Raw genomic sequence first — 72,089 nt, forward strand, 5'->3', positions numbered from 1 at the left:
AATTATACAAGTGATTGTGTGTATTACTGCAAGTGTACAGCTTATGTACACTTGCAGTGTGTGCTTGTTATATCGTCACATTACACACTACATATTAACTGTGTGAACAAAATTCCGTCGTCCGTTTAACCGATTTTGATTTTTTTTCCCACCGAATTTTGCGTGTAATGAGATAACCATTTAAAGTTTAATTGAGATCTAACAAGTACTTTTCGAGTTACCTATGTGCATTATGAGATAGTATATCTTATAATGCGCATTTACTTGACTATTTTTACGTCGACCTACGTTGTATAGCTATTTCATAGTTTTTTACTGGGTATACCGATAACAAACATAAAAATACAATCGAATTAAGAATCTCCTCCTTCATTGGAAGTCAATTAAATCAGAAAAATATTGTTTTATTACTTCAGTGATCATGCTAATAAGCTCGTAAGCTAAAGTTGCAAAGTAAAGCGTCATATATATAATTCTACATAACAAGAAACAATGGCGATGCGACTGTACGTAAGTCCCTAGTTTCCTTAACAAGCACTTGGACGGCTGCCAAAATAACAAACGGGTTTTAAAGTGGAATACACAACATCGATTTTATCTGTCTTCCCAAATCTTTGCGTCACTTACTAACTTATGTTTATTGCTTATAACAAACTTCTTCACGCAGCTTTCCACGCGCAGAACGAGCAAAACAATGCTGTGTCAGAACAACATTAAACGAAAAAAAAAAATAAGTAATAATAATGTTTTCTTTTCTCTGGTTGTAAATAAATTTTTCATTACACATGATTTAAAACATCATTACATAGTATAAAACAAAATCGCTTCCCGCTGTCTGCTTAGATCTTTAAAACTACGAAACGGATTTTGATGCAATTTTCTTTAGTAAGTAGAGCGATTCCAGAGGAAATAATAAAAATGATACAACTATTTCTTTAAATTTTATTTATAAGGGTTCTTATTCTTTATAATCACTATTGGAAAAATGATTATGAAATGAAATGACGCTTCCGCCTATTAACAGGGTAATTAAAGCAAATGAGGTTTTAACATTTAATTCGAAGCTAAGAACACTTCAAGTTTAAATGAGTACTTTTCACAATAATTACATAAGTGAACACTCTTTTAGTTTGAGCACAAAAATTACATAAAAACAAATGTATATAATTGTAATCTTCTAATATAACTATGTATTTTTGAACGTTGAGTCATTCAGTCGTCACGAAAGCTCAAATATCGCTGGATGCAAAAAGATGAGTATTGGCAGGAATGTAGTTTATAGTTAATTGACGTCCGCTAAGAATAGATTTTTCGATAAGGCCGGATAAAAGAGGTCTAAGGACTCTCACGAGTTTGTATGAATGTTCTTAATTTTTTTTGCTAAAAGATAGAAATTTGATACAAATATAGTGAACGTTAGTAGGGCAGGACATCTGTCCTTTAAGAACGGATGTTCTACTAGGGTCGCATTAAAGTGGTCTAAGAACTGTCACGAGTCTTTACAAAAGTCTTTCATTTTATTAATACGAACAATAATTATAATAAATTTAACTAACGTATGGCACAGTAGGAAATATCCTGCTCAAAATCAGCCCGATTGGGGATGTGCCTCGAACTTACAGAAGATCACAGCTAAATAATACTGCTTTCAAGCAGTGCTGTGTTCCTGTGGTGAGTAAGGTAATTAGAGCTCCTGGCGAGGGGGGGGATTAGAGGTAGGATCGGCAATGAGCATGGGATGCTCCAGATGCGCTAACTATCAGGTGAGTCATACGCTTGTTTACCGACCAAGTTGTATAAAAAAGACAAACTAACATGTCGATAGTACTTCCTATATGTAGTAAATATAACAATCATTTTAGGTCTGTTTGCCTACTCGAAAAACTCTGACAACTTTGATAAGTATCAAATAGAGACAAATACTCTACCAACATAAATATAGTTGGAGTACTCCTAGCTGAGCAGAATACAAATTCCAAAAGATCAAATACTCTTGTCATTCTATTACTCTTCACTGCAGCCAGTTTTATTTTGTTGTCTGATCTGGTATACTTACTAAAATTACAGTATTTTTGTACCTCTTTCATTGGTATTATTGTTTGAACTGAAAGATTATTTCAAATAGTATGTATATTTATTAGTTTTTAGTAATGTCAAAATATGCAAAAATAAAAATAGGTATGTAATTTCTATCGTAACGAAATGATCAATTTTTATCCTAATGCTTTCTATATTCGTTTTGCATCTTACCCAAATACATTTTTAGAAGAATCGGACGTAATGGTAGCAATTATTACTAAAATTTTAACAGAATAAAAAGCGTTAAAATAAGTTTGAATTACCAAAACTGTTCAGAATAAAACCTACAATATGCTTTCAGGATACGAAGTAAAAGTTTATATTAAAAATTATTACATTACCTGTCCCTGCGTATGGATTAGGTCAAGGGCACTTAAACTGATAAATGTAAAACGTTAGCATTTTTTGGTCAAAAATTGTTCGTCGACATAATTAAATTGCAAGATTTGGTAATTGTTGTTCAAAAATATGTGTGTTCTGTGTAAGAGATTTTTGACTATAATAATATCGAAATAAAATCGACAACTATTTGTAAAGATCTTGTGGGTTTTGCATATACATATAAGTCAGCCATATCATAGACTGACGCGTTGTCGCAACGGTCACAGCACTGGTTTGTGGCTATTATGCTGGCGGTTGCTCCAGCAAAAAAAAAAAACCATCGGTCCCGACTGTTATCATTGATAGCGATCGTTACTCATAGTAGGGAATATATCCGCCAACCTGCATTAGAGCAGCGTACTCTGATCCTTCTCCTACATGGAGAAAGAAGCCTATGCCCAGCAGTGAGATATTACACGCTGAAGCGAAATGTCATAGACTATCAGATGAATGCTTTGCAGATAAGAGTTATGGTTCAAATTGTGGCTATGAAGTGTTTGATAAATGTACTAGAATCACTTTTCATCAAGTAAACTTAAGAAGCATATTATATAGGAGGAATTCTTTGTTTTAAGCTTAGAAGAAGTAGTTATTTATAATGTGTGCAAAAAATTCTTCAATAGTTGTACGAGAACATATGTTTATATTTTTGGATATAAGACGGTAAACTTAAGATTTGTTGCAACTACCCAGAAAATGAATCAGGCAGTCAGTCAGTCAGCTCAGCCTATTGCGATCCACTGCTGGACATAGGCCTCCCCAAGTTCGCGCCAGACATCCCGGTTTTCCGCAATAAAATTGAGGTCATGTTTTGATATGGTTAGCCTTGTTCTCAATACAACGATAGACCCTTTTGTGATTTCTCCAATTAATCAAAGTCAGAGAATAGTTTTCTAAGAAATAAAAATACAATACTCATAATACTTATTGTAATTGCTCTCAGAAACAATAACATAATCACATCTAGATTGCTATTAAACTTGAAACTGATAGCGCACAGATACAAACAAGTCTAACAAATCGCTAGTTTAACACAATTGAGTCATTACGTTGATGGTCTCTAAATTAAATGCCTTTGCTACATTAAATTTGTAAATATTTTATTAAATTTTTAAAGAAACTTACCATTGAATTACAAATATCCACAACAAGATATATTATAAATAAAAACATTACCTTTAATTTACACTAAAACGTATACTATATATACTATATAATATATCACAAAATAATATATTATATAAACTTAAAAATATTTTAAATTTTGCAAAATGTATAATGGTCTTTCAATCTGTATGTAATCATATCAATTGATTTTCATGGTTATACTGCTGTTTGGTTGCGTGTTCGCTTATTACAAAGTTTCTGCTAAAGTAACCGTTACAAAGGTCTTTGGGGAACATAGCACTAGCACTATTGGTTAAATTAGTAAGTGCTTGGCAAAGGAAAACGTAAACTACGAAGGAACCCAAGCTTTGACTTTAAAGTTATGTACGTACTAGCAAAACTACTAGTAAATTCAATTGAAAGGACTTATAAATTGTACCGAAGACTTTTTGACGCTTTCGTACAAATATTAGTTCTTTTGAAACCTACTCCAACTTCAAACCAAATCTTCAAATACTTAGATACAAAGCGGTGAAGCTCGACTGCTAGTGGTCGTAGGAAAGTGCTCTATCTACTTCAATTTAAACTATCTCCACCTTTCATCTAAAATTAGACGCAGCTTTCAGATTGACCACTGTTTACTTTAGTCGCTGTTTATATCATATTCGTTATTTTTCTTATACGTTTGATAGCCTAAATTCTTCCTCAATAAGCAATAATCTGTTGCCATAGATGTAAAAATTATTTGTGCTGCTAATTATTGTTTTTAAGATGAATAGCCGAATAGATTAAAGAAAAGCAGTTTCAATATCTGCGATAAAAAGCCTGGAATAAATTTCGTATTTGTTATAAATAACAGGATTTATTTTTTGTTTAAGGTAAATTATTTACAACGAAAATACACAGTTTACAACGATTGATTATATTTCTTACAAAGCAGTGAGTAGATAACTTTTCTTATTTATTACTATACGTCCCCCGCGGTTTCACCCATATCGAGTTCGATACTTGTCAGATTGATTGACGTTTTTCGTTATTGCTTCGCTCCTGCGAGTCGTAACGCGCTTTTTTATAGCCTTATATTTCTTCATAAATCTTTATTTTTCAAATTCTATCACCAGTACCATAACATACAAATAACCCAGATAAAAAAACACCTTTATTAAATTAATGTAGTATAATAAAACCTTTATTAAAATAAAAAAAAAGTAGAAAAATAACTTAATCTTATTGCTGCTTAACATTAAAAAAAATATTTAATATATATTACTTACTAGCTGACCCGGCATACGTTGTTTTACCATATATGTTATTAACTCTCTAATCCCCCACCCTACAACTTAGGTGTATGAAAAAAAGATATTGGCCGATTCTCAGACCTACCCGATATGCACACAAAAGTTCATAAAAATCGGTCCAGCCGTTTCGGAGGAGTAAGGCGAGAATTTTATATATAAGATTATTAATTTATAAAATAAGTAAATGTTTTTATATGTTAGTGCAATTGCCATTAGTACAGTTTTTTTTTAGTACCTATGTAAATAAAAGTTGTAATTTCTCTGTAATTTTGGTAGTTAAAAACCATTGACAAAAACAGCTTTTGTTACGTATCAAAGTAATTATACTGTAAAGTAATATCAGTTACATTCAAAGTCATTTGAAATAATGAACCCAAATAGCAATTGACTTTGTTTTCGGTCTCCCTTTTTCCTTTAGTTTTAAGTGCTCCGAATTTATACAGCGAACGAATGGAACGCTTTGCTAAGACTACAAGACGACTTTTATTATTTTTCGTCCGTTCGAACATTACGTTTGTATTCGTAGCAAAAATATTTAAAAGTTACAAAACAATCAAGAGTGGCATACGTAATAAGGATGTTAAATAGTCAATGTAAGTACATGTTTTTCATAGAGGACAGTAACTGTAAGTAAGCTTTTCTATCTATTTATCTACATAATCCTTTCTTTTTTACATAATGTATTTCAAATTGTAATTATTTTGTTAATCTGACGGATAGAATATTTTTGTTGGACTAGGTTGTATTATTCGATATAAGATATCATAAGTAAAAGCATTTGAATTTAATCTTAATTGGGAAAAAATAAATTTAAAATGTTGCCTACACAAGTACAATAAATATGCTTATATGAGTTCTGCAGTAAAGAATCTTGAACCAGTTTATATATTCCTTTTCTTTAATCTATACATACTTATTTCATCATTTTACGTACATTGTATTAGCTTAAGAAACGAGAAAATAAATTTGAACTTTCTCTTTATGTACATTAGTAATAAGCCAATTAGTACTGATATTCCGAACATTTTCCTTGTTATTTTTTAGAAGTTAATGTACAATACGTTACTTCAAGTTTATTTTATTTAATAACTATCTGACTCGGCAAACGTTGTCTTGCCGCTAAACGCTATTAAATATATTATAACGCTAAAAATAGGGGTTGGTGGTAGAAGGGTGAAAATTTAGGATCATATGTATTTTTTAACGCCAAATTATAATAAAATAAAAATAGGAGCCGTTTCGGAGGAGTTTAACTTCAAATACCGCAACACGAGAATTTTATATATTAGATTATTAATGAAGTTTTGAAACCGAATGTTACTAGTAGTTTTGAACTTACTTGCAAAATGTCAAAATATAGAAATGGGTATCTGGGTGTCAAACGGACGTAGTGAAGTGTGAAAACAGGGCTCGCCAACCGCTAACCAATAGTATTCCAGTCACGTACTGTCAAACGTTGTGTTTAAATCACACATAGTTTACTAATAGATGCTTGAAACACGCAAGGATTTCATTTCTACGCCCGTTCCTGGTTCTTCGTCGTATGAATTGTTACATATTCATATTTTATATGATTTATTGATATGTAATAATATCCTAAGTTTCTTTTGTCACATAAATTTGGCTTAATATTTAAATATTTGATATACACACAATGAGCGAAAATCATTACTTTTATTAAGTAATTAAATGTAACAACACATACGTAATACGAAAAAATAATCAAGTAAATACGCATTATTAGAGATCACTCAAAAAGTACTTATCAAATCTAAATTTTGATAAAATCACATGACAAGTTTCTGACTGTACCCGCACCCCTAACTGCCAGCGCTACAGCAAAAAATCAGTGCCGAGACCGTTGCACCAACGGCGTCCTTACGGTTGCGAATCGTAAGCGTACATGTCAAGCACTGGATTTCGAATAAAAAAAGAATAATAAAATTCACATTTAACGGCTTACTGGGATTTTTATTCTACAAGATATTGGCAAGATCTATAATAATCACTGAATGAGTAGCTTTAGAAAAAGTTGTACTCAAGCGAGACTCATTTGTAAATAAAATTTCTGGAAATAAAACAACCTGTACATATAGATTTTACACAGAAGATATACAAAAGTAGATTGAGGATCTCCTCAATAATTAACTCGACTATATCGGGTAAATAATACCTTTCGTAACTTCAACATTTTGTTAAAAAAGGAACCTCTGTTTGTATTTTAGAAGTACATTTATATAGATACCGGTTATTTCGAAATTATTTTATAGAAACATGCATACATTGCCACACAATTAAGAAATTTTAAACAAATAATCGAAATGTAGTACTGCGGTCATCAACCCGCCTGCCCAGCGTGGTGACTATGGGCAAAACACATGAGTTCACGTTATTTTTGGCGTAAACTTGTGGAGGCCTATGTCCAGCAGTGGACTGTATAGGCTGTAATGATGATGATGATGATGATGAATCGAAATGTAGACTATAATTGACAAAAGATACATATATAAAGCAATTCTAACAGATATAGTCTGTATGGTTGAAGTTTAATGATAAATAAGATCTTCATTTTAACCACTTTACTTCAACTAATTTACTTTTAAGAAGGTTATTACATTTATGCAAAATAATTGAGAAATCGTATCGCTAAAGGCGAAAACCGGAAAAGGTAAAAACCGGAATCGAAAACCTTCCTTTAGGATCTAAAGGAAGGTTTTCGATCCTATTCAAAGGCCAGTTTGCTCCAACATACATCTGTTTTTTTTTATGTCACTAGGTCGGCAAACAAGCGTACGGCTCACCTGATGGTAAGCGATTACCGTAGCTTATAGACACCTGCAACACCAGAAGCATCGCAAGCGCGTTGCCGACCCCAATCCCCCCAGGAGCTCTGGTCACCTTACTCACCAACAGGAACACAATACTGCTTGAAAACAGTATTATTTTGCTGTGATCTTCTGTAAGGTCGAGGTACTACCCCAGTCGGGCTGCTCCATATTTTGAGCAGGAAATTCCTGCTGTGCCCTACCTCAGTTTAGCAAGGAATCCTATGCTCCCTTGTGATTTATATATCCTTAAGTGCGGTTTGCACTTAACATCAAGTGTCTCGCCTATTCGTTTGCTATCTATTGTAAAAAAAATTATATTTACTCACTCTCATCACATTCAACTCAACCACTTGTGCCATCTATCAAAATCTATCAAAATTTCTATATTCTTTAACTGTTTATTAAAAATGCAAAATATTTTTAAAATTAAATTCCAAAGTCGACACAGTATTTTTTAAAATACGTCAATTTAATACAATGTCTGTCAAAGTATTGAATGGATTCGTGGAACATTGATTTCCGTGTTGAACTTCTAAGAGACGCAAGAATAAATTGCATTTACTTCGTCAGATCGACCACTATCCAATATTCTTAAATCGTATTCGATGTTGCCATTTATCATCTTTTTCCCCTTGAATTGAAACATATGAATCTTGATATAAAATTGTTCACTCAATACAAAAGTACAGAGAAAACAAAGTACTACTTAAATTTTAAAAGAACGTTTTATTTTCGTATGAAAATTATTTGTATTTTTATTCATTTAAATATAATAGCAAATGATTAATGTAATAACCAGATAATATGCGTATCATTTATTAAGATCGTTGTAATGTAGAGTAATATTTTGAAGTTCGTTGGTCCGTTTAAATGAGTACTAGTAACTCACTAATTATTGAATATCCGAACTAATACTTTGGAAGTACCTGGCACGAGGAACTTAATAATATATTCCATTGTTAGTAACGTATCGACCGAAGGTATGTTTAATATTGTTAAAACTTAAAACGATATATTTACCATATTTACACAGTAATAATGGATCTATTACCCCATTATTCCTTGAAGGTTGGTTCCCGAGATATTTGAAACTCATCATAATCAACGGCAAATACGGTAAATATCCTTTTTCAAATCACAATTAGTATTAATTTATTAGTTGTTTTTAAACTTCCGCGGTCACTACGAATACTATTGATTCTACAGAACTTACCGCGATTATTATTTTAAATTTCCTGATATTTCGGCGTTGTTGTAGGCGCCATGGTCGTAACGCCATAATCGTAATAGTGACTTTGAAACTTTAAAAAATTAAATTACTTATACATGAAAACATAGTTCTTACATGAAAGAAATAACATTTTTAAGACACACTCGAGATGCTCTGCCAAATTTTCAAGCGCTGAACTTGCTTGAACTCTCTACTTTGTTGTGAAGGAAATCATTATGAGGAAGCTTGGATGGTCCTCAAGATTCGCCAATTCGACTCGACAATTCGCGGACTCGACTTTCAATCCTTCTGCTGAATAATAGATACTTTTGCCCAACCGTGGGACTTTTACAAGCTATACAGATCAATAGTAAGTACATCAGATGCAGAGGTCATATTTATATTTGTCCTTTCATTGTAGTGCGCTATTATTAAATTGATTTTAACAATTCCACTTGACTTATTTGAGAAAAAATATTAATATTGCTATTATTTGTCAATAACAAAGTTGTAAACATCCATTCTTATTAAGAACTAAGAATATTATGTTTAGTTATGCTCAAACGAGATTCAATTTTAATATAGTAGGTAAAATAGTCCACACAGCTAGAACGCTTTCACAATAACGCTTTAAGCAAAACCTGAATTGTTAATAAAATTGAATATAAAATGATTTTAATTATTAACAACAACATGAACTTCAGTGTTCGATTTAAAATTGCGCACATTGAAAGAAATATAATTACGTTTAACCGCATTTTGCTTGAGTATAGAGAAAATAAAAAAAAGCACTATGGCTCGAAGCAAAGTATTAATTATTAATTTATATAAGAATGGTAAAAGTTAAACTAGTATACAAAAACTTCATTAAAATAACTTACTACCGGCTTAACACAGAAAATATTACATGTAAGCGTACAAAGACCGTCTAAAAACTTTAATTGGATTGACATAGTTCAGAATTACAAATAAAATTCTGTATATTTTTAACCGACTTCAAAAAAAGAAGGAGGTTACTCAATTCGACCGTATATATATATATTTTTTTTTTATGTATGTTCGGAGATAACTTCTTCGTTTATGAACCGATTTTGATAATTGTTTTTTTGTTGGAAAGGAGATATTCATAGTTTGGTACCATGATAAGGAAACCAGGATCTGATGATGGGATCCCAGAGAAATCGAGGGAAACTTTCAAAAATCGTAAGGGTGACTAGTAAATTTAATCATGTTTTCATTAGGTACTATAAAGCACTACTATTTAATAAAGGTATGGAGTCGATCTGATGATGGAGAAGAGAGATAGTCGAGGGAACTCTTCAACAATTTATAGCAATTACCTGCTTTTTGAACTTAATTCGTTTCTATTGATGAGAACTTTGCATCTGTATGAGTTATAAGTGCCATTACAGTCTGATGATGGAGACGTAAGTTAGTCGAGGGAACTCTTTAACGATTTATAGCAATTACCTGCTGTTTGAACTTAATTCGTTTCTATTGATGAGAACTTTGCACCTGTATGAGTTATAAATGCCATTTCAGTCTGATTATGGAGACGAAAGATAGTCGAGGGTACTCTTCAACGACTTATAGCAATTACCTGCTGTTTGAACTTAATTCGTTTCGATTGATGAGAACTTTGCATATATATGAGTCATAAGTGCCATTTCAGTCTGATGATGGAGACAAAAGATAGTCGAAGGAACTCTTTAACAATTTATAGCAATTACCTGCTTTTTGAACTTAATTCGTTTCTATTGATGAGAACTTTGCACTTGCATGAGTTATAAGTGCCATTACAGTCTGATGATGGAGACAAAAGTTAGTCGAGGGAACTCTTTAACGATTTATAGCAATTACCTGCTGTTTGAACTTAATTCGTTTCTATTGATGAGAACTTTGCATATATATGAGTTATAAGTGCCATTTCAGTCTGATGATGGATACGAAAGATAGTCAAAGGAACTTTTCAACGATTTATAGCAATTACCTGCTGTGTGATCATCTGTGTCGCAGGAGCAGGTTTGATGATGGAGCCCATAAACACTCGAGGGAATTTCTCAACAATTTACAGCAGTTACCTTTTGCTGTTTGACGACCGCTTTGATATAATGGTGCATGTGCCGTGTCGGCGGCGTCTAAACACCGACGGTCGCGGGTTCTCTTCCAGCTCGGAGTGGATATTTATGTTTATATAAATATTTATTTTTGGTCTAGTTGTTAATCCTTGTGGTTCTCCCAACCTAGCCTCGGAGAACACGCTAGGCTGTCAGTCCCGGTTGTTATTACGTACACCTGTACGTCTACCATGAGTTTTTGTTACAAGCGCACATGACATAACTACAGTAGTAAACGTAGAAACGCAACAGGAATAGTTATCTATACCATACCTATTATGAGTATTTCTAAATTTCACTATAGAGTCTATCGAGCACTCGATAAGACTTATAGTTTTAAATGCGTTATATTGGTATTAGTTACTAATATCTTTATCTCTTTCTTCCTATAGAGAAAAGAAAGAGTAAACATGATGACTTTCGAATGAAGTGAAGTCTAAACGAAGTTTAAAATAATCCGACAAAAATGCAAAGCAGCATATTACAGTGTATTCATGCGAGCTCAAGAACTTCTAAATTTTTTCAATTTATTCCGTCAGTTTAAATGTCTAACTTAAGTTGTTGTCAAACACTTGTGAAACAATCATATTGTTTAATTGTTATACAATAACTCTAAAACAACAAAATATAAAAAATTAGAACTAATGCTTCCCAGTTCGAACTAATGGTGGATTATATGAAAAAGTAAGTGTTTATTTAAGTGTTATGGTTATTTATCTCTTTCTTTATTAACGTAAATCGTGATCATAATTTTATAAATAAATTGTATAATTTGTATTATATTATTTCGTAAATTGAATATAGAAAATAATATTGTTATATCGTAAATTGTGTTTTAGGAACGGGGCTATGTTCTACCAAATATAATGCAATTAAATAGTATATAAACCTAATAATTATAAACTTCTCGCACGATTTTTTCAAGTGAGTGACGCAACTATAATAGTAACGTTAAACAGGGTGACATCTGTCAAATATGTTACTCATGGTAGCGAATTGTATGAAAATATCGGCGCTCTAGAATGACATTTACGAGTGTAGTTAACTTAACTGTCCTGAGAAAACTTATGGTACCAAATATAGTAATGATAGTATCCGTTAGAGGCGCCGCTCAACTTGCCATACAAATTTTCTACTACACTCGCTAACGTGTATCGTCTCTGGAAACTCATGGTAGACGTACTGATAGCGAACTTTACTCATAGTATGTCGACGCGTTAGCGCAGCGGTCACAGCACCGGCTGTTTCGCTGGCGTTAGTGGGTTCAATCCCCGCGCACGACAGACATTTGTATTGGTCATATAGATGTTTGTCATGATCTGGGTGTTTGTGCTTGTGTATTATGTATGTTTCCGAACCCCCGACATAAGAGAAAAAGCATACTTGTTACCCATACCCATCACTAAAAGTTGTAAAATAAAATAATTTTTAACAAAAAAAAAAAAACCGACTTCAAAAAAGAAACTGAAAAGTGAAAAATAAATTTACTTAGTACAAAGTAATTCGTATTTTGATTTAGTTAATCAGAAATGATTAAATAAATATTTTATAATTTTGAAGTTGGTGCCAAGTAAATACTACAACAACCTGGCTACAATAACAAATACAAACAACACACACACAACAAACAAGTACAAAAAATATTATTAGATATGTCAAAACAATAACAGAATAATAACAGTATTCAACCTAATAGTCAATGAAACAAATTATGAAAGAAAACTGAATACAACTTATGAGTAGATACTAGAGTAGTTATGGTTTTACTTGGCACCGACTTCAAAATTATAAAATATTTATTTAATCATTTCTGATTAACTAAATCAAAATACGAATTACTTTGTACTAAGTAAATTTATATAGATAATAATTAGCTGAGCCCGCGACTTTGTCCGCGTGGAAATACAACTAAAAAGTTATTGTTCAGTTTGCAGAGGTATAAAATAAATAAATTTCTAAAATAAAAGTAGCATAAGTTACTCCTTACTATATCAGCTATCTGACAGTGAAAGTACCGTCAAAATCGGTCCAGCCGTTTCAGAGATTAGCCGGAACAAACAGACGGACAGACAGACAGCCAAAAATTATAAAAAATGTTATTTTGGTTTATGTACCGTGTTATATGCATTTAGTAAAAAGCGATTATTTTAATATTACAAACAGACACTCCAATTTTATTTATTTATATAGATATACTTTTCCTAAAGAATATATTTCCTATTGTGAGCTTCAATTTGACGAAGAAAGTTTCAATAACAAGCCTATTAATAATTAATTTATTTGTTATAAAGGAACGCGTAAAAATTAAATGAGTCCTATTTATATTTTTCGCACACTCGGTGTATTAAAACAGATATCTATCCTGCTTTTTGCTCCTATGGGTTCGATTGCCGCCCCGAGTCTGTAATATATAATATGTATATTTATAAAAAAACGAGTGTGCTTTAGACCACACGATTGAAGTAACTCTTTCTCTTTCTATCTTCACTTATACCTCCCTCTCAACTTCTGTTTGCCTCAACCGATCACACTTTTTGAAACGCTCTCGTCACGCATTCACCAGCCTACTTCCTAAGTCAAGTATGCGTAAAGTAGTTTTACTTCAAATATATGTATACCTTATATCAGTCGGCTGCTGTCTATTTATATTTGTATTATTGATTTATTGAAGTGTGATCGGGCGAGCGTAACGGAAGTTGAGAGGAAGATATAAGTTATATGGACCTAAAGAAGTTTTACTTCAGTCGTGTGGTCTAAAGCATACTCGTTTTTTATATTTTATGGATCGGATAAAAAATTAAAGAAACCTCATCACTTCAGCCTATCGCAGTCTGAACTTATGTGTGTTGTCTATAGTCACCGCGCTGGGCAGGCGGGTTGATGACCGCAGGGCTGGCTTTGTCGCACCGCAGACGCTGCTGCCGTCTTCGACCCGTGTATTTAAAAGCCAGCAGTTAGATGATTATCCCGCCATCGGTCAGCTTTATAAGTTCCAAGGTGGTAGTGAAACTGGGTTATTCCTTAGTCGCCTCTTACGATACCCACGGGAAGAGAGAGGGTAGCTATATTCTTTACTGCCGTAGCCACACAGCTGCTGAAGAAACCTACAATTCAAATATCAGGCAGGATTGAAAATTTCAAGCGTTCACACGCTCCAAAATACAATAATCGTAATAAAGCACGTAATTCATTATTAACGTAAATAATTTCAAATGGCAACAGTATCAATCAAATCAAAATTTAATTTTTTCCTTTAAAATATAGCACATGCCGTTATATATAATATGCTGGCATATATATAATATATATATATATATATTGAAATTTAAACCTTTTGTGTTTTATTTATTTTTGTTCGCAAAATTTGTCATATTTAGTAGAAAAAAGATTTTTTATTTCGCATGACGAGAGATGAGATTCAGACGAGAGATTATAGATGCTATAATTTATTCAATATCGCTACAAAAGATTTTGAAAATGTAAATTGGTTGATACTAGAATTAAAATAAATGTTTACTATTATTAGTTTATATTCTATTTGCTTTTAAATTATATTTAATCAAGATCAATTTGTTCTATTATTACATTTGTAAAAAAATTAGGTATTCTACTGAAAAATCCGTACGACACTTACATACATACACGCACATCAATTAACGTCAACTTAAAATTGTTCTAATGTAGTTATATAAAACATTGAAATTCCAATCGTTTATTTAAAATACTGAATGAAATAAAATTACTGAATTTCCGTATTAATTTATTTCCTATTATAAGTCTATTTTAATGAGGGTAAGTTATTCAATTTAAGCTTCAATTAAAATAAATCTTTAGATTATAATTTTAATAAGTGTCAATAAAGTATTTTATTAAATATTAATTGGATAAAATTATTTATCTTGTGTTAAGAATTACAAATTAAATAAGATTTTAAATTAACATGTTTATTTTTATTACTAAAATTATTCAAAGATGGGATATTTAACATGGTAAATATCCCGATTTAGCATAATTTTAGTAATACAAAATAAATAAGTTTATCCAATATTTTATCCGAACAACCGAAGTACATAAGTAGGAATTATACAATTATATGAGAAAGATATTAACGTTTTTAACAGAGTGTCATAAATGTGTGTGAAATAAAACTATTGGAAAAGATTATGAAGCCGATGATATACTTTTGTGACACGCGTTTATAGTAAAGTCCGGGGTCAGTTTGAATATTTTTTTATCTATTGTTGTAGCAGCGCCTGCGTATTTTTTTTTTTCGATCTGTTTGTTGGGAAAAGTAAAAAATGTTAATGTTCCTATAGTATAATTTTTTTTCTTCTTTACTACTTCTCAAAACTGCTTAAAAATGTCATTTCGTAAATATGACCTAAGATTTTTGAAGCTGAATTTCTGAAAATTGTAACAGATGTACATCTTTCTACAATTACGAGTATAATGCACGTCGTTTCGTTAAAAATTGGGTCGTAGGTGGTGTAAGGGCTGCCATCACCTTAATTGTCGAAATGACACCAAGAATATTTAAGCCCAATATTTCTAAAACGTTAAGTGTTTTCGACAGCACCAAAATACTTTTTTAACAATTGAAATTTTCTCTGACATAAAAAGTATGCCATTAAAACTTAACAAATCCTTTAAAAACTAGAAGAAACCCGGAGAATACAAGACAGAAGTCAGCCCTAGGTTTGACCAAGGTAGCGAGGCTAATTTCCTAGACGCTACAGCACCCGTGAGTTGAGACCTCCTGCCTTCCGCCGCGTTCACGCACCGCATACCTAAATGAGGGCACTCCGACTTAATGACGACCGCTGCCATTTTGGAAACGGCTGACATTATCATTATCGCACCAATAATGGGTGACCTTATGAAATACAAATTACTATAGGAGACTAAATATTTAACAATGATAATATTAATGTGATAAATGTTTCAATTGAGCAAAGAATTTGTACCTTTTGTAACGTAGCGTATTTATGTGAAATATGATAAAAACGACATTTTTAAACTGTTATTATTTTAAATAAAAAAAACTCTCATGATTCTTTTGGATTATCTTTTATATTTAATGACTAAGCCACCTGTATTATAAGAAGTAAACTAATAAAAAATTCAAAATTATATTCTAAACATAATTTTAGATCTATTGCAATAAAATATTTATTTTTGATACTGTTATATATTGTATATTGCGAATATTTTTAGAAAATGTTTTTAAAAATAATTTACAAATTCACTCTCATCCGATTGTTATATTTATGAAAATCATACTTGTCTCGTTTCGCGTAGCAAATAATATTTGTAAGAATATAGTAACTCGGAAAAACAAGTGTTGATCGAAAAATACCTTTACTGTGGCATTTTATAAACTTTCCGTAACTATTTCAACAGAAAATATTTCTCGAGAGAATTATATTGAAGTTCCATAATTTTGTGTAATCATCGAATCACGTATGTAGGTTGAACATTTTATTTCAAATGATATTGAAGTTTTTAGTTTTATTACTTGGTATTGTGGAAAGTCAAATAAAAGCTTAATTTGATTATACTATATTAATAAGATAAATTACATCAAACTAAAAAAAAATAATTATTTATTTATTTCAAATATAAATTTTTTCGATAATTAAGTATGATATTATCTCTTATTTATATGAAAATTTGTATATAAAATATTGTGTATTAGTAATTTGCATATAGTACGTTTGTGTTGAATATACTAAATATATAATATTTATTAATATTACATAGTTTGGCCATATGTTACAATTAAAAATAAACATAACATTACATTTGAATTTTGAGTTTGTCATTTTTATATGATTGTTCATTGTGTTTTCTTATTTTCGCGCCAATATATTGTAAAATATTTTGTAATATTAAAATGGTTTGGGATGGTAAAAAGAATCGAATCACTAAGTAGTAATTACATTACATAAAGTAGGTATGAAGCCAAATACAATTTTGAAAACTCGCCATACGCTTAGCATTAGTTAAATGTTTGTGTACCGGGCTATTGATAGGTTCTCCTTCTCTGTTTGTGACAGAAAAAGATCTGGCCGTCCAAGTAGTATTTGTAGAAAAAAGGCGATCAAAGCAGTAAGAAGAAGAATTCGAAGAAATCCTGTCCGAAAGAAAAAGATTTTATATAGGATGGTAAAATCAAAAAAACTATTTAAGCTTAAAATTTTGTTTACGGATGAGAATTTTTTTACAATTGAACAATATTTTCAGTAAAAAAATGACCGTATTTATGCTCAAAGGTCTAAAGAAGTTCCCCAATTAGCCAACACAGTACAATGTGGGCATAATCCGACGTCAGTGATGGTTTGGTGGGATGTTAGCTATGAAGGAGTGACTGAACCATATTTTTGTGAAAAAGGTATTAAAACATCGGCACAAGTGTATCAAGGTACCATACTTGAGAAGGTAGTTAAGCTCCTTATCAACATCATGTTCAATAACCAAGAATGGTCCTTTCAGCAAGACTCGGTGCCGGGTCATAAAGCTCGATTCACCCAATCTTGGTTAGAAACCAACGTTCCGGACTTCATTAGAGCTAAAGACTGGCCTTCATCTAGTCTCGATTTTAATCCACTGGGTTATGATTTATGATCAGTTTTAGAGAGTATGGCATGCTCTAAATGCCATGATAATTTGGAGTCACTAAAACAATCTATGCGATTGGCAATGAAGAATATTCTCATGGAAAGAGTGCGCGCTTCTATTGAAAACAAGGCTCAAAATTTAAAAGACTGTACTGCAGCCAATGGAGACCACTTCGAATAAGCTTTATGTATTTTTAATTGTTTTATATTATTGTATTGAACTAATAATACATTGTAATAGTAATAAATGTTACGTGCAATAAAAAAATATTTTTTTCTTTGTAACAATATTTAGGGCAAGACTATGTATATATATTACAATATATATTGTATTTATATACCGGTCATATAAAAATAATAACTACATAAGGCAGTTTACTAAGCGCGACGGTTTAATTTTACTTAAAAGGGAGCTCGTAGCGTACCTTTTGAGAAAAAAATACTGGCTAGTCATGCTTTTTTTGGTATCGCATTGGAACCCATTTACGGGTGATATCCAGGATGCCCGGGTAGGCATTCCTAGACCTTATGTCGGCTTCAGCACTTGGGGATGGCGGGTCCTGGATCTGCAGGCAACAGGATCCCTCCAGCGACAGGCTGGCCTCGGCGAAAAGACCAGACTTCTCCTCCAAGGGGACTGTCCGGCTCACTTCTGAACAACCCCGACGACGCCATGTCAACCCCAAGGATCCCAATACTTTTAGTAATATTTAACGATGTGTTCTGAAAATAAGGCGCTACAGGAAAGGGGGTCTTCTTTAAAGCGGTGAACGCGCAAAATTGTGTCTTCGAGGGGTTAAATTCGACGAGTAAGCGTCAACCCTATTCGGAGACTTGCTCCAAGGAAGACTCGATTTCAGACACAAGTTGTAATCTCCTCTCTTCCACTTCCGCCGGAGGGATATTAGCTCGGCCAGTGTAGAATGTATCACATGTATTGTCATCTGCATGGCAACGGGTATTGCTGGTTTGCAACATATCGTCACAGCAGCACATGCAGATTGGGTGAGAGCACTGAGCTTTGAGGAACTCCAGCGTTAATAGGCATGGTTTCTGAGTATACTCCGTCAACAGCGACCATGATGCTACGCCCATTAAGAAAACTGGTTATCCAATTGCATAATCCCTCGGGGAGACCGTATGACAGTAGCTTCGCTAAAAGAGCTTTATGCGAGACCCGATCAAAGGCCTTCGCGATATCTAGGCTGACTGCCATAGCTTCCCCCTTGCTCTCAATGGCGGTTGCCCAGCGCTGTGTTTGGTACACTTGAAGGTCACCAGCGCTGCAACCACGACGAAATCCGTATTCTTCTTCTTAAAGTGCCATCTTCTCACGAAGTTCGGCGATCATTCTGGCAACTTGTATCCTTGATACCGCAGCCTTGAATAACGAACGGGTGCTTTTCCTAAACCATTGGCGTAGATTTTTAGCCAAGATGTTCTTCTACGACCCACACTGCGCTTGCCCTGGATCTTGCCCTGGGTAATAAGTCGAAGCAGCTGGTACTTAGAGTTTCTCATGATGTGGCCGAAGTATTCAAGCTGTCTCTTCTTAACCGCGTACACAACTTCCGCTTTCTTCTTCACACGACATAGCACAGTTACGTTCTTTATTTTATCTCTCCAGGATATCCTTAACATTCTCCTGTATACCCACATTTCGAAAGCTTCAACCTTCTTACAGGTCGATTCGGTGAGGGTCCATGCTTCAACACCATACAAGAGAATGGAGAAAACGTAACAGCGTGCTAATCGTACTCGTAGCTCGATGTTCAGCTTCTTATTGGATAGAAGTGGTTTAAGCCGAAAGAAAGCATTATGGGCTTGTTCTATGCGGCATCTTATTTCCAGACCGTGGCTCCCCGTATCGTCGACCCAGCATCCTAAATATTTGTATTTGCTGACTTTTTCTAGTGGTTCTCCATTACAAAACAGAGTGGGGATAGCAGGTGGTATTTTACAAACTGTCATATACTTTGTCTTCTTCACGTTGATACTGAGGCCGTAAGCTGAACTGACAGATTCAACACTATCTACAAGGGTCTGAAGTTCTTCCATTGTAGATGCAAGTAACACGGTGTCATCGGCATAACGGATATTGTTAATAATCTGACCATTCACCGTGACATCTACATCCACCTGATCCAATGCTTCTCTAAAAATCATCTCCGAGTATATGTTGAAAAGCATTGGAGAGAGAATGCATCCCTGTGGTACTCCTCGCAAGGTGTTCCGATTCATCCGTCAGTCTTCCGTCGATACGTACATTCGCTGTTTGGTTCCAATATAGGTGTTTAATAAACCTTACGTCTTTAGAGTCGAGTCCGATGGACTGTAGCATATCGATCATTCTTGCATGATGTACTCTATCAAATGCTTTTTCATAATCGATAAAGCATACAAACACATCTTGATTCATGTCCCAGCATCTCTGTATTAAGACTTGATACCCGAAAAGTGCATCCCTTGTTCCCAGGCCTTTAACAAACCCAAACTGAGTATTCGAAATAAGGTCTTCGCATTTGCTGTAAATTTGGTTATGAATTATTTTTAGGAATAATTTTAAGGAGTGACTCATTAAGGAAATGGTTCTAAACTCGCTGCATTTCTTTGCAGAAGCAACTTTGGGCAAGGCAACGAAAGTAGATTTGAGCCAATCCGATGGTATGACGCCCAAATCATATATTGTATTAAAAAGCTTTACTTTTATTCCTTAATTATCATACTCGAGCACTTTGAACAGTTCTACGGGTAATTCATCCTCACCTACAGATTTTCCTGATTTGGAAGTTTTAATGGCATAAGCAACTTCACTTTTATTGATTGGTGGTCCAGTTAGTTTAGTAAATCCGTATTGTCAGTCGCTTATTAGCTGGCAATCTTCCAGGTAACCAAAGAGCTGATTGTTAATAATCCGCTCCATCACCTTAGACAGCAAGGAGGTAATTGCAATTGGCTGGTAGTTAGATGGATTTGTGCGGTCACCCTTTGTGGGGATAGCGTGCACAATTGCTACTTTCCACGAAGACGGTACTATACCAGTGGTGTAAGAAAGTGAGAATAAACGCGATAGAACTGAAGTCAATTCAGGAGCACACGTCACGTTTCGTATATCTAAGACACAGCGTAGGGCTATTGGTAAAAAGTTTTACTTAAGTCGTGTGGTCTAAAGCACACTCGTTTTATAGTTTATTTTAAAACTTAAAATGATAAAAACGGTAGTTTGCTGCATTTAAACTTCACAGTTCATAAATTTTTTGATCACTATATTACCTCATGAAACTTTTAATTTTTGAAAGGCTGGGCCCGGGTTTAAGTTTCATAAGTTTTACGTTACTTCCAAGTTCCCACTTTACGTTTAACACTAACTAACACAGTACTTGAACAGTGTAAAAACTAAATTTTGTATATCATGACGTAAAGTTTTTAGTCAAATGCTAAACTCAAACTTTTCCATTTTACCATATTACTTATTAGTATTTGACTTCTTTTTGATCGTGTATGTTAAAAATACGTTTTAAACGTATTAATATACATAGTTTTTATGTAAATTATTCATGGATTAACTTAACGTTTCTACATAGATACGTATATAACTGAGGTACACAACAGGAAGTATCGACCTCAATATCTGGAGCAACCTTACAGAAGATCATTACTAAATAACAATGCTTTCAAGCAGTGTTGAGTTCCTGTGATAAGTGTCAGGTGACCAGAGCTCCCGGAGGAGCTCGGAGGTAGGGTCGACAACGCGCTTGCGATGCTTCTGGTGTTGCAAGCATCTTAAGGCTACGATAATCGTTTACCATCAGGTGAGTCGTACGCTTATTTGCATCCCTAGTTACTCAAGCTATTTAGCTCCAACGCACAACTGGAGTTTACTCCTTCAGATTAACTGTCTAAATAGGCAAAAAAGGCTTACAAGTCTAAGAAAAAGATTAATAATATAATATATTTAATATAATATTTATTTATTTCAAATATTTGGTACATAACAAAAACAATTTGTAACGATAATGATTTGTATTAATATAAATGTAGTTACATTAGTATAAAACTGTGTCGCAGTCATTAACGCCCTCCTCACAAAGCGTCGCATCACAAAGATGACCAAATGTTACAAAATATAAACATAAACACAATGTAACCAGGAATAATAAAGATTAAACAACAATAAAATAACTATAATAAAACAAAGATAATAAAAAGGGATGCATGATGTGGAATTTAGAGACGTGTGTTGTGCGTAAGTACGAAATGTTTGTGTGTGTGTGTGTGTGTGTTTGTGTGTGTGTGTGTATGTGGTGTGTGTATGTGTGTGCGTATGTGTTTGTTAGAATATGTAGATACGTTTCACTTTGTTCACTTATAAAAACACTAAAAATATCTAGCTAGGTTACAGTGACCAAAAGTTTTCCCGTCTGATTATAATTTAATTTCAATAACCAGTTTGTCAATTTAGATTTACATACACGATAAGTTAGGGGGTAAATATTTAATTGTTTATTAATTTTATTGTACAGTATGGGACTCAAATAATAATACTGACGAAATGAGGAGACTCTGTGACAAAATTGTACAGGGCATACTCTATCACATCTCCGTTTTCCCGACAAAAACCGTTCATTAAATGGGGTGAATTTGTGTTTAAGGAGAACAGATCAAAGGACAAATAACTATCGAACTGTTAATACGCCACAAGTCTCGTACAGTTCTGTTGTTGGGAAACGGATAGGTCTCGATATCATATTTTTTAGGATACATCTCTGCACTCTTTCTAGTTGAGAAAACAATACCATATCAAATGGTAAACAAACGAATCAATTAACGCCATCCATCGGAACACTATTGGGTTCCGATAGGTGTATGACGTTACACACAGCACATGTATTTCAAAGCCAGTAGCAGGATGGCTATCCCGCCATCGGTCGGCTTTTAAAGTTCCAAGGTGGTAATGGAACTGTGTTATCATCGCCTCTTACAACACCCAGAAGAGAGGGGGAAGCTATATTCTTTACTGCTGTAATTACATAGCTATTGACGATGATTATGTTGGTATAGGACAAGTATTTTGCGTAGGAATTGTTGTTCTTTGGAAAAGAACAAATTGTAGGAGTTGTTAATTTTTTTCATATGAAATATCTTATAAGTCGATAGTTTTATCTTTTACGAGAATAAAATTATGAAGTTAAAAACCTTTTATAGTTAAAAGTATAAAATTGATATGGAAAAAAGTATTAAATATATACGATAAGAACCCTGTCAAATCGTTTCAAACAAAATATATTTTATCAAAGCAAAGAAGATACTTTGATAAAACTTTAAAAATCCTCTTTCGTAAGTATTATGTTATCTCTATACAACTTTAAAACCAACTCTGGACCCAAAGCTCTAATTTAAAAATTTGTAGCCTATAACTTTGTTTAGGAATTTTTACAAAAAATTCTTTGTCGAAATAAGAGATTAATTGCGAGGATTTTGTGTAACGGTAAATTTACGTTTACAACTTATTTATGACATAAAACAGACCCTCATATCCAACGACTTCATTATATTAACCTATTTCATTGGATGAATTTGCATTAGCAACATTTTTAACATTTAAGCCAGAAGTACCTTATTACTGGGTCTAGAAGATATAATAACCTTTTTCATTAAAATTTCATGTAATTTTGATTCCCTATGTGTGCAGTTTCAACCATCTTTTATACAGAGAAACTACATGTCAACCCGCACCAAAATGAGCGTGGTTAAGCTCCAATCTCCCTATTGTACAGTGAAATAGAATTTTGCCCAGCCACGGTTGGGACATTACAGGCTGATTAACATCAGTCAGGTCACGATTTATTTGTTACAAAACCTGTTTTACAATTAATTTATAAATTCAATTTTTCAATAATAAAAATGTTGTATATCTAAAAAAATTACAGATACACTGGACCGCAAAGGAAAAGGGTCGGTTAGAAAATTTTCAATATCTTCAAAAGTACCTTTTTTTAGGTGGGAAAAATCTATCATGTATACCCTCCGGCGCGGGGGCGCCAGAAGGTTATGTCAGACTGCTACTGACTAAAAAACCACCACGTGTGAGCAGTCGTCCACCTGGGTGGGGCGAGATGGGGTCGCGCTAGCATTCGCCACTTCGCTCCGGCATCTTTAAAAATACCTGACCTAGCTTTATGAAATAAAAACTAAATTAAAGAGTATTTTAAGGTGCTTAAATGAAACAAAAAAAAAACATTTCAAGCTTTTTATTTTCGATAAATATATAACAAATAAAAATTACAGTATTTTTGTAATGCAGATTGTTCATAGGTGAGCCGTTTTCACACATTTGGTTTGGTTGAAAACCGGTGTCAGGTACCATTTTTACTATGGCAATCTGACTAATGCCGAACCGAACCAATTTGGCGCATTCCTGAGGCACGCGATAGTTTGAAGTGTGTAAGAGTAGTATGTGTATGTTGTTTTGTATAGTCATTTTAAACTATTGTTCTTGTCTCTGGTTTGTGATCAAATAAACGTTTTTTTCTTTCTTTCTTTTCTTTTACATTTGAGCACATTATGTTCTGCGAGCTCGAAACATTTGCGATTAAGCATACTTTCTACTAGGTGTTTGAAGCAATGCTGTGGAATATTTTGCCATTTCTCTACTAGAGCTTCTTTCATTTCACATAGGTTGATTGGCGACAGATTCCGCTGACGTACACGTCGTCCCAGTTCATCCCAGGCATGCTTAATGGGGTTTGGGGTCGGCGCTGCGTGCTGGCCACTTTTTGTGTGTGTGTATCTGAGCTGTAAGCAAGCTGGTATTGTCTTGCATAAAAACGGTCTTCTTACCCATCTCCATTAAGAATGAACGAACGTAGTTCAATTCGGAATTTCAATGAAATATAATTCTTCAGTTAAAGTTCCATTTTCATATTTTTGCAATTAGGTATTGATTGAAAATTATTATACAGTAGCCGACCCGTGCCCACTTCGTTGGACGTTAATTATTATTATATTAACCAAAAAACATACTTTAAAGAACACATTTTATAGCACTTAAATAAATAATATGTTGCTCCCGTGTATTTATTATTTTAAATTACAGAACCAAATAACATATTTTAAAGAACAAATTTTATATAGCACTTAAATAAATAATATGTTGCTCCAATTACAATAAAATACAGCCTATGTTACTCCTGAATAGTGTAGCTTTCTGTTAGTGAATGAATTTTCATGATCGAATCAGTATTTGCGAAGATTACCTCCTACATACAAATAAAGTTGTAAACTTTACCTCTTTATAATATTAGTTATACGTAGGTAAGATCATTTCTAATAAAAAAAGATGGTTTTTGGAAGTTCTGACCATATAATAATTAAATTTATTATTCGTGAACGCGCTTAAAAGAATAATTATTAATTGCGTATATATCCTGAGAAAAATTATTATTTTCAATGTTTCTTTCTTAACACTTTTTTAAATATAATATTTTTTATAGTAATTTTCTTAATTTCCTGGTTTTAGTTTACTGTTTTCATTATATAAATAAATACTCATAACTTCAGATTTACTTCAAAGTCTATAGCAAATACGATGTGGGGTTAGACGGCGTTCAATGACACTTTTAAAAAAGCATTTCATCCTGACTGCGGTGGAGGGCTTGCTCTCAAGCGTCAGTAAATCTTACATTGAAATGCAGAAAAAATGTTAGGATCGTCTCGAGTCTCATACAACGTCGGATGAGAGACAAGACATGATGGTAGTCTGATGCCATGTTGTTAAGTTAGACACGTGTGAACGTGACTAAGTCAACGATCTATTATAATGAAAGTCTATTATTTGAAAATTGATAGAACTTTGATGTCCCAGTATAAGCCTCGTGCTTATTTGCATATTTAAATATTAAAATACGTCTGTGATATTAGACAAACCAATTACTTACGACATCAAATTTTAACCTATTTCTTTATATCATATCTTAGCATCATCTTATCTATCTTATCATAACTTATGATATCGTTCTTTTATTGATTTGCTTTATTAGCTTGCTTATATCGCCTATTGCATTTGATGCAAGTTGATTATTTTAAGTTTTGTATATTTTTTATACTTTTTATTGTTGTGTAAAAAGCGTATAAAAATAAATTTAAAGCTTCAAAATATTTTTATTTTATCTTCATCCTGAATTGTTTGCTTAAGCTCATATTTTGTTGTTGTTTAATTGTTACGAGTGTGTTAAATTTCATGTTCAAATCTCATTTTCTTTGAAACCAATTTTGACTAGTCATTGACATCGTTGGTACTGACACTCTGCTTTATAATTGTGGATTTAACTCCCGCCCCGAGTAGGTGTAATATTGATATATTTTGTTCATAAATTTTCGAAAAAATATTAAATATATCAGTTACTCACAGACATTAATTTGTCTTATATTTGGTAAAAATTAACCTATGTTTATACGTATTTATTTAAATCTCGCGTAAAAAAATGACTGAAGTAAAAATCAAAGTCTAGTTCGAGATGTAATTATTTTGTCCTTTCTTTGAATAAAATTTATCACATTTTACACACACTGGATAATAAGGCTATGCCCAACAGTGGGGTATTACAGGCTGAAGCGTAGCCTAAGTACGTTTGTACTTGTGACAACAAGATGATGAATAGACGACAATCTATACAAATTTTTAGTAAGATTAATATATACTATGAATAAAACTAAACGTAAATGTATATAACTCTTACTATAAATTCTTAAAGGTAAAAAATTATACATAATATATGTCTTTAATCAGTATGAAAAGTTGTAATATTCATTAATCCAAACTTATTTCTTATTGATTTGTGACTGAAACGCTATGAACCTAAAGATTGTTTCAGCGTTTCCATCACAATAATTATGTTATTAAAACTTTTCAGAGCCTGCCAATACCGCGTAATCTATTAGTATTAAACGACATGCGTAGAACGATTTATTGAATGTTGATATTGTTGAACCAAAGATCGGAGTAATGCGTGTAAACAAAGAATATAAAATAAGAGTTTATTTTCAAAAGCGCTATAAATATTAAAATTAGATTTACATATTAAAAGTTGAATTCAAAATGTATTTTGGATTTATAGAATATAATACATATTTACAAATCAAAACTTAAGAACTAATTACAATTTAAAGGTAATTACGGTATCGATGATATTAAATAGATTGAATTTGTAAATGTTTGAGTATAGAACGTACATGTGCATTTCTAACATGTGTTGTGTAACAGTAAAGTGAAACTGTAAAATGTGTAGTACAATGATTCCTCTGATCATCTTTTGAAATGTTTCAAAACATAACAATGTTTCCATTCATACATACCATACATTATATCCCTCAGCTATAAAGAAAAAAATAATGACATCGGTGTGCTATTGGTAAACATCCCTTGATTTTAATAGTCGCTTTTACATAATGAAATGACGACTGAGATACGAAATAACAAACAATTATAAAGACTTTTTTCTTCAAACCTTCGAATAAATTTTACGAAAAAATTAAAACGGGAAATTGCTTCATTTCATCGCACTTCATCCTGAGCGTACTTCCGCGCGGGAGCTACGTTGTAAATAAATGCGCGGATCGTGCGACCGATATGTCCACATTAGTGTCACTTTGGTAGTGTGTTACATGTTATAATGTTCAAGTTTAAACACAGCGTAATAAGGTGTTCGATAGACATTGGATGATTTAGTGAGAAAGAGATATTTTTATTTGGTCGTGATTTTTTTACATATATATACATATTACAAATAGAGCTACAATTCTTTTTTTGTCATGATTGTCACAAATTGATGTCACGCTTGTTAGTTTAAATCCCGCGATATTCACTTACATTTTCGCGATTTACGGAGTCAATTGTGACCATGGCGTCTGTGACGTCGCCGAAATATTTAAAATGACAGTCTCAGTAATTGCCATAAAAGTACAAGTAGCAATAACTCTGTTGGATGAACTAGGTAAGCCATACCATCCTTTTTTTGTATTCTTTTAAGTTAAATTATATGCATTACTATGGCTAGCTGTATGTTTCAAAGTTTCTGTATATTTCAAAATAATACTGTTTGAGAGCACAATTTTTTGGCTTTGATCTTTTGTATTACAAAATTTGTAACATAGAGGTACTTTCCCATTTGGGTTGCTCTAAAGTATGAGCACAATATTTTCTGCTTAGCCCTACTTCAGTTATATAAAAGACAATGTTTTCTAATAAATAAAAAAATAATGAAATCGCCTTAATTAATTATGACTAAGTAGATATTTTGATTACCGTCCCCTCTCCCAAAAGAACCGCGCCGAATACCAGGGTAAGAAGTATCAGTAACCTAGCTTTAGCTCAATAAAACAGACAGACGGAGACAAAATAAAATAAAAAAATATTTTTCGGATTTAATAGCAATTGCCATCAAAATTTTGTAAAATATCTTAAATATGTACTTATTTGCCAAAATTTAATTATAACTATAGATAATGAGACTTAAATATATTGTTCACGAAATGCGATGGAAATCATCCTATTCACACCAAGACTTATTAAATAAAATGTTATTTAATAAATAATCGATTAATTTAGTTTTAGTATCTTACTAAAATGAGGACTGGTGTACTATATAATTGTATTTGCTCGCAAACGAAAAAAAAAACCGACTTCAATTATATCGACAAGTAATACAACGTAGATCGACGGAAAAATAGTCAAGTAACTACGCGTTATCAAAGATTACTCAAAAAGCAGTTATCAGATCTCGATGAAATTTATATGTGACCAAATGATAAACATCAGCTTTCGATTAAATTAAAAATTATCAAAATCGGTACACCCAGTAATAAGTAATTGCAGATTTTCAAGAGTTTCCCTCGATTTCTCTGGGATCCCACCATCAGATCCTGGTTTCCTTATCATGGTACTAAACTAGGGATATTTCGTTTCCAACAAAAAAAGAATTATCAAAATCGGTACATCCAGTAGAAAGTTATGCGGTATAATACAACGTAGGTCGACGAAAAAAGCGTCAAGTAAAAACGCATTATTAGATATAACTCGAAAAGTAGTTGTTAGATCTCAAATAAATTTAAATGGGACCAATTGGCACACACCACCTTTCGATTAAAACAAAATTTGTCGAAATCGGTCTACCCGGTCAAAAGTTCTGATGTAACATAAATAAAAAAAAAAAAAAAAAAATACAGTTGAATTGAGAACCTCCTCCTTTTTTGGAAGTCGGTTAAAAAGGGAACGAATGGCAATAAATTAAATTAATATTTTATTGTCGACCAATAATGTAACTAGAACTAAAAAAAAATCTTTTACAGTATACCTAATACGCTTCGATTAATAAACCGAAATAGCTGATACTTATTTGCAAAAAAGCAAAAAAAAAAATTGCAATGTGTATTTTTGAACTACCGCTAAAAGTCGCTTGTTGTGTAAATATTATTTATATAATATATTTTGAGTTCAATATAAGAAATGATTAGAATGAATGATCACACAAAATTATTTTGATCTTGACGAAATCGTTCATATTAACGTTACACACCAATGTTTATGATATTGAACTTACACCGAGTAATGGACTCGTCCACTATGTTTTTAGCACGAACATTTAGTTTTAGTAGCGAATATAAAAAGTATTCCGTGAAAGCTTTCCAATGAAAAATATTTATATAATGTAGAAGTAGTCGCAATAGTTAAAATTAAAGTTAAATTATATATACATATTTTTTAATACGCATTGCCCCAATTTTTATTTTCGTTCAATTAATAATAAAATGAATCTGAACAGGCACTTGTATTAATACTGGCTTTTTTTAAATAAAAATAAAGTATAATTTGTTTTCAAGTAGAAAAACGGGTGTACAAAAATAAAAAGGTAGTCGCGTGCGGTCGTAGTTACGCGTTAAATTGAACGACGCAGCCGCGGCAATAAAACCTAATTGAGTGTGTGTCCATTAGGGTGAATCGTCAAGCGACGATTGATAAAACTTTATACTGTGTATACTTGCACAACAAATAGTTATTTTAGGATACCATTGCGACAATTTTATTAACAGTTCGTTTTTATTTATGTAGTAAAATTTAAAAGTGTCATCAAGGATTTTAAAACTACACGTATATTCAACGAAACTACTTTTTAAATTATGTTAATAACAGCTGGGTTATGTATAATTTATTCTAAGCTTCTTTATCTGTAGTCTGTGCGTAGATATAATATAGTTACCATTATTTCGTATTCTAAATTCGAATTCACCACATCTATCCATACTTTGTCTAAGAGAATACTAATCTCCCGCTGATAATTTAATGCATAATCGATGTTATAGAATAGGAACTGTTTGGCCTAAAAATAGGATTTTAAACAGATCATATAATATGACAAACAATTTGGTCAAGTTTAATTTTTAGATAAATTTTAATTTTCTAAGGTTTTGGACTTTCACCCGTAGAACCCTAAACTTTTTACTGCATAGCTTAAAAGTTTAAAAGCTTCCTACGAAAAACTTCATTTGGAATATTAAAATAGGAGGCTAAATTATTTGAGTGAAGCACTTCTGTGTTCGAGAATGTTTTAATGATAATTCAATTTTCAGATGGAATCGCTTTTAAGAATGGCGAGTGAGATCTTTGAACAAATGAAATAAATTCTCAATTCTATTGTGTATTTTTTATGTCCTGCCTTTTGAGTATTCGCCCGCACTTAGTCACGTCGGGGTTGGAAGAATTTTTTATTGACCTTAGTTAAGCACAATAGTACGTATAACATTCTATTTCTCGTTTCATAGAATTCTGATGCTGAAGTATTTCTTCAGACTTTTTCATATTTACTTCCACGTATACCACAAGAACATATCTCGAGTTGATTTTTATAACTTATTATTTCAGACGTACGTAGATATTAAAACTTATTACTGACTAAAACTAGTTGCTTTGAAAACAACCCTCAAACAATAAATTCACCGTCAGTGTAATTTTGAATAACAAGTCGTCATATTTCAAAAGTGAAGATTCGTTTTAAGTGTCAAGCGGGAAACAATGCAAACTATAGTCCCTTTGTCCTTGAAAGGTTTTTAACTAGGTAGTTTGATTAAGAGGCGTCAGAGGCTCCACCGGCTCCACACTTAGCTCCCTCGCCTGCGGCCTGATAGCACACGCGCCTCGTCGCTCTTGAGTACTTAATGTGATTATGTTCCGTAGACGATAGTCATGTCTTCGGAACGAGGCGTACTTTAAATTTTAACCGTGTTTAATCGTTTAAGAAATGTATCAATTAAAGTTTTATTGTATAAAACGTAAAATTAATCATCATTACAGCCTATACAGTCCACTGCTGGACATAGGCCTCCACAAGTTTACGCCAAAAATAACGTGAACTCATGTGTTTTGCCCATAGTCACCACGCTGGGCAGGCGGGTTGGTGACCGCAGTACTGGCTTTGTCGCACCGAAGACGCTGCTGCCCGTCTTCGGCCTGTGTATTTCAAAGCCAGCAGTTGGATGGTTATCCCGCCATCAGTCGGCTTCATAAGTTCCAAGGTGGTTGTGGAACCTTGTTATCCCTTAGTCGCCTCTTACGACATCCACGGGAAGAGAGGGGGTGGCTAAATTCTTTAGTGCCGTAGCCACACAGTAAAATTAATACTTTTATTTATACTTATACTATTGATTGTAATTCTAATTTACACAATATTTTGATGTTATACTATATACTTGACGTGATTATATGTTTATCAATTTCAGATTGTTGGCTTTATTAAAATTATTCGGTGAAATTTATTGAAATTCAGATTTATTCATTGTGGTTATGAATTCACTGATAACAATTATAAAGAGAAATTCTAAACTTAGGAGCTAAATATTTACAGATAGTTATGGTACAAATCATGTCTGCGTGGAATTGTGTCAAGAATGCTGGCAGCATTATACATAAAGCATACATTTCTTCTTGACTTCTTAGTGACTATTTAACTCTGAAACTGCTGGACCAATATAAGTAGTTTTTCTACTATTTGAAAGCTACAATATTAAGATGAAGCACAACTTAAAAGGCATTGACGACGACGCGTCTCAACAACAAAACAGCTGTCGTAAATACCTAACAAAAAATCCTAACAACTCGTATTCGAGTCATGCGATTTTTTTCATTTAATTTTATGTCTATTTCGCGAAATATATTGTCATTTTTATGTAAGAAAAAAAAAGAAACAATTGACTTGTGAACAATTCTTTCGGCAGAGAGGAAGCAACTTTCGGTCACAGAATATCTTTTAATTGAAATACAGGAAATTTAGTCGCACAATTTATTCTGGTGTGGTGAAAGCAGGTGCGGGCAGCCGGGACTCAGTAATTAACAAAACAAAGCCTTTTCACATTAACAGGAGTCGATGTTGGTGCCTACATAATTTTAAGAACGAGGTAGACTTGTTTTGATCTACTTAATTTGAAGAGACTTTTTACGCATCCTTTAAAATTTAAAGGAATAAACGAAAGCTGTAAAGGATTCAAAGTAGGTACTTTTAAATTGACTTGTTTTATTAGAACCACTTCAAATTGCTCATTAAATACTGTTTTATTTTAAATAGCGAAATATTAGTTACGATAACTTGGTCTACGATGCGCACATTTTCATGTCATAGCTTTGAGGAAATCTTCAGATATTGAAACACGATCACGTACCAAATGAATGATGATAATGGGAAAAGTTAAACTGTCGATATATTGGCTTAGGCTTAGCATACCTATGGCCATAGTTTTACCATATAAATTTGATTTTAAGATAACTTAATTACTATATTGTGTTGCTCGCGTGACATTATCCTATTAATCTTTTGAAAGTAAAATGTAACAGTCAGTGAAGCTACATTATTCACCTAATAGTGAAATATAACAAATAATTATTATTTTATCAATGCTAATAGTGTTTCTGAAATACAATTTGCTTAAAAAAATAATAAAAACTTCGTGCTAAAATCCTATAACTGTTAATCTGGTTGCATGATTAGAATTAGAATAGACGTCTACTTATTACTTTTGAAATCTGATAAGTAGCATTAAGTCGCAGATTACGAGTATCACAACACTAGCTACCAAGCGCGGTTTCACTTACGGTGATATTTTTTACACTTGTTTGATTAATTTTTTTAACTAATTTATAAATGTAAATGAAATATCGATTCTGCATTAACACATGGACATAATTTGGTTACTCATCAAAATTTAATTTCGAATTAACAATAATTTTTGTAAAGTGAAAAAATTGTCCGCTAACACTTAGTCGAAAACTGTTCTGGATAAATCTCCAATTCTTCGCCTGTATAAGACACCTTAGTTTAGACGTGAGATATTTGCAGGTAGGCTCACTTCTGTTCAGTTTAGTTCACATATAACTTTATAGACCTTCCGATACCTAAGTACCAAACAGCAGTAAAAACTTTATGATTCATTTAGCACTAAAATAAATGGAATAAAAATATAAGCGAGTTTTATTCAATGATAGGCGATTATTTATCACTGGAATTTCTGAAAATATAAAAAATACGTACATATTACAAATAACTATATTTATACAACACATTTATCAACTATTCGAGTGACGCGCCAAATATATCTTAAGAATTTCTTTGTCTTTTTTGTACGTTTATAGAAAGAAGACCACAAATTATGTTACTTAAAATAATTAATTACTATGATTTTTTGTTTTTAAGTTCAACTTTTAAGTTAAGTTATCTCCAATATTAACAATTTCAACAAAATTATACTTGGTAATAATTACCTAAAAACGCTAGTATTGTGATTGTATACAGACATATCAAAAAATCTATTAAATTAGTATTTCATCTAAAAGTAAAGTATTTCAGGCTGTAAACAAAAAATCGTCGATCGCGTTTGTCGGTGGCAGGTGCGGGGCGAGTAACAATGTAATTACGTGAACAAAGACAAACACACCGCTCAGTTATAGCCTTTTGTAAACAAACGAAAACAAAGTCCCCTAACACTCGCCTTACGAGCATTAAAGGTAAAAACGAACAAAATCACATTAATATTGTGGATATAAAGGTTGTGTATGTTCCTTTTATTGATCCCCATAAATATATTAAACGCAAAATTTATTTCGTACTACCTACTAGTACTACTTCTCAATCTGATTTTGAAATTATTATATAGCTGCTTCCTTAATGCATAAAACATCATGAAATACCATACAGAAAATTACCAGAACATCGCACAATTCAACCAAAATAGGAACGCTGGTAAAATTACCAGATCTAGTATTGTACATATATTTTTAAATATACACTAGGCTCAACAGGCTATAAGAAAATATCACACGTCGACTTTTTCTTTTACTAGTTTTTAGGGCAATGAAAATTTAAAAACTGTACTAAAAATTGTTTATGAAATACAACATGTGTATGTGTGTAGATTTTAAAAATATCTCCAAGAAAAAACAAATTTGTACGTTATTATTCGTAAGAAAATAAATGTCTTCCATGGAATATAGTTTTTATTTGTTTAACAAAATCTATTGAAAGATTGCAATTTCGGGCAATGAATGGCTTAAACGAAAGTCGTATGATTTGACATATTTACACACTGATGCACAAAATTAAAAGAATCGCGTACATAAGTTGAACATATTAGATACGTACATCTAAAGAAGAATGTTAATTAAATCTTAAATTACCCTCGGTAAAACTGGGCTGGTTAGCGAAAACCGGTGATACAGAAAAGCTGTAACAATCCGTAAAAATGACAATTAAGGAATCATATGTAAATCGTGGTAATTTCATTGTATGAATAAATATAAAGCTAATAAACTCTGGAAGGGTTCACCATTGTTGTTACAAACAACAAAAGCTTTGTACACGCAAATACATACGTTATGCTTAAACGAGATCGACTTGAGCAACATCTGACCCAGCTTTGAACTGTCCGAATGGAACTTAGTTAACGAACACGATGCTTTTGCTATAAAGTTCATTTAAATATTATATACGTGAACGTTTGTGAGAATGGAAATCGCAATAGATAATTAAATCTAGGTAAAGCTTTAACTGAGATATCTGGTGGAAAAATCTGGAGCAGCCCAATTGGGGAAGCATCTCCATCTTACAGAAGACAGCAGCTAAATAACACCGCTTTCAAGTAATGCTGTGTTCCTGTGGTAAGTATGGTGAGCTACTGGAGCTTTGGCCACTATTGGGGGTTTTGGAGGTAGGGTCGGCAACAAGCTTGCGATGCTTCTGGTGTTGCCAGCGTCTATAGAATACAATGAACTGTAAGCTTGTTTGCCGACCTTGTTTTATAAAAAAAGTGTGAATTCAGCACTTAAGTGATAACACAGAACTAGTAAAATATTGTGAATAATGTGAATTATAAACAATTTTGATATGGCGAATAAAGTGAAAAAGAAAAAAAACTTTCTAAAGTTTAATACAAGCTGCAAAAAAATGTTGAATTGATTGTCCACCGTTGAAAAATTGTTGGACGTTGGCATTGTTTGTAAACTTCACCGAGTCCATCCAACTTTCCTCATTACGCTGATCGGCGCTGTCGAAATTATCACAATATTTCAAGCATGTATCATAAACAATCAGCGTATTTTTATTTAAAGGTATGAATAAATCCTTTCAAAAATTCAGACATTCTCCAATAATTGGAAGGAACAGTTTATTTACCAGTTACGATAACATTCATCCGAAAATATTTATTAAAGAAACTTTCTTCATTTTAGCAATAAGATAAAGTTTTTTCAATATTTTTGAAAGGGTTTTTTGAAGATACAAAAACTGAAGGAAAGATGTGAGTGTAAACTGTTAAGAAATAATATGAATATATAGAATGTGGGTAACACAAAAATAAAATCTTAGATATTAGAAATAATATTTATAAAAAATCAAGGTATTAAAATGATTGACTGTTGAATAACAATTTCGAATACTTGAAATTTTTTTTCTAAGTACCTACTCAAAAACCTTACCATTTAAATTTATAGATAGATATTTTTTTTCATTCTGTTTATTCTACATCGAAAAGAAGAAGTTTATTCAGATTGGTAATCAATTTTACAACAAACAAAAAACCTAAATTTGTTTCAAAAGGTAAAGCATTAAACATCCCAGACTCGGTAAAACAAAGTGGAATAAATTAAAAGTGATTGTAAAATGTCACTTAAATACAATTTGATGCTCGTTAGAAGGGTCGTCGAAAGCGAATCTTGAAAACGAACTTTTCCCTCCGCGCCAAGAGCGGATATAATGCAGAAAGAGTTTTGGAAATTGAAAATTGTGCCGCGGAATATAACCCCATTACTGAGGAAATGAGCTACGTGAGTATGTTTTACAATTTTTTCTCCATACACTCGAATTGCGAAGCTGAATGGCGAAAAATATCACCTGAGAGTTAGGTAACTATATTACAAAATAACGAAACAGTTTATATTCTGATAAATATACTTAGCATATTTTTATCAACCCATCGAAAATTATAAATCGTGTCATATGTATTAATAGATACTGACTATTATAATACTAATATAAACGAGTTCCTGTTATATAAATCAAAGAGAATAAGAAAATATTATGAAAGGTTTTGTTGGGATTGATAATAATTAACTTCTAACAACAAAGAAGTGGATCTAATAATCGTTATTCGATTTATGTGTTAGACTACCATACGAAATGGTAACAGAATAGTCTTTTATTTGTAATCAAACAATTTTTATTCTGTACTTATAATTATCGAATATACCTACATATATGTGTGTATATATTTTTAGCTCTGTGTATTTGTAGCTAATGGGTACTAGAAATATGTAGACTTCTATGTAAATTCTAATATAGACATCTCTATACACTAAATTTCTATCCTGTTCGCCATTTAATATTCTTCATGTCGTATTCATCATTAAAGCAAGTTACAAGTTTACGCCAAAAATAACGTGAACTCATGTGTTTTACCCATAGTCACTACGCTGGGCAGGCGGGTTGGTGACCGCAGGGCTGGCTTTGTCGCACCTAAGACGCTGCTGCCCGTCTTCGGCCTGTGTATTTCAAAGCCAGCAGTCGGGTGGCTATCCCGCCACCGGTCGGCTTTTTAAGTTCCAAGGTGGTAGCGGAACCATGTTATCCCCCAGTCGCCTCTTACGACACCCACGGGAAGAGAGGGGGTGGCCATATTCTTTAGTACCGTAGCCACACTGTACATGTCGTATTATAACTTTAAAATTTAAAATCTTTATCTATATTGTTTTAAATAATTCTAATAGACAATATTGTGTAAGAAATAGCTTTTATCTAAACGACTTCAAAAAAAGGAGGAGATTACTCAATTCGGCAAATATATATATTAATGTATGTTCGAGGATAACTTCGTCGATTCTTTTTTTTTCGATGATTCTTTTTTTGTTGGAAAGGGAATGTCCCTGGTGTGGTACCATGATAAGGAAATCAGGATCTGATGATGGGATCCCAGAGAAATCGAGGAAAACTCTCTAAAATCCGCATAACTTTTTACTGGATTTACCGATTTTGATGATTTTCAAGTTAATCGAAAGCTGGTGTTTATCATGTGGCAACATTTAAATTTCATTGAGATCTGAGTACAACTTTTGGAGTAATCTTTGATAATGCGGGGGTGGCTATATTCTTTAGTACCGTAGCCACACAGTACATATATAATCTTTGATAATGCGTATTTACTTGACTATTTTTTCATCTACCTACGTTGTATTACTTGTCGATATGATTGAAGTCGGTTTTTTTTTCGTTTGCTTGCAAACACAATTATTTTTACTGTGAAATATTCTTCGAAATATAAAATGTCCTACAAAACAAAAGACAAAAATAAGAGACTAATTTAGAAATAAATGTTATGTGATTTTCAATGTAGCAATAAATTTCCTTTTAGAACAACTTCAACGTAATAAGTATGTACACAGCGAAATCCAAAATAAATCAGAAGCGCGCGGAACGGCGGCTGGAATTCTAGCAGCGTGTCTAAATTGAGTTGCAGTTTCAATTCTCCGGGAGAAAATACCTCGGCCTACTATTTACGGTTGGAAGCAATAAGATGATAAATGTTTTTTTTATGTTCTTTTTTAATATCAACTAAAAGCTTTAAATTCACAAAATAAATAAATATTTAAAAATATGAATTTGAATTAGAAACGGTTGAGGAATTAGAATCCACAAACATTAACAAAATCTTGAATAAAGTAAAAAAGTAAACAAACGTTTATAAAGTTTAATAGATTTTGATTTTACGTAATCATGTTGTAACTTACATAATTACATGGGGCAAGTATGCTAGTTGGGTAAATATACGCAAACCAGATATCTAGGAAATAGTAAATAACTACAGAACCCGATACCCTTCCCCTTGTGCCCTGTGCTATTCGATATGAGGTGCCCGTATGTTGCGAGTCACCAGTCCACACATTTTGATTTTTGAGCCCGTGAAGATTTTGTACTTTTTCATATAATCTTTTATAAACCAATATCCTTCTTGAAAATAAGCTCTATATCATTGGCTATTAATTTTAATACACTTTATCTGGAGTCAACGTTTTATCGCTCAGATGACATAACAATACACCGATATGATGGTTTGGGGTAACTAGGCGCATACACACGCGTAACGAATCTCCAGTAAAGTCAACTAGCTTATCAAAAGAGATCGACACCTCATTATTAGAAGCAATTAATGACGTAGGTAACAATGGTCAACCCATGGTGTAGTGCCCCCAATATATTCTGCACCTTCTGACAAGTACCATTGTCGACCATTCAACCATTTCCAAACGCTAAGCTAGTTTGAAGGCAGACGAAAAATGACAAGTAGTATATTATTGCTTCTGAAAGCCAAGTCTAACCCGAGTTAGACTAGGCAATTTAATGTCTCAAATAATCAATACAATATCTCTAGATAGTTCATAATTACCTCAATTCGAGTATGCATACACTTACCCATTGTAATGCGCACACTTACCCCCATATTGCGGTAAGTATAAGCATTTTGATTACTCTAGTCAACATTATTTTTTAAAGATGTGTTCCATAAATAAAGGTTGTTGTGCTTATTATTTTGTTATTTTATAAATACACTAACTGATTAGCCTTGTTTTGTTGCTCGTAGTGTTATGTGATATAGCTCTCTCTCTCTAGAATTGGCCCCTTATGTCTGAGGATCGTGGTCAATATCAAGGTTTCACCTGGTGCGGATGGTTCGTCTCCACCGGTTCCTGTACAGCGAGTCTTTTACGAGAGTGTAGAGATTGGTCGCCAAGTCTTTTATCAGTCCATCTTGCTGGTGAAGGGCCGTGCGATTTTTGCTCTCAGTATTCGCTACGACAATCGGCTTTTCCAGATTTTCGTTGTTTCTGCAAATTTTGTGTCTGAATTAGGAGAGAATGCGTTGTTGGCACATGCGTTGTTGTATAGCATATGTTTTTTTTTGTTTGGTAAACTAATAACGAACTGTGTAAGTGTACAAAAATATTTTTTTTTCGAACTAGTAGTCCTTGAGATCGGCGCGGTCAAAGAAACAAACAAACATTATCTTCAGTTTTATGTCGTAACAAAAAAAGCTGTACCATAATATACAAATGAAAATCAATAATTTGTTTATTCAAATAAACTTTAAAAGCTTTTGGAATCGACAGTTTACGAAATTAAACTAAAATACTAAATAATAATCAAAATAACAAGCACACGGAATAAAATCTTGTAGTCCATAAAATCCTATTTCCTCGCGGGCATTTAAGCTCGAAGTAAAGCGGGTTCTTCCAGTCAGAGATCTAAAGTAATACGAAAACCTCACTATCTAAAATACTCCCAACATTTTAGACAGTATTGCGGGAAAGTTGATAAAGCTAAAAGTTTAGCATCGTTTTATGTCAGTCACTTAATTTTGCGCACGAAAAATAGTAAAATTTCTTGTTAAAAGATAAGAACCAATGTCAATATAACATAATACAAAATACTCGTATTATTTAAGCAGTAATTGTAAGTAGTAAGTCAGAAATAAATAATAATAATAAAGCTATTTATTCATAGGCCAAAATAAACTGTACTTAAACGACAATTTGTAGCTTCTATTTAGATTAAAAGTTTATAATTCTATTGAAATGAAAAATTTGCAGTGCCCTTGCAGGGTTCCTGTTTGATTTTAAACGTTGTAATGTTACAATACGTATATAAGACCGTTGTATACAATAAGAGTAGCAAATAAATAAATTGAAATAAAATACATATAATATAGTTATATTCGATACAGTAGTTAAGCTAATATTGACTGGGCGTTATTGAATAATTATTAAGCTGATAACGCCGAGCTATCAAACGAAACTCATAAAACGGTGTTCATCGACACACTCGACACGAATGTGCAAATTACTCAAATTAAAAACAAAAATTGCAAAAAGAACACTTCCTTAAAACACAGTCACCTCTCCTAGCTACATTTTCTTATACCTAATATTTTCGTACCATTTAAATAAGTATTAAAAAACAATACAATAATATTTGTCATAGAAAAAATAAACAAGAATATTTTATATCAAGTTACAGTTTGTCAGCTAAGGTAATACTTAAAATAATTGTTGCCCATCGATACATGCATACGAAATTATAAAAACATCTCTGGCAACAAATTATTGAATCATAATAATCATTGGTTGTGCTTCCATGCGAAATTGTAAACAAAGTAAACATTGCAATGGAGAGGGCTTAATTTATCATTTAATATCAACGTGATTGTAACATAAAAGACATTATTTTGTAGTCTGTTTGTTATATAACTATTATATGTACATAATTGTATGCTTAAATATTTTAAGTATGTTTAACGTCCCAAATAGTTACTTGATCTATGTTTAGAACTAAAATTGTATTTACTTATTTTTAATACAATGAAAGTATTTTTTTTTTCTAAAATTATTTTATTTATTCCTATTTTATCTTTTCGATTTACCCAATACGTGCTTTTTGATAAGCTTCCCAAGGATGTTTATACCTAAAACATTTTATGGCAGCCCAATTCCTCCCAACCTACTCTTGTGGTTTTTGTACGCCATCGTAATCCAAAGTACAAAGTAAATTAAAATACGATTTTGGAACTTATTAACTATGAAAAAAAATGTCTAATTTAATCTGCATCTTACTTAGTATTGTGGATAAACATATTATCAATTTTTAATGAATAAATAAGATCTGTTTAATTCTTTCTTCCTATTTTAGGAAAGAAGAATAATAATCGTAACATTTAGTGCAACATAGATAAGGTTAATTTTCAACGAACATATGTGCAGTATTTCTACCCTAACTACGTTGAGCACTATGTCGAATAATAATTGTGTTTGCTCGCAAACGAAAAAAAAACCGACTTCAGTTACATCGAAGAGTAATACAACGTAGATCGACGAAAAAATAGTAATACTTTGTTCGTATTCCATATAACGCGACATTATAAAATTGTAGAATTATATAATGTTCTACTGTTATTTCTAACATTTTGTTAGCGATTGTAGGCAGAAATTTCATAAAAGGCCCGTCGTCGATTCGCGCGAAGCGCTGACATCGCTTAATACGGCGGGTTTTTTAGTTGAAGCGGATTTATATTGAATTACGGTTTATGTCTTTTTTATTAAAAATATGTAATGTTCATGTTTTCACACAGCTCCGATGCACGACTGGAGTTTACCCCTTCAGATCAACTGTCTAAATAGGCACAAAAAGGCTTACTAGTCTAAGAAATATATTATTACTATATCAAATTGTAAATAAATGAATGCAATAACGCCACCTATCGGAACCTAATTGCGTTATTAGAAAACGTCTGAACGCCATCTCTAACAAGGTCATTCGTTCAGTAGATTTTACTGTTCAATTTTTTCATTCCGGGGCCTTAAATGAAAATCGATTCTTAAGGAGAAAACTCCAAAAACAGTCAAGTAAATACGCCATATCAGATATAGCTCAAAAAGTTCGAGTCAAATCTCAATTATATTTAAATGGGACCACATGACAAGCACCACCTATCGATTAAAAAAAGAATCATCGATATCGGTCCACCCAGTAAAATAGTAATGAGGTTAATATAACGTTGGTCGACGTAAAATAGCCAAGTAAATACCCAGTATTAGCGATAACTCAAAAATTAAAAGCTCAAATATATTTATAACGAATAAACTGCTACTCTCTACTCTAGTGGAATATTGTAATTTGATCGATAGTGAACGAAGTAATTTCATTACATTTTGATAGATGGCGTTGTGGCAAAGTATTGAACATGACCACAGTCGTCTTAACATCGTCATGTAAATACGTGTCATCAAAGATTACTCAAAAATTGCTCATTATATCTCAATCATATTTAAAACGGACGACATGACAAGTATTAGCTTTTGATTTATACAAAAAAGATCAAAATCAGTGCACCCAGTAAAAAGATATAACGTATAATACAACGTAGGGTGACGAAAAAACCGTCAAGTAAATACGCAATATTAGATATAACTCACAAATTACGAATCAAATCTCAATTAAATTTGAATGGGACCACGTGACGAATAGTAGCTTTTAATTTATATAAGAAACGTCAAAATCGGTGCACCCAGTAAAAAGTTATGAGGTATAATACAACGTAAGGTGACGAAAATAATGTCAAGTAAATACGCGTTATCAAAGATTAATCAAAAAGTAGTTATCAGATCTCGATAAAATTTATATGTGACCACATGATAAACATCAGCTTTCGATTAAAGTAAAAATTATCAAAATCGATACACCTAGTAAAAAGTTATTGCGGATTTTCAAGAGTTTCTCTCGATTTCTTTGGGATCCCATTATCAGATCCTGGTTTCCTTATCATGGTACCAAACTAGGGATATCCCCTTTCCAACAAAAAAAGAATTATCAAAATCGGTACACCCAGTAGAAAGTTATGTGGTATAATACAACGTAGGTCGACGAAAAAAGCGTCAAGTAAAAACGCATTATTAGATATAATTAGAAAAGTAGTTGTTAGATCTCAAATAAATTTAAATGGGACCAATCGGCACACATCACCTTTCGATTAAAACAAAATTTGTCGAAATCGGTCTACCTGGTCAAAAGTTCTGATGTAACATACATAAAAAAAAAAAAAAAAAAAAAAAAAAAATACAGTCGAATTGAGAACCTCCTCCTTTTTTGGAAGTCGGTTAAAAAAATGGCTTTTGAAACTCGGCAGACACGAACTGTATTCGGAATGGATATGGTCTCGGAGGACCGCTGTTAGTTCAAATCATAAGAAGAAGAACAAAAGGTTCACTTTTAGCATTTTTATGAACTCAAAAACCCTATCGACGGATAATACTAAAATTTTGAGAACGTGCCTTATGAAAATCACAATTTCAGTTCATAATCCCAATAACTTACACAATTCAATCAGTACTTAACACGTTGGACGCCATGACGGACACCGTATGTCCGACAGCATACTTTCGCCTGGGGCCACACCAATAAATCGAGAATCGTCAAAAAATTGTTAAGGTGTTTTTCTGCAAATATTGTCAGCGAAAACCTCAAAAATAATGGGCGACTGACGGAAACAGTTATTTACCCATTATTTTCCAAGATCTCAAGTGGCAGACACCAGCTATAACATTTTTGGAAACAATTTGTTAAAAAGCCTATAAATTCAAAGTGTTTTCGATTTTTTTTTTGTGCTATGTGGCCTTATTGCACTGTGAGGCCGCGCGGGTCACTTGCCTTAGTAAAAATAGTCGAAACACTGTCTGTCGGCTCCCTAGAGGCTTCTGAAGTGATCGAGGGCATGCGGACACATGGTGTCCGACACGGCCTCTTGGACCCAATATAATGGCAGTCACATGGTGTCCGTCGCGGCCCACTGGACTAAACATGGTTTTTGGTCTGGCGTTCAACGTGTTAAGGATGAAAATTAGGACAAAAACTTATGAAATTTAATTTTGAATCAATATATGTATACATTTTACTGCCCCACCTACTGTACAACAATATAGCCCATTATCCTAGCCCCATGTATCGTATGTAAGAATATCACTTTTCCGTATCGACCAAATACAAATTAGTTAATATTATGAATTCATTTACAGTTTCATATTTCGTCAACTAAATGCAAAAATTGATCAAATATCTTAAAAAGCCTTCATTTCGTGGCTCGTTGTTTATTTCAATAAAACAAATGAAGTACGCCTCTGCTCGCCATTATAGAATTGCAGACCGAGATAATCACAGAATGGCAGAGTTAAACCAACTCGACTCGGAATTTCTTATACCATATTTAACTATATTAAATTATTTCAAATATACAGGGATTAATATTTTTGATGAAAATAATTTTATTATTTATAAGTTTAAAAAAAGCATGTATATCATGTTCTTTCTTTTTCTTTGTAACGCGGTAAGTCATTGGCAATATGTGGTACAAAAAATCGTAACCAACGCAGACTTACTTGAACTAGCGGTTGATTTATCTTATTGCTTTAATTGTATCGAAGGTAAGTTAATTTATGTTAATATTAAATTATTTATACGAACACCAACATTGGAGTTGAAGTTATATTACCTATCAGTATAGACAATAAGGCTGATAAATATTTTTTGTTTTTGTACGTTATTTCAGTCAGATTGACTAAGAATTTGTTTGTCTTAGAAAGCCTATTTATAAGGAATGTTTGTTTCTATAAAATAATATGCCGCGCCATATAACTGAACATTATGAACTTAATGCTTTATGGTTTTTACAGTATGCGCGTACCGTACCTTAAAAAGTAGTTAAATACCTTAAGTTTTGTTACTATTTACAAAAAAAATACAATTCGTTCCGTCATATCGTATCATATATATATCGTAGTATATCGTTTCATCCCCACAGCTGATACCGTTGATGTCTGTGCCATTCAGTATGGACTTTCTATTTATACACAACCGATATATATGTAACAGATTTCGTCATATTTTTAGCCTGCGCCACGGCAATTTATAAAATATTTTTTTGTCTTAAAAATAATTTAATACCTAAAGCTTATTATTCGGTAGGTAAGGTTATGTTAATGATAAAGATGTGTGGATTGGTGGCGCTGCATTTCACGCAAGACGATTTATAGACATATGACGATTTTTTTATTTTATATTAAAAAAATAGAACCTAGTTTAATTATATTTTTTGCGTCATAAAATCAAAAATCAATATATGTCAGATCTAATAATCAGTCAGTCACAGGATTGTAAATCTGTGGGCGGTATTCATTCGATTAAGGTATTAGATCATTTTATGTATATAGGTTGTTTCTTATGTTACCGACAAAGTTTACAGTCCAGCATTTTACAGAATACTTATAGAATATACACTATTTTATGCAAAGTGAAATAAAAATTCTTTACATTATAAGCTAAAATTATGATAATTTTAATCACATTGAATATAGTATTTTTTTTTATTCGTATTAAAAGACAAAGATCTTATATTTCTTACTTTACCTGACTTCCACTCGCCGTTCTATACGTTCCCTTGGCAATGCGCATAATAACAAATAAGAAATATATATAATGTCTATGTATTCTCTAGAACGCCTGAACGATATACTTTGAATTACTTATAACATTTACAAATTTATTTTATTTTCCTATTAATCCGATATAAATCCCGAATAAAAATAAGAACATTATTATTTTTATTTCTGGAAAATTAAGACAGTTCCAGTTCCGTCTTACCTATTATTTTCATTGCTTTAAACATAACATTTGGAAAAGTTTTAATTATGTTCCTTAAAATATTAAAAGAGTATTTTGGTGTTCAATAATTTTTAGGTTTCTTAATATATTTAAATTTTTTTATCATCAAAAGACGAATTAAAAGTTATGTTATTAAACTTGGACAACAATGGCGCGATGAAAGCAGTTTGTCGGAGTATTGTATTAAAATGAAACGTGATCAAGTTAAACAGACCGACCGTTATACTTTCGGTAAGAATTGTCTTGCTCTATTTAATTATTTGCGTATAGACGCAACTTTTGATTTCAGGGTTCCAAAGTAACACAAAAAGAACTGTGTTTCACTCTTACTCAACTTTCTTTATGTGTATTGTAAACTTAGTTAAGATTTAAATATTGTAACTGATTTTTACGAAAAAAATGAGTGTGCTTTAGACCACACGACTGAAGCAAAACTTCTTCAGCAACAGACCTGCGCTATAGGCCCGTTCTGTATCTTAGATATACTATTCTATTAGAGAAAGAGAAAAAAAAATGTGTGCGCGCACCTCTCTCTCTTGCTCCGTCTGCCTCGTCCTATCACACTTTTCGTAATGCTCTCGTCACGCATTAAAATTTTAATTCAAAAATAATAAATAAAGTTATTATTTAGCAAAAAAACGTCTTTCTTCTATTCGACTGCTTACAGTCAAAGACTTATCTCTGTGTTACATTGATCTGGAGATTAAACGTATACGTGCTTACTTTTTTCTTCTTCATGAAAAGTAAACACATGATCGGCCTCTAAAGACAATTGTGTTGATCAAGCTTCATCAAAATTCCCGTTTACCTTAGAATTAAAAACATAAACATACTACTAATGTAAATTAGTTCGAACTTTCGAGCAAATCAAGTACAAAAAATTTGAAAATTCGAGAGTAATAAAGAAACAAATTTCATACACCAATATATTTGATTTTATTTTCATTAATTGGAATACTCTTTATATATCTCAAAATAAATAATTTTTCTTATATAAAATCTATATCTCTTAAATAATCGTGATAAAGTAAAATAATTTATTTATTTTCAGTGTATTGCACATTAACCAGAGTATATCTTCATTTTTATTTAGCAACTCCATTACTAACAATGTTAATCCAGAAATTTCTACTGAATTTCGAAGTAACATATACCACACCGCTGAAATTTACATTACCTTTTGATTATCAAAGCAATGTGGGTATATTTGTTGGTGTTTACTTGATGGATTACTCAATCAGTAAGTAACCTATATTACACAATTATATATGTGCATATATTATTAAAATTCAAATATGTTTATGTTGAATATAACTTGTCGATAGCTCCAAGGTTTATTAGTATTAACTAAATAATAACTTAACATAAGAAATTCAAAGTAACTTTTTGAATCACTAAAGATATTTTTTTTAATTATTTTCTGAGAAAAAAAGCTTAGCAGTTTTTTATTTATTAAGATTCTTATGTACTTCAAGTTATTGAGGTATGGCACGCCAGTATATATCGCTCAAAACCTAGAGCAGCACAGCTAAATAGCGCTGCTTTAAAGTAGTGTTGTGTTCCTGTGGTTTTTTCAACAATTTTTGTGTCTCAGATAATGACAGCTTATTCGTTTGGTATTTACAAAATGCATCAAAACTTGACGAATGAGCTAGTATTCAACTATCGATGTAAAATAAAATTTTGATAAAACCTTAACTTACTTGGATTTGAACGTACGTACAGTGACGAGTTTTTTTGTTATAACTGACCCCGTCTTTGGGGCTAGTTGTAACAGGCTTGGAGACAATTTTCAAAATATTGTTTAGCATTAGAAACTTTAGATATAATCAGACTTCAGGCTAAATCGCACTTAGGATTTTAAGTTTTATTCATAATTAAATAGGAAAATAATTAATTAAAACGTGTTTTTTCTTAATTACATCCATAAACTCCATAAAAGTTATACCAATATTCCGACTTTCAAAGTATTTTAACTTTTTAAATTAAAATGTTTTGATGCTTAATTTTTTTTATATCAGAATGATATCACTTTCATAAGATAAATTGGGTATTAAATTTCAAACTAAAATTATTATTTTATGTTGTGGTTATTATATTGTTGTTACTGCCTACCCCTGTTACAAATAGCCTAGATGGGTTTTTTGGACTTTACTCCTCAAGAATCGATTTTCATACAAGGTCCCCGGTATGAAAAAAATACGAGGAGTAAAATCTACTGAACGAATGATCTCGTTACGTTTCTCGTAACGCCATCTACTAGAACTCAATCAGAACTCAACATATTAACCCAATAGGGTTCCGATACATAACGTTATTTAGTACGTTTATTTACCGTTTGATATAGTATTAATCTTTTTCTCAGACTAGTAAACTTTTTTTCCCCCTTTAAACAGTCGATCTGAAGGAGTAAACTCCAGTCGTGCGTCGGAGCTGACACACACACTTTTTTTAATTATCAAAATACCGAAATTAATTCTCTCTAGTTAGTAGGTTTTTCTCAATTTAACAATTTTTATAAAAATAGTTTTTTTTTTTTTGTTGTTTTTAACTGTTTTTGATTAACTTTGTAACTCAATTCGATTTTTTATTTTCATTGTTTATTTTTGACTGGGTGGGCCGATTTCGTCTTTATTTATCGAAATGTGATGCGTGTCATGTTTTCCATGTCCATTTTAAAATTTAACTGAGATCTAACTAGTACTTTTCGAGTTACATCTAATAATCCGTATTTACTACTATGACTGATGATATGACTATTTTTTTCGTCGACTTATGTTATATATTATACCGCATAACCTTTCACTAGGTGTACCGATTTTAATGAGTTTTATTTTAAACACAAGTTGATGCTTGTCTTGTAGTCTCATTATAAATTTATTGAGATGGATACTTATTGAGTAATCTCTGATAACGTTTATTTACTTGACTATTTTTTTGTCCACCTACGTTGTAGTACATGTCGATGTAATTAAGGTCATTTTTTTTCGTTCGCAAGCAAACATAATAATATGTGTTAACCTGATAAATGAACAGTAAAAATGTTTAAAATTATTTTTGCTTGCCGCAATACACGCACAATCCATCGATATAATAGTAATATTTATATTGATTACTTTACAATTGTTTATTAATCTATATGTTACATTTTTCAGTCTTCTCTTTAGGATATTTAATAAACTGCAGCTTATTTATTACATCCGTAACTATGAGCCAATTGCGGACTTTATTTACGCTGCTACAAGAAGATTTCAAGGAAGTTATTAAATCAAAAGATGTAGACGTCAAATTGAAGCATATTATTAAGAGGCATTCTACGTTATCAAAGTAAGAATTCTAATATCTTATTTTCTCTGCCATTGTGTTTGATATTTTCAGGTCAAGGTTTTTATAAGAAGTAAATAAAAAATAAATAAGAAAATCGACATACAAATAAATGGCCTTTAGTACGCCGAATAAGCTAGTAAGACACAAATAAGTAATCTGAACGTATGAATATAAAAATAACAATAACAGAAAACGAAACCTATCCATAGTACTTTACATATTTTATTTTTGTTTACGGACGCTCTTCGGTTAAAAACACAACTAATTTACAGAAAACGTAATTACATAATTTATGATCTCGACGTTGAAAAGGTTATATTGCGGTGGATCCCGATAAATCGTTCGTATTTAAAACACCTATAATGGGTAAATGTACATTACCGCAAATTAAGCACTGAATAAAACGATAAAATTATTCTTCTGGGTCTATAAATTATGCATGCGTTTTTATACATGTTTAATCACTTTACCTCATTTTTACCTGACGCGTAACCGCTCAGCCACGACTTGCCTATTGTCCTCACATTAATTAATCCACTGTACGTAAATAATGTTATGCATAATTCATAGGCATTATTGTTAAAACTATTTGCTAGATGTTAAACAAACAATGCATAGGTTAAGTAATTTTTGTAGTATTGACTCCAATTTATTTTCAACCAACTTTTAAAAAGAAGGAGGTTATTAATTCAACTGTTTTTAGGATTCCATACCTCAAAAGGAAAAAACGGAACCCTTGTAGGGTCACTTTGTTGTCCGTCTGTCTGTCAAGACCAATTTTTTCAGGTACGCGTGGAGGTATTAAGCTGAATTTTATATCAAATACTCAGGTCTGGACCGATTTCCATGATTCTTTTTTGAATCGAAAAGTATTTTTTGAGTTATCTTTAATAATACATATTTACTTGACAAATTTTTCTTTGACCTTCGTTGTTATTATCACCTTGGTTTTTTTTTTCGTTTGCACGCTTTCACAATTATGTTAAACTATATTCTCATTTTTAGGCTTTTAAATGAGCTGGGCGATGCTTTCGGTGCTATTTTGGCTATTCATGTACTATTTTTATCAATTACAATTTGTTTCTATGGAATTGCTGCAAGAGTAAGTTTAGAAAAAGTGTTTTTTATAAAGATATGTAAGATATGTAGATATTTATGTATATGTAATAGAAGTTTATAGCTTTTACGAAAATACATTAACTGGACAAAAGGACAACCAACGCTACGCAACAAATGCTATGATGCGTGATTGATTGCGTAATAAAACTTTTAGTAGAGCCCTATTAAATGGGTGTTTTTAGCGAGATGTCGAAAGTTTAGCGAAATTTTTATTTAAATTATATGAATTTAAAAGAATGTATAGGTATAACCATATCTATATAAATAAAAATGAATGTTGCTAAGCGCATAACTCGAGAATGGCTCGGCGATTCGTCTAATTTGTTTTATGTATGTTCCTTAAGTCCCACGGAAGGTTTTAATTCAAAAAAAGTTACTATTAACTTTTGACAGAACCACATAGTATTTGTGTGGTCTGTGAATAGAACAAAGTCTGTCCGGGCAGCTAGTTAACAATAAAATTAGTTTTAAGGAGAAAATTGTACTCAAAATTGTTATGATGTTTTTTATTTTGTAAAAAAAGTGGATGCGTACAAATTATACATGTCAGAAGTGAGACTTCTTTGGCACACTAATTTTTAAGTCTTGTTTATATTTATACAAATCTAAAGCTTTTTTATTTGTGGACTACGAGAAAGCTTTTGACTCGGTCGATACCTGGGCTGTCCTGGACTCTCTGCGGAGATGTCATATCGACTGGCAATATATCGAGGTACTGAAATGTATGTACGATGCGGCGACGATGACCGTTCATGTCCAGGACCAGGGAACAAGACCTAGTTCTCTCCGGCGTAAGGTAAGACAGGGAGATGTAATATCACTGAAACTGTTTACCACTGCGCTAGAGGATGTCTTTAAGACCTTGGATTGGGGGGAACGAGGCACCAACGTCAACGGTGAATACACCTCTCACCTTCGTTTCGCTGACGATATCGTTATCTTTGCGGACACTCCCGACGTGTCGGTCTCTGTATGAACTTGGATAAAATGAAAGTAGAAGGATTATATTTACCTAGGACATACTATCCAACTAGACCGCAACAACTTCGAGAAGGGGGCCGATTGGAGGATTCGGTTGGGCTGGGCGGCCTTTGGCAGGCTTCGTCGAGTCTTTACTTCGAAGATTCCGCAATGCTTGAAGACAAAAGTCTTCGAGCAATGCGTCCTGCCTGTGTTAACATACGGAGCCGAGACGTGGACACTGATGAAGAGACTGGTCTACAAGTTTAGGGTCGCTCAACGTGCGATGGAATGTGTAAGAAGATTAGAAATGAGACTATCCGCGAGAGAATAAAAGTAACCGACATAGCCCACAGAATTAGCGAGTTGAAGTGGCAGTGGGCCGGTCATCTGTGCCGCAGGACCGATAGCAGTTGGAGCAGACGGGTCCTGGAGTGGAGACTGCGTCTTGGCAAACGCAGTGTGGGACGTCCTCCGGCCCGTTAGACCGACGATCTACGTAAGATTGCCGCTGTTGGCTGGATGAGGATTGCGGAAAACCGGGATGTCTGGCGCGAACTTGGGGAGGCCTATGTCCAGCAGTGGACTGCCAAAGGCTGAACTGACTGACTGACTGACTGAAAGCTTTAGATTTCCGTTCCAGTGCCATCGACAAAAACGTTGCAGTTTCATCAAAACGTTGCCGTTTCATCCGTAAAAATTTTACCCTCATGCGCCTTAAGAAGTTACACTTCAAAAATACAATTATTTTTAAGGCAATACTTCTATAATATTTAATAAAAGTAAATCATAGCTATAATATTTTCAGATTTACGGAAGACTAGAAGATTTGAAGAATTTTTTGGTATCTGTCCTAACAATAGTTAATATTTACCATTGCTGCAAACATGGTCAGCTTGTCACTGACTCGGTTAGTAATATTTTGTGTGTCTTATACTGCATGTTTAATGGTAAAGCAAAGTCCAAAGCAAGCAACAAAATACCCTGTTGATTAGTATATATCTATTATCTATACTCATATCATTAAGAGAAAATATTTTTTTATTGTTTTTTTATAATGAATAAAATCAAAAACCACTACACTATTTTAAATTTTTTTTGCAAATACATAGAATGATATATTCTATATATTATTATTATATTTTAACTTAATTTTAAATAAATAAATCGAATGTATGGTGAGTCATGTAATATGAAGTCATGTAATCTATCATTATAAGATTTAACGTTTATAGTATTTTTTTAAACAATATTGAATATTTTTATACGTTTACATTTTTAAGGCAATGGATATCGAAAAAGTAATATACAGCAGTGCTTGGGAGCAACTGTCGATAAAAAATAAGAAATTACTTCTACTAACAATGATGAGGTAAATACTTAAAAATTATATTTAACAACTAATCTGAAATTTGTAATGAAGCAAAATATAAATATACAGATTAAATTCAGACTTTACAATGTATAAAAGTAAAAATTGTTGAGTACATTAAAGAAAAAGCAAAAATAATAATCTGATTGCAAGTGTCTCGTGGTAGTAAACAAAGAGCTTAGTCTCAGCTTTTATGTAATAAATTAGTAATTGAATCTTCATACTCAGCGACCCTCATCAAAAGGGATCTGAAAGCACAAATCGCGATACCAGCAAAGCACCATAACATGTTTAGTATATATTTCATAGTACACGATTGAGGTTATGTTTAATATGACTAACTTGTATTATTACAACATATTCATTAACATTAGCGAAGCTGACAACTTGTCAAATCTCATTGCTAAGTTAAGAGCCATTTCACAATTTTACGCTCTGCAAGTTTAGGTAAATTTGGTCGCATCGCGCGAGTCGTACGAGCCGCGCGATCTTTGTGCTAGTAAATATAGTGTGACAACCAAAAGACCATCTTGATCATTTTCTAATGTATAATAAAAATTAATAACTATGGTATAAAATGTTTTTTACATAAATAATTTGTTAAAAATTTCAAGTATGTTATATAACAACAGTCAATAAATTTAAAATAAAAATAAAAAATTAATTTTATGAAACAAATCTTTTTAAATTGATTTAGTTTTTTTCAGTTTACGAATGAATCTAATATTTACGATATGAATAAAATAGCATTTTATGACATCAACACCGACAAACATATTAATTAACAAATAACAAGACAAACAGATTCAAATGCCTATTTGTATTGATAATGTGAGAAAAGAAAATTAAATTATACATTTGTTTACAGAAATTATTATTATATTATTTTACAGTCATTTTCGTAATATGTTTGTTTTATTTATATTTTATTACGAAAGTATCAAATGCGGTTTATCCGCTATAACAACAGGCGCTTGCCGCGTGTGAGCGAAAGAGACGGCTCCGCAGAATTTGGCGTGGACCTTACCTCTAAGAGCGCTAGCGCTCGACTAATTTACTGGGCTTGGTGCGTGGTAATATATACTATCTTTTTATTATTTAATATAAAATGTATTAAAAATGATTACATCTTTTAATTATTATTTTTTTTTGTATTCCTTAATGATGTAAGTTTACTTTGATGAAGATAGTTCGTAAAAATTTCTTAGTTTTCTAAGAGAAATATCGCTTTTAAAATTGTACTTATTTGGAAAATATTCGTAACTTTAATTTTTATTTATCGTTTAATAGAGATACAAATGGAATAAAAATCTGCGATAGTGCGCAACAAAATTATATTTCACATATTATGATATTTTTTAAAAATGGTTTCAACGTAGAGGTTATTGAAAAGTAGGACTTCAAAGTATACATTGCGACCGTTTACCCAGGGAGGAGGCTGATGAAAAGGTTAATAATTTTATACACATAATATAAATCAAAATTCTGATCTGACTATGGACTACAACAAAGGTTGCTCTATTATATTTCAAGAATATAAATTACATTATTGCATCCAACACTGAGATTAACGACGTCAAAATATTACAATTTCGCGGATTGTTACCGATTTTTGTGAAATGGTTCTTAATGTTTGGTGCTACAGATAGATGAAACATAAAACATGATCGCTTTTTTAAAATAAACAAAGGGTTTCATGTCGGTGTTCTATTACATTGTAATGTAGTTTTAACTACATCATATAAACATAACTCTCTCACTACTAGGCAAAACACTTTACTCGTAATTTCATATCATTCCATGCCCTTTCTCTTCCTTTATAGACCTTTAACTTAAAAAGTTTCTAATTTTTTACGCATTAACTTTTAGGTCACAGTGCGCTTCTTACATCACCTCTATGAAATTCATTGAAATATCTTTGAAAACTTTTGTAATGGTAAGTTAGTTGTTTCTTAACGTGTCATAAATAATTCACGATAGTGCGTAGGTGGAGATTATAATTATGAGTATCAAAATTTTATCGTCTGTTATATTTTTAGCTTGGCCCTCGAAATTATTATAGAAATAAATTATATTATATTCAAAATAACATTAATATATAATTATTATAAAATTAGAATATGCTGTATCTTAAATTTAATGGATTGTAAGGTTAAAAAAAATCTTAAACGATAACTTTCTTCTCATTGTTATTTACTGTAGTCTACTGATAAAGGCTATGTTCGTTATAAAATGTAATCTCGCAAGATTTTAGAAACAGGGGATATCTTGCTAAATTACAATTTCAGCATTACTGTACGTCTTTTAGAGTACTCTTTTTTATTCATATTTTATATTGAACGAGTAATTTTGCACTAAAATTTCCAGAAAACTTTATTTAAATACCATTATTCTAAAAGATAATAATAAAATATCAGTCAAATGTAGCATGAACGTTTTCATTTTAAAATAAAACACCACATTTTATAAAATCATTTGTATATCGTTAAAATCATCTTAGTTGGCACTATTAAACTGAATTATCGTAGCAGCAATTTGTTTTATAAATTAGCATTAACTGCCAAACTATATCATAGATCCATAGGTCAGAAAGAATCATATTATTTATGATCTCGCAATTTCGGGTGATCTCGTAAGAATGAAGGACTAGGTCAATCTCGAAAAATATAAATACCTCGTGAGATGGTAGGTATACACAAAGATACACAGCTACACACAAATGTCAAAATTATATGTATACACATGTGGAATGAAATACTGAACAGGTAATCTCAGAATAAAATTTCTTTATATTGCTATAGTACTTACATTAGAGTATTTTAAATAAACTGTAGTGTATTATCGTCCGGCTTCTATAGACATTTATTTTTATAGTCGATTATCTTTCGATAACTAACACAACGAGCCATTGAGCCAGGTGTTCATCTAGCTCATGCGTATAATCAACCCTGTGTATTTAGTCAAAATTATTTCCGAATGCAACATAAACGAAATTATTACTATACATAAAATATAAAATATTGAATAGGTATCTTAAAAACCAAAGTCTTCTGTATTTTTCGTATTTGTCCTGCTGCTTACCAACGTAATTAAACTTTATTCTTGACAAGTAAATAATATATAAGAAACACATTATTTTCACTGCGTTGAACGTTAATGACTATCAATTAAATTAACATAATTTAAAATGTCAACAAAATTTAATTGTTTTAGAATTCTTGACAGCACTGATTGAACTTCATTGTGTTTTTCCATTCGTAATGTAACTTTGACACATATTATTATTGGCGAAATAATGTGTGACAAATTTACACAATTACAGTCAATTCAATGATTAAATAATTATTATTTATACATTATCAATTTCTCCAATGCTATACGTGACATCGGTGACATCAGATGTCTTAAATTATCAAATTAAAGATAAGTGAAGAATTGCTTTAAATAATAATAAAAAAATACAAATTATTTTAGTTCTGTCTCTATCTATCTATATTTATCTATCTAGTCTATGTATGTGTGATGGAATATGATATCCAAACGCTTAAAGATTGATTCGACTTAATATTCTGACTAACCCTTCGGAGTCCCCATTTTTATACATGAATGCAGCTGCTTTTTGTAGAACCAGACTCACTGTCTATCTGTCTATACATATGTAAAATAGAACATACTAACCAAACTAAACTGTTATATTTATTTTCAAAGTTTATCCTTATATTTTTGAAAGACATGTATCTATTACAGTACGTTTTGTAAGTTTTAATTTACAAACATCTACAATGACAATTATTTATTCGCATAATGTATTGCATGTTATTCTTACTGGAGATAGCGCAGGTTCTAGTTGTACTAATGATAAAGATGAGTGTAGTTTCACTTTTCACTACAATTCATTAATTAAAACCGATGCAATTTTCATTTATAAAATTATCATTAAAAAGTGCTTTTGAAGACTAATTGAATGAAGTAATTTTTAGTTTTAATTTTGAATAAAAATTAATTTAAAGTAACAATTTAACTCATATAGTTTTTCACGACAACTTATTGAATTTTACTAGTGTTTTACTATTGTCAAAAAACAATAGACATAATATAACATTCGTGACTTTCACAGTATTACCACGAACAAACCACAACTCTTTAATCTAAAAATATAATAGTTGATTAAAATATTTTTTGTGAGTATATTTTTTTGCACCTCCTTTAAATAAATTTAGTATAAGTATTTAATTTTAATAATTATCATCTTTATATGTATTTATAAAAACCGTAAAAATCTTTTACGGTTTTTTTTACAGTTTGTACTTGAAACAATGCGATTGAAAAAAAAACGAAGAGTGCATTTGAAGGGACTTCTCAAAAAGCAATATTTTGGAGCGTTTCTCAATGCACTTGTATATTATTTACTTTTATTAGCCGCTAAAATAAATCGCGTTGAATGTTTTTAGATATCTAATCTCTTTAACTAATCTCGTCATTGACTTTTATAAAGGTCTGTTATTGTCTTTATAAACGAAAATATGTTTTTTATTCAGATATTACAATCGATCCTCTCTCATTTCAGATTTTGAACATGTCGTGGTCCTTCATATCTTTATTTACAAAGCTGTATCAAGATTAAATGCCTTTTGATTAAATAATTAAACTAATCGCTTACTAATTAGCACTATGAAGCACTTGCGTAATCTATGTTACGTTATTTATAGGCGTATAAGTATGGTATATGCAACTAACTGCCTATTAGCATTCACGTACTAAAAAAATACATGTACATTATCTGGTATCTTATACACGTATATACATGAATAATATATTAGCATGGCAAGGTGGCTTGTAGCGGTTTAATTCTTCAGTAGGGAGTCGTGTTAATTAAGTTATGTAAGTTACTTTTCAAATTACATTGTTAAAAATGCACGTATTTATAGGCGTTGTGAGGTATGATTCAGATCTATTAAATATAACTCATAAACTAGTCGTTTCGTCAACAATGTCTCGAGTACAGTCTCCAACAATATCACCGTTACTACTTCAGCAACGAAGCCGACTTAACACGCATAAATGATGTATGACTGTAATTAGAGATAGCTCAATAAGCTATAACGATCAGTTACGCTCAGAGCTGCCTCGAAGAATCGTATTCTAAACAAGCTTCAACATTGAAATGAAGAAAATACAGCAAGGATCAAAGGATTAATAAACTAAAATGTCAAGTTAGTAAAATCTGGCACGGAACTAATAAGTAAAGTGAAAACCACGTTCAAGAGTGTTAGCTCTGGATACCCCCAGGCTATATGGAATAACACTATTAGTTAAGCGTGTAGCAGCTACTAAGAACCAACAGCGGAAGATTGAAACTGAGTGTTTTACAACACACTAATACACCTTGTATACTCATAATAATTGGTAACAAAAGTTGTTATTTGTTTAGATTGTTGTTCAAATTTTATGACAAAATAAGAAATCTATTATAACGCTGATTTTGTAAGTACAACACACGAAGTCTATTTAGGGAAACTTATGTCAGTAATGGATCTTACTAAAATGTCGAAAATCAATGAAAATTATTAATATGCCTACATACATACTTAGTAGGTACATAATGTAGTTTACCTACTCTTTTTGTAAGTTTCGTTTATGGCGCAATATAAAAGGCTGGGTATAAAACTGAAAGTTGAAATGTGCCATAAAAAGTTTGAATAGAAATAAGAACATCCATTGAAACTTGAACGTGATGTACTAATAATTTTAAAATACCGCGAATGTTATTCATTTCTTTTTGTATATAGGTATAAACCTGTTACAAAATAATCTACTTTGACATTCTTTAATACTTAAACAATAGTAAGCAGTATAATAGTGCATTTTATTTTAAAGTCTCTAAAACAATAATATGTCTTAGAATAATATATCTTACCAAAACTTCTGTATATAATCAGTATATTGTATTGCTAAATATGTGATGAAATCTAAACATTATCGTCCAAATCATCGCAATTTGTCACTCTATACGGTCATAAGACAAGAAAAAACATTTCATTTTAAAGGGAATAATAACGTAAGTTATTTTTCTCGATATATGTCAACGTTTATCGAGAAAACTATTTTATAAGAACTATACAGTACTAACACACACAACAGTATAACATTAAACTAAATAACTTTAATATTTTTTTTAGAATCGAATATAAAAACATCGTATCAAAAATTTCAACATAGAGGTTACATCGTTCCATAGCTTATTTGGCTAAACCACCGACACGATAAGTCAGAGATGCAGGTTCGATCCCCGCTGGAACGGATTTCTGATATGATTTTAAAAAATGTTTGAATTCCCTAATGTGTAGGTAACACAAAAATAAACAATAACTTTAACATTTGTAAAGTTACGACTTTAGATTATTACGAAATAAACAGATAACACACAATTCAAATTATTTGATATTCGACATTAAAAAGAAAGATAAAAATATTATAGTAACAAAAAAAATCTTTGTATTGATTAATTATTATTAAAAATAAATTGATTATGGAATTATTTTAAGCCTACTTTGAATATGCAAATCAACTAACATCCATCAGCGATGACGCAACACTGACTCTTGTATATATGCTGAAATTTGATGGTAAACGTTATCACAGGTAAATTACAACTAGTTCGGTTAAATATCTTTGTAATCTCCCGAAACTAGACACCATACATAGTCAACAAGATTAAACACAATATATCCATATGTATTCATAATGAAAATTCGTACTAGTAGAGCTTAATGTGTAATTCTGTACATTGGTAGCTGATATAAATTCGTTTAATTTGATTAATTTGTTTTATTTGACTAACACAACAAAGAAACCAACAGACACGTAAAACAACTTTGTTGTTGTGTCTACCTACAGATATATTAATTTACAGAGAAATAAAATAAATAGAACAGAAAAATATGATTAACTTTGTACCTAAAATACTTCTTCAATAATCACACAATTTATCAAAAATATATTTCCAACTCCATTACCACGCCGGATCATATTACACTAGTTACTGTAGACACATTATTGTAACAAAGCTTTTGCCAAAATTATGTAAAACAGTCTCAAAAATATTGTGATACAGATTTAACTTAGAAATTATACAACTCCTTACTCAAATATAAGCTTATTTAAGAATAATCTACGAATCTGTGACCTCTAGCAAAGAAATAAAATAAATTATATGTGCCATATTCCCGCATATATGTTATTAAAAGAAGAAATGAAAAATGATTTATAAACTTTTGTACTCTAACACATTCCACAAATAACTTCTTACCCACGGCAAATAAGAGACAATTACTACAAATAAGTAAAACCTTCTTTGTACAATTTTGTTCGTACAACGTTTAATAAAAGCGTTGACGAAATTTTATATTCTATTTGTGAATGTATGAAATACCACATACAAAAACCTTATTACATTACCTCTTCATTATAAATATTTGAATATGTTTGAAGTTCCTATTCAAATAAAACCGCACTATATTTTAATATAGACCAGAGATGGCAATAACACATTGTCTTCTCAAATACTGGTGCCTATCCAACAACGATTAAGCTGGCAAAGCGCCAACGTCTCTGTTTTTGAAGATTCATTTTTGAATGGAGCATTTAGATTTATTTATCATTAAATACAGTACATGGTTTTTTATTTATTTATTTATTGGATAAAAGCTTGTATATTATTATTTTTACTTTAAATATACAAAACCATCTTGACAAAATTTTACTATATCTTTAAACATAATAACAAATCAATAAAGTAGAAAGATCAAATAATTTATTCTACTTTTGCAATTAAAAAAAAAATATATTTAAATACCATCCTTAAACTATTTTATTACGTGATATATTTTTGAATTGTAATAAATAAATATGGTACATCTCAAAGTTAACACTGATTAAATTTTATATAAAATTTCAAAACTCTAAGAATAAAAAATGGACTACAACTACTATTGAAGTTGGTTATTATTGTAACAGTTACTGTACTTAAACAGCATTTGAAGGCCTACAATTGAGCTCACAGATCTTTTCTATGTAAGAGAATGTCTTCTTGCTTGTACTATTTATATATACATATATATATATATATATATACCTCAGAATATTATCTAAAATATTGAACGATTTTCTTTTACCACTGAAATTAATTTTGAAACAATATTAAATAACATAGTTGTGAACGAATTTGAACCGGCATCATCATCATCATCATCATCGTCGATTAGCTTACTCGTATTATCACCTAGCCACGTCCGCACTTACAGACATTACTTCATGTTATTCTATGAAATGTAACTGTCCTAGAATGAATTTGAATAGAAATTTTCTTAATTTATGTAGATAGAAAGAATGTTTTCATGCATATATTCGTAGAACATGCTAAACGTCTAGGCACCATCTGGAAGGCTTCGTGGCAAACCATGCGAGAATAGTGTTAGTGGCTTCATTTTAGAACTGTCGCTGTCTTGGTTAACTAAAGATTTACTGCTATATATTATTACCAGTCTGTGTTATGTTTACTACAAATATTATAAAACCAAAATCGTTTATAAACCTATTATATATATTCTTTATTGCACTAAGTAAATTTTACAATAGTCATAATAATAAAGGAAGTTGGCAAGGGCGAAGTTATCTCTAAAAGAGATCTCTTCCAGTCAACCCATGGCAGTGAGTTATAATGTGAAACGCGGGGCAAAGTAGTGCAGGAATAGAGTAATAATAATAATAATAATAATAAAACATATAAAATGCATACACCACACATACATAAACATATATAAACATACACAGATACATCTAAATTCATACATACATACATACATACATACATACATATATACATACATACATCTACATACACATGTACATAAAACATAAATATAATACATATATACATCTCATACATCTGTAGTGATTTTGGAAAGCAGATAGTTCTTAAGATTGTTTTTAAAAGTGGACAGCGATGAGCTTTCTTGGATGAATTTTGGGAGATTATTCCAAAGTTTAGCGGCGTATACGGAAAATGAATTTAATCGGAAGTTGGTGTTATGCCTAGGAACTTCAAGCATTGTTGTTATGCAAGAACGTCTAGAGCGGGTGGGGGTAGGAAGCAATTTGAAACGGGATCGAAGGTAAGGAGGAGATTTTTGATCATGGAGTATGTTATAAAGGAAAGAAAGGATGTGCATATCACGGCGAAGGTGGATAGGGAGCCACTTAAGTTTAGTACGAAAGTGGGAGATACGATCATATTTGCGTAAACCAAAAATAAAGCGTATAGCAAGATTTTGTAGACGCTCCAATTTACCAAGTAGCTCCTGTGTCACATCTAAATAGCACACATCTGCATAGTCGAGAATGGGTAAAAGAAGGGATTGCGCAAGCAAAATTTTGGTTTTAAATGGTAAAAAGAATTGGAGACGCTTCAAAGAGTGAAAAGTATGGTGCATTTTTCTGCTGACCTCACTGACATGAGCTATCCAAGATAAGTTTTTGTCTATAACCAAGCCCAAGTTCCTAACTTTTTCACAGTAAGGAATAGGTGTGCCACGGTACAAAATGGGAGGAATAGCACTCCAATCGATTCGGTTTCTTAAGCGACTGCTACCGACAATTATTGCTTGTGATTTAGCTGGATTAATAAGAAGACCGAACGATTTAGCCCACAGGTCAATAGCTGAAAGGTCTTCGTTTAGAGTTTTAATAGACTCATGCAGCTCGGTCAGCTCAAAATGACGATATATTTGCAAATCATCTGCATACAGGTGGTAGGGAGAAGAAATAGCACGAGAGATATTATTAATAAATACAGAGAATAATAAGGGAGACAGTACGCCGCCTTGTGGGATACCAGCGGTGAGATCCAACCAGTCAGACGAGTTATCATCGGACGTTACTCTCTGCTGGCGTCCAGAAAGATAAGAATGAAACCAGTCAAGGACAGCAGGTGAAAAGTTAACTGCACGGAGTGAGCCAAGAAGTATGTCATAGTCAACAGAGTTGAAGGCACTACTGAAGTCCAACAAGACCATTGCAGTGAGCTTGGTGTTATCCATAGCCCAACGAATATCCTCCATGACATTCAGCAGTGCTCCAACAGTGCTGTGGGACGGACGGAAGCCAGACTGGTAAGGACATAAAAGAGAGTTGGAATTAAGGAAAGAATAAAGTTGATTGTGTACTATAGACTCAAGGACTTTGGATAATATTGGGAGGATGGAAATTGGACGATATTGAGCGGGGCCGGAGGGGTTAGCGGTCTTAGGAAGTGGAATAACAATTGCTTTCTTCCACAATTTGGGAAGACACTGCATGACAGTGAGAAATTGATAATGTGAGTGACCACAGATGCAATGTCGTCCAACACCGGAAGAACCATCTCCAAAGAGAGATTGTCACTACCTATGGCCTTCGTGGAAATGGAACGGACATACTTCTTTACTTCTTCCGCCGAAACTGGTTTAAAGGAAAACAGAGCCACGTCGGGGAGAACAACATCACCCAAGAGAGAAAAAGTAGTGTTCTTGACGCTGGAGTCTAATGTTATAGGTGGAGTAACGAAGTGTGAATTTAACAAGTCTAGATCCATTGTGCTCTGGGAATCTTCAGTGGGTTTGCCCACCCCTAGTGACCGCAGGAATCTCCAAACTTGCGTTTGGCTAAGATTCAGAAGTGTGTTGTGAATATAGCGACGTTTAGTATCCCTACACAGTCTGTTGCAGAGGTTCCGCAAAGTTTTGTATTTGCTTAAGTTTTCCGGCGTCGGAAATTTTTTATTAATAGACTTAGCTCTGTCTCGCTTAGACATGGTCTTTTTTATTGCAGGAGTTAGCCAGGGAGCTGGAGCCTGTTTCATCCTTACTGGTCTTACAGGTGCATGTATGTCATACAACTTGATCAGTTCAGTAGTCAATGATTGAACCATATAATTAATGTCATCTGCAGCAAACACCGAAGACCAGTCGATTTTCTTCACATCTTCTCTTAATCGTTCCAAATCCATTTGTTTAAAATTGCGCTGAAGGAAAATTTTGCCTCTAATTTTAGGAGGGCATACTTTGTACGTTAGATAGATTAGGTCGTGGTAAGAAAAGGGGGACGTCATTTGCCCATGAGAAAGAACAAGGTTAGGACTGGAGACAAAGGCTAAGTCGATAAGAGATGGTCTGGAGTTAGGAAAGTAGTGAGTAGGATCAGCCATCGGCAAAACGCACAGACCGACGGAAGAGGTTAGCGTATATAAATTTTGCGCTCTGGTGTCATTCTTTAACAGGCAGGTGTTAAGATCACCCATGCAGATAACGTGTTCATAATTAGGCATCAAGTTTACAAGAATATCTTCCAGGGTTGCAAAATAATTTAATTTGTCATTTGGACTGTAAGCAACACCAATAAGAATCTTTTGACGCCTAATTACAACTTTCAAGAAAAGGTATTCCAGAGCACCTAACGAATTTGAGGAAGAGCAACAAACAGTAGTGGCAGGGATGCCACCGCGAAGAAAAATACCAACGCCACCGCCACCTCGTTCCGTGCGATCATTACGAAATAACCGATACCCGGGGAGAGAACAACTAGTGGATGGAATGGAAGGCTTAAGCCAGGTTTCGGATATAAGGATTCGGATATATTAAAGAACTAAGTGTTTAAAAATGCATGTAATGTTTACAGTTTAAGACTACAATTTGCTTTTATAATTTCAAGAAAGCTTGAACATTATTATTCTGTAATACTACAACATAATTATTATACATAATAATATGATATTGGAAAAACACAAAATTGTGAAAACTTAACTTAAGTGCAAAAATTGTATGGAAGATTACACGGCATATGAACTCTTTCTCAATTATTTGGTGTATATTGGAAAAACATTGGATTCATTGGAATCGTTTCAATTTTGATTAATTTTGATATCTGCTACAGTAACACATTAGCACATTGGTTCATGGACGATAAAAGACTGAAAGAAAATAAACTGTACAAATATATATATTAATTTATATATAGTAGTGAATTCAATTGACTCTGACAGGAAAATCCTGTAGAAAACACGAACTTGATTTTCTTTCATTAGTATCTCTACAACCATGCAGAACTCATAAATTGTACACACGGCAGCATAAAAAATAGACGTATATTTATTGTTACCTCGCAACTTTGTTCAGTTTGTTGAGTCTTGTACATCCTCAAAGTATAAATATACATTAAGTTTAAAACTGAGCTTGACCGAAATGGTAGTTAAAAAGAAGTCAAAGTTTTAACATTATCTGTGAAGGCGAGAAGTGAGGGAGTTCGTGGAGAATTCTTAAATTACTACTAGAGTGTACAGAATTGCTGGGACATAGTTCCGCCATCTGGGGCTCACGACCATTGCATATTTTTTTGTAAAAACACAAAATCCATTGCATCATTGTCGTACCCTCAAACTGCTTTATAAATCAATGTACGAGTACAAAACAGAACAGAAATCTAATTTTAAAACGATTCTATTTAGTTTGTCTAAAATTATTGATCCATAAAAAAAAATTCACTCTTTTACAAATATAAAATAAAAACAGCACGAGGGCACGGGGGCACGAAGTTTTTTTTTCGCTTTATGGTAAACGTTAATAATTTATATTTTTAAAAAAATATCATGTTAACAGAGTTAAATTAAAGAATTTCTAATAAAATATATTTATTTCTGTAGAATTATTTAGTGTAAAGAGTAAATGATATTTGGGGAAAAAAAAACAAAGCTGTACATGGAATAAATAAATAAATAATTGTGTTTACTCGCAAACGAAAAAAAACCGCTTTCAATTACATAGACAAGTAATACAACGTAATTAGACGAAAAAATAGTCAAGCAAATGCGCGTTATCAAAGAGTATTCAAAAAGTAGTCATCAGATCTCGATCAAATTTAAATGAGAGCACATGAGAAGTACCAGATTTTAATTAAAGAGTAGTAAGTAAGAATCATTAAAATCAGTAAACCCAGTGAAGAGTTGTGCGGTATAATACAACGTAGGTCGACAAAATAATAGCCAAATAAATACGCATTATTAGACATAACTCGAAAAGTACTTGTCAGATCTCAATTAAATTTAAATGAGACTACATGACACGCTACACATTTCGATTTAAAAAAATCATCGAAATCGGTTCACCAAGTCAAAAGTTCTGAGTAATAATACCGGAAAAAATTGAATTGAGAACCTCCTCCTTTTTTGGATGTCAGTTAATAAAAAAAAAAAAACAAAAGTACTATACTAAGAAATGTCGAGAAAAAGTCTTGTTACGCTTTTTTAGATCTCGCTCCCATCCCGTGGTTCGCGCGTACCGCGCGATAAGGAACTTCGTTTCAAAATAAAGAGCATTTGAAATTATTTTTTGATAGCCGAAACGAGCACTAGTGCTCATCTAGATCAGGTGGTAGCGCGAATTTCAAATTAGGGCGTGATTACACTTACTGCGGCCGGAATCGCTGATTGATTTTACGTTTATGCACGTTGCAGATGCAATTATCTGAATAGCCGAGCAGCATGTGTAAAATTATAGAATTTGTTTCCGTACTATTTTAATGTATATGTGCAACGAAAAATAATTGAAAAAAAAACACATGAGAGTCTGAATCAGGACGAGAGTTCTAATTAAAATTAAAAATGAAATATTTTTCAGTCCACATTACTCTTAATATCCTATCACTATGTAACAAGATAAGTACACTCTACAAAAAAACTCTAGAAAAATAAGTATACTCTAGCACGTATAAAAAATGTCACTAACGCACGAAAAACTTGTTTCTATACTTTGCGGAATAGTCCCGAGTTTTATCCCCATAAAAAGATAACTTTTTACACCACTATCGCAAACATGTACTTACATATTCTCATTAAGATAATCGGTCGCACCAAGGATACAGTCTAACTAATTGAAATTCACGGTGATAGTAATACTTTGGTAAATTACTATGTATGTACATTGTTTTAGCTTAAAATCGTTACATAAGCTCAATAACACAAATGAACCTAATCGGTCGGTGGACTCATTCTAGAATTTTATACAGTAGGATGACTTTTAATAATTGAAATTTTTTTATTGACTAGTCTAGTATCTATGAATTTACAAGTACTACTGCCTTAAAAAGTGTTTATTCTTCATTTTTTGTTCGTTGTTTGTTTTGTGTTTGTTGTAGTGTTTGTTCTTGATTGAATTTTGATTAATTGAAGCCTATAGTAGAACATATAACAAATTATTAGAATAAAACTAAATAAATTCCAGTGACCGTTATAAAAATAATAATCACCTTAAGTTTGAGGGAAAATACATTTAATTCTGTAATTTGAATTAGTTTCAACAATCGTTAACAACTTAAAAAGGGTAAAATCTATTTGGAAACACGCTGTATTAGTCCTTCAGTTGTTGACAGAGTTCGAAATTAAAGCAAAGTTAGTTCGCTGCGGGTTTCAGACACGACTAGCCACTCGATCGGTGAACCACCGCAGGCAAGTTCAACTAGGATTGTGAGTCAGGTACGTACTGAAGTTACACTAAAGTAGCATTGGGTACATTTACACAAAATTTTCAACATCTGTGCTTTTCTGTTGATACCAAAGTCAAATTAAGCTTATACAAAATACGTTAATGGCAGTTTATTTAAAAAATATATACAAGTAAATAAAATTGGAGTGTCAAATGTGGACAAAGTTGTGGGTACAGCTAGTGTACATATATTAGAAAGAAGAATTTTGCTCATCTTCAAGTAAGTGGAGTATTAAATGTATATTTATGACTGCTTCCGTTTTTAATAGACTCCAAAAGAAGTTTATTTGAGAACAAAAATAACACTACTAGCGTTTAGCATGTTCGTCCAACAGATTTTAAGTTCAACAGTTGAGATGATTGATGAAGTCTAAGAATTTTGCGATTGATTTCTTACGATCTTATCAATTAAATAGAATTTTGAAGTAGGTTTTGTACCAATTGTGTCAAAAATCTATATCTAGATATGCAAATTTTTGAATAGCTGCTATACTAACTGACTTCGTTCTGTCAAAAGTTTCAATCTTAAGGATCATAAAAAAATGTAAATTAGCCGAATTAGTCCAGCCATTTTCGAGTTATGTGTTTAGCAACATTCATTTTTATTTATATAGATAAATACAATTTAAACGTCTGTCTATGATTTCAAATAACAGTGTTTTTCAAGTACATTTAAACTATTTACACGATACTAAAACACAACCAGACGATTTTAAAAATTTTGTCTGTCTGTCTTTCTTTTTGTCCAGACTAATCTTCGGAACGGCTGAACCAATTATTACGGGATGTTCACTAGAACATAGAGGAGGTTGTGGATCAATATTAAGGATTTTAGGAGCACTTTGTTTGCAGAAAAAACCGTGTTTACCGACCAGAATAAAACCCCTGGATAACGCCCGGATAAAACCGCGGGGCACAGCAAATAAATAAAAATGTAATAATAACACAATAAGCTGAAAATATTTGGCGCGAACTTGGGGAGGCCTATGTCCAGCAGTGGACTGCAATAGGCTGAGCTGATGAAGCTGAAAATGATTTTAATAAAATGTTTACAAAAAAAATATTTTCATAAATGTTCACGTTATCGCTTAAAAGCAATATCTATTGAAGTAAAAGTTTATGAATAAAAAATATTTCAGTTCAGTTCGTATACAACAAACAAGATGTTTTTTTTTATTTTTTTATGTAGTATTTAATAAGTATACAATATGTAATATATAATAAGTAAGTTAATATTTATTCGTTTATATATTCTTTATTGCACTTTAAAAAAAATCATACAGTGTGTAATATCTTAATGAATTATTTTAATAGCCGATGGCGTATATATAAACACTAGCTGTGCCCGCGGCTTCGCCCGCGTTGAAATCAGTGTGTCACAAAGTTTTCCCGGCAAACTTCCAGTGAAACTCTCATCAAAATCGGCTTAGCCGTTCAGTAGATTTTGAGGAAATCGATCACATACACTTTTTGGGACTTTGTTTTATAATACACCAACTTTTGCCCGCGACTACGACTACGATCAAGATGTTTAACGCAAATTATTTTTTTATTTCAGTCACTTGAAATGCTTATCACGCTGAGTAACTTTTGAAAAGGCACAGGTAGTATAATTTAATAGTTATTTTTATAAAACCTCTCTATACACCACATTTTTAGTTTTATTTTCAGGCTGCAGTATAAATAACCTATCAGGCGAACTTATAGCTACTGTATATGTCTCATACAAACAATCAACCCCAATTAAACCCCCTTAGCGGTGGAATATCGCAAAATCCGTTCTTAGCGGACGTCTACTAACTATAATCTACCTCCCTGCTAAATTTCTTCTTTGTCCATCCTAGATGGATGGATCATCCAGCGGTTTTTGAGTTCTCGTGATGAGTGAGTCAGTGACACTTCTATTATATATATATATAAAAACTGAAAGGTCACTCATCACGACATCTCCGAGACTATAACACCTACAAACTTGAAATTTGGCAGGTAGGCTCCTTATAGGACGTAGACATCCTCTAAGAACGGATTTTGCAAAATTCGACCCTTAAATATTTTTATGTTAAATATTTTAATTTCGATTTGTTTTCTAAAAATACATTATTTGGACACCTTTTGCACCATCTATAGAATATAAATTTCAAATTTCAAGTCTCTTACTACAAAAACATAGGACTTTCATAAAAACTTCCAACCCCCGTTTTACACCCTTAGGGGTCGAGTTTCGTAAAATTTCCTCCTTAGGGGATGTCTACGTCCTATAAGAAACCTACCTGCCAATCATTACAGCCTATACAGTCCACTGCTGGTCACAGGCCTCCACAAGTTCTGTTCTTATTCTGTTCTATTCTATTCTATTCTGTTCTATTCTGTTCTATTCTGTTCTATGCTGTTCTATTCTTTTCTATTCTGTTCTGTTCTATTCTGTTCTGTTCTTATTCTGTTCTATTCTATTCTGTTTTGTTCTGTTCTATTCTATTTTGTTCTCTACTCTGTTTAGTTTTGTTCTGTTCTGTTTTTTTCTGTTCTCTACTATTCTGTTCTGTTCTATTCTGTTCATTTCTGTTCTGTTCTGTTCTTAGTCTATTCTGTTTTGTTCTGTGCTATTCTGTTCTGTCCTTATTCTGTTCTATTCTATTCTGTTCTGTTCTTATTCTGTTCTATTCTGTTCTGTTCTCATTCTGTTCTGTTCTTATTCTGTTCTATTCTGTTCTGTTCTGTTCTATTCTGTTCTGTTCTATGCTGTTCTCTTCTGTTCTATTCTGTACTATTCTGTTCTATTCTATTCTCTACTGTTCTTATTCTGTTCTATTCTGTTCTGTTCTATGCTGTTCTATTCTGTTCTATTCTGTTATGTTCTTATTCTATTCTCGTCTGTTCTGTTCTGTTCTTATTCTATTTTATTTTGTTTTGTTCTGTTCTATTCTGTTCTGTCCTTATTCTGTTCTATTTTATTCTGTTCTGTTCTTATTCTGTTCTATTCTGTTCTGTTCTATTCTATTCTGTTCTGTTCTTATTCTATTCTATTATGTTCTATTCTGTTCTGTTCTAATCTATGCTATTCTGTTCTGTTCTTATTCTGGCCTATTATGTTCTATTCTGTTCTGTTCTTATTCTGTTCTATTATGTTCTATTCTGTTCTGTTCTTATTTTGTTCTATTCTGTTCTGTTCTATGTTGTTCTATCCTGTTCTGTTCTATTCTGTTCTGTTCTTATTCTGTTCTATTCTGTTCTGTTCTTATTCTGTTCTATTCTATTCTATTCTGTTCTATTCTTTTCTATTCTGTTCTATTCTGTTCTATTCTGTTCTGTTCTGTTCTTATTCTATTCTGTTCTTTTCTATTCTATTCTGTTCTGTTCTTTTTCTGTTCTATTCTATTCTGTTCTGTTCTGTTCTATTCTATTTTGTTCTCTACTCTGTTTAGTTTTATTCTGTTTTTTTCTGTTCTCTACTATTCTGTTCTGTTTTGTTCTGTTCTATTCTGTTCTGTCCTTAATCTGTTCTATTCTATTCTGTTCCGTTCTTATTCTGTTCTATTCTGTTCTGTTCTATTCTGTTCTGTTCTATGCTGTTCTATTCTGTTCTGTTCTATTATGTTCTGTTCTTATTCTGTTCTATTCTGTTCTGTTCTTATTCTGTTCTATTCTGTTCTTTCTTTTTCTATTCTGTTTTGTTCTGTTCTATTCTGTTCTTTTTCTGTTCTATTCCATTCTGTTCTGTTCTATTCTGTTCTGTTCTTATTCTGTTCTATTCTATTCTGTTCTATTCTATTCTGTTCTATTCTATTCTATTCTGTTCTGTTCTATTCTATTTTGTTCTTTATTCTGTTTAGTTTTGTTCAAATTTCAAGGCTCTTACTTCAAAAACATAGGACTTTCATACAAACTACCAACCCCCGTTTTATCCCCTTAGGGGTCGAATTTCGTAAAATCCGTTCTTAGCAAATGTCTACGATCTATAAGGAGCCTACCTGCTAAATTTCAAGTTTATAGGTGTTACAGTTTCGGAGATTTCGTGATGAGTGAGTCAACCTACCATCCCCCGTTTTACCCCAAAAGGGAGTTGATTTCTAAAGATAAATTATTTGAACACCTTCTCATCTTATATAGAGCATACATTTTAATTTTCAAGTCCCTTACTTCAAAAACATAGAACTTTTATACAAACTTCCGACCCCCGTTTTACCCTCTTAAGGGTCGAGTTTCGTAAAATCCGTTCTTAGCGGATGTCGACGTTCTATAAGGAGTCTACCTGCCAAATTTCAAGTTCGTAGGTGTTATAGTTTCGGAGATTTCGTGATGAGTGACCTTTCGCTTTTATATATGTATAGATTATTGAAAATAGTTTCGTATACTTTAGAATCTACCTCTTGAATTGTTGAAAGATTGCTATTAAGAAGTCTTGTCATAATCACAAGAGAATCTTATAAATTTTCCATTAAATAACATTTAAGGGCTTTGTGTTTCTCGTTGTTCCACTGTCTAAAAGCGTGTTCTTTATTACTCAAAACTTGTTAATATTCACTGACAGTGCTCATTAAACTTCAGGTCACATGCTAGCTCGTTAGCTTGAAAAACTTATTATAAAGTATATACATATATATTTTAACATATATTTATTTATATATTATAAAATATACAACTTTAAAATATGAATATAGTAATTTATATATTGTTCCTAACAAACTATCGAATATTCAATTAATTTTAGTGGTGATTACGAATTACTTTTTTAACTTAACAGTCTTGTCTTAGAATAAACCTAATAGAAAATACTTATCGTTCAATTATAACTTAATAGTCTAAAAAATATCTTCTCGTTTCCCATTACGAAAAAGGATTAGGGCTTAACGTCCCAAGCTGCTTCTCAATCGAAGAACGCATTTTTAGCTCCTCTGATACTGTTAATATTCAAAGGCACCCATCACTGAACTTTAGGTGACATGCTTGCTCGTTAGGTTTTAAATTAATATTTATTATTATAAATAATGGCTCAACTTTCTTTTAAATGCGTTAAAATGAAAATTATTCTCTAATAATTCACGTCTATGAAATAAGATTGGAATATACTATAATATCATAGAGATCTGTAACATGTGTTCCTTTTTTTCTTTCTGAAATTTGTTAATATCATTATTTTATTATCTTACATCATTATATTTCCATTGTAACTCCTATAAAAGTTCTTAAAATCTGCTGACCTGTAAAGAATACCTGCGCCAATATATTCCGCTTTTTAATTATAACTAAATATGTAAACTAAGTATTTAGTTGTGATATAAAAATAAAAAAATGTCATTAATATTTATAAATTACTAG

General features: G+C 32.2%; 1 protein-coding gene across 1 annotated transcript; it reads left to right on the plus strand.

Moving 5' to 3' along the window:
• The first annotated feature begins 20,222 nt into the window (after nt 1-20,222).
• On the plus strand, nt 20,223-52,489 carry LOC123655997 (odorant receptor 85c-like). Its single transcript, XM_045591719.1, has 8 exons — nt 20,223-20,301; nt 45,501-45,656; nt 46,477-46,665; nt 48,581-48,752; nt 49,758-49,854; nt 51,640-51,741; nt 52,115-52,203; nt 52,432-52,489. The coding sequence occupies exons 1-8, from the start codon at nt 20,223-20,225 to the stop codon at nt 52,487-52,489; spliced, it is 942 nt and encodes a 313-aa protein (XP_045447675.1).
• Nucleotides 52,490-72,089: the final 19,600 nt, after the last annotated feature.

This window comes from Melitaea cinxia, chromosome 8 (assembly GCF_905220565.1).
Source record: "Melitaea cinxia chromosome 8, ilMelCinx1.1, whole genome shotgun sequence".
In the NCBI taxonomy this organism is placed as follows: Eukaryota; Metazoa; Arthropoda; class Insecta; order Lepidoptera; family Nymphalidae; genus Melitaea; species Melitaea cinxia.

Bases quoted from the DNA above. Each gene is read 5' to 3' on its own strand.
- LOC123655997 (XM_045591719.1), top strand. From the start codon at position 20,223: ATGGTTCTAAACTCGCTGCATTTCTTTGCAGAAGCAACTTTGGGCAAG. The intron at 20,302-45,500 runs GTATGACGCCCA...AATAATTTTTAG, and splicing joins AGATTTGAGCCAATCCGATG to GTTTCTTAATATATTTAAAT. The intron at 49,855-51,639 runs GTAAGTTTAGAA...TAATATTTTCAG, and splicing joins TCTATGGAATTGCTGCAAGA to ATTTACGGAAGACTAGAAGA.